Source organism: Acomys russatus, chromosome 31 (assembly GCF_903995435.1).
Source record: "Acomys russatus chromosome 31, mAcoRus1.1, whole genome shotgun sequence".
NCBI classification, from domain to species: Eukaryota; Metazoa; Chordata; class Mammalia; order Rodentia; family Muridae; genus Acomys; species Acomys russatus.
This window is the reverse complement of record NC_067167.1, coordinates 3175117-3247205: the sequence shown is the minus strand read 5'-3', so window position 1 is coordinate 3247205 and position 72089 is coordinate 3175117. Positions and strand designations below refer to the sequence as shown.

The 72089-nt window shown below is 42.2% G+C and overlaps 2 non-coding genes and 2 pseudogenes across 2 annotated transcripts; all 4 read left to right on the top strand.

Moving 5' to 3' along the window:
- Window positions 1-2517: 2517 nt before the first annotated feature.
- LOC127212645 (zinc finger protein 501-like) lies at window positions 2518-6677 on the top strand (annotated as a pseudogene).
- Window positions 6678-37124: 30447 nt separating this feature from the next.
- Window positions 37125-37264, top strand: LOC127183829 (small nucleolar RNA SNORA43). Its single transcript, XR_007830078.1, has one exon. It is a non-coding gene; the product is annotated as a small nucleolar RNA SNORA43 (small nucleolar RNA).
- A 19919-nt stretch (window positions 37265-57183) lies between these two features.
- LOC127183828 (small nucleolar RNA SNORA43) lies at window positions 57184-57323 on the top strand. The gene has a single exon (XR_007830077.1). It is a non-coding gene; the product is annotated as a small nucleolar RNA SNORA43 (small nucleolar RNA).
- Window positions 57324-65824: 8501 nt separating this feature from the next.
- LOC127212583 (60S ribosomal protein L13a-like) lies at window positions 65825-66420 on the top strand (annotated as a pseudogene).
- Window positions 66421-72089: the final 5669 nt, after the last annotated feature.

Genomic DNA, 72089 nt, shown 5'->3' with positions numbered 1-72089 from the left:
CTCAGTCCTCACTAGCCTAATAGGGCCTTCAGGTGACTTTCAGGATGGCTGAAGGCATTCCCGTCTGCCGTGCTGCAGGCTCATCTCTGGGCCTGTGACCCACTGGTGCGAGCTGTGAGAATAGCAGGAGGTGCACCATGGTGAGTGAGTGGCCACAGTCACCACTTGAGAAGGCAGCCGCAGGATCTAGTAGGGCTTTTGTCAAGGGCTGTTGGGAACAATCATCCAGACTGCTTGTTTCTCATGCAGTCCTGTGAGGTCCCCTGACCTCACACGAGGTCTCAGGCAGTGCCTGGAGTTCTACCAAGATTCTGTCAGAGGTTGCTGCAGCTTCTGACTGACTTTGCTCAGCTGTCCCTGTCTGTGGAGCACATGTGGAGCAGGAGCCCCTGTGTGGGGTCATCTTTTTGCTGACATTACCACATAACAGGCGTGCTGCAGCTGCTTTAACTTTTCCTATAAAAGTTTACCAACTTGGAGAGCTGTAGTTTCTCCAGTATCTTATCAGAGTTTTGTCCCTTGCACTAAACATTCAGGTGTAGAATCTCTCTGGAGTTAATTTCATCCAGGGTGTAAAGTCTCTGTTATTAATACATTTGCATATAATTGTCATGGTGGTATATTCACATGTGTTAGTAAGGCCAGACTTCCTGGGTTTCCTGGCCTGCTTTGTCAACATCTACCCTATAAGAATTCTATTTTCATTTCTGTTTTTTCCTATCTTCTGGTGATCTCTTAATTCTTTCCCAAACAGTACAATTTTTACTCTGGTGATATTCAAAGTTTGGAAGTCAGAGAATTTCAGCATTTGTGCAATTTTTTTTCAGTCTTACATTGAGCGTCTTTTTCATCCCTTTTTAGCTTTTGTAGTCAGTTTCTCCTTGTTTGAGGCATAAATTGTTAGGCATTTTATTCCATTTTTTAACAATTACCAGCTCAGTTTCTTTTCTTCCTCCTCCTCCTCCTCATCATCATCATTGGTTTTTACCCAGACAGGGTTTCTCTGTTTAACCTTGGCAATCCTGGTCAGTGTCTTGACCAGGCTGGCATTGAATTCACAGAGATCTACTTTCCTCTGCCTCCCCAAGTGATAGGATTACAGGTAAGCACCTCCACTCCCAAACTGCTCAATTTCTATATTGTTGTATATATTAGCATAAAACCCCATATAGAATCAAATTGCATGGTTGCTTTGTGCTGAAGGTTGCCTCCGCTCGCTGCTAAGATGATCTAGCCCTCCATCAGGCACATGTCCCAGTGGGAGTCACACTCCTGAAAGGTTAATGTGCACTGTTGCATCCTCTTCTTTAAAAATACACTTTAGTTAGGTTAGCATGAGCATAGGCAGGGATTGGCCTATGGCCTAGGTAAGTCAGGTACAGAGGAGAGAATCCTGTGGTCTCAAGGAGAGACAGTGAGTCCATCCCTACATCTTACCACAGAGATTGTAACTGAGGAAACCTAACACTGCAGTCCGGCTCTTCTGCCTTCTCCTCAGTCTCCTTCCTCAGGAGTTTGTTTGGCCCTATCGAATCACAGTTGGGTGTGTTGTTGGCTGAGATCAGACAGATCTGTGACTCTCTGTGTTAGATGGATTTAAGACCTTCAGAGTCCAACTTGAATATAAAATTTTCCTAGTTTGTGAGGCATTTTACCCAGTCAGAAGGCAGCTGCCGTTTTATATGATCTTCAGAAGTCACACATAATTAGACTAAGAGACTGTCTTCATTGCTTACAGCAGACCAGATCCAAGGCTTCTTAGGTTCTGTGTGGGAACTGGGTAGGGACAGACACAAGGGTTAGTGCCATGCACTCAGAGAAGAGATACAGACTTAAACCTGAGTTTATTTAATCTCTTCTTAAATAGAGTATGGAATTTTGTATTAAGCCTGTAACCAAGCCAGAGGACCTGGCTCTCCCCTTTTGGAGGAAATATTTTAGCTTCCTCCTCCTCTTCTCCTCTTCTCCTCTTCCTCCTTCTTCCTCTCTTTCTTTCAAAAATTGCACTCTTTATTTGGAGGTCTTTCTACTTAAGTTATATACCTGCCACGGGTTATATTTTGTCAAAACCATTAGGATTTTAACTTTGAATGCTTATTCCCCAGTGAGTGGAGCTAATTGTGCGAATTAGGAGGTTTGCCCTAGTGGGAGTACATGTCTTGTTTGTTAAAGTATGTCACTGTACAAAGCTAATATTTCTGCATGCTTGCCTGTATATATATATGGATATAACCCTCAGCTCCATGTCTGGCTAAGGTGATGCTACCTTTCAAGTTGATAATGAATTAACCCTCTGTCATTACAAACAATCCCAAAGTTAAGATTGTTCCTTTATAGGCACCACCTTGGTGATAGTGCTTCTTAACAGGAAGAAAACAGTCACTAAGTTAGGACGCTTGTGTAATATTTGGGCCATTTATTTCTCTGTATTCGGCCCACTTCCTGTGAAATTGAACGAGGCTAGATAAAAGTGTAGTGGACTGATAGAGCACTCAGTCTATGGGATGGTTGTTACTGATGACCATACTTGTGCAGGCCCATAGAGAAAAAGCAATGATAGGGGCAGAAATCAGTAGCAACTGTGTGGCTTTGAAACAGAAACAGCACCAGGTAAATCTGGATAGCAATCCTGTGGTGAAACACAGTCAGTAAAACAGAAACAATCCCTTTCCTTGCTAAGCCATTTTCCTGGCCTGATATTTTTATGTTTATATTTTTTGCTGACCAAATTACATTTTTGTACACATCAAGCATTTCCTCTGTGATGAGCTTTTCCCACATTATGACTTTTGAACTTTGGCAGAAGGTATCACTTTTCCGACCAAGATAGCATACATTCATGACATTATTACTGATCTCCTGAACCTATTAGTGTTCAGGTGTATAACATTCTCCCTACATTTGTGGATTTTTTTACTTTAAAAAATGTGTGCATGAATATTTTGCATATTTGTGTATATGTGTGTGCCTCATGTTTACTGAAGCCAGAAGAAAGCATTGGGTTGTCTTCCTCTGGACTTAGGAGTGGCTGGACACCTTTAGGTGAGTGCTGGGGATTGACCCAGATCCTCTTCAACAGTAACATGTATTCTGATTTGTTGGCTCATCTTTATATGCCCACCTTTGTTGTTGTTGTTTTATTGGTTTAGGGTCCACATGTGGTTTATGAATGTTTTGGAGAGCTCTTTGATCTGTTAGTGAGTAACTTATTAATAATATCACATTAACTATAGAGTTTAGAAGGGGTCACTCCAGTTTTCTCATAGACAAGTGTGGAATTGGAGTGAATGTTTAACTCTATGGAGAAAATTTCAGTGAGCCCCTGGGTGCTCTGTATTTGCTTTGCTTTGTTTGTTTGAGACATGATCTAACTGTATTACATTGGCAGCTCTGTAAATCTACATCGAACAGGCTGGCCTGTAAATCATAGAGTTTCACATGTTTCTTCCTCCTGAAGTTTGGGATTAAAGGTGTGTGTCACCATGCACATATTGTCCCTTCATTTTTGAAGGTAGTAATTTTGAAACAGTTTTCCTGATATTAAATAGTGTTTCTCTGTTTGTATGTCTATGTATGTTACTATGCATTTTCCCTACAATGCTATACTCTTTTCAGTTGGCACAGAAATAGATGGTATCATTCATTTTCTGTTTCATTCTTAAATGAGCTAGTGAATGCATTTGAAATTCTATAACAGAACTAATGTCTTGAGCACACAGAATTATTTAAATATATTCTCAATGAGGTGTACTTTTACAATGCAATCAGACACACCATTTGTATTATGTGCATGTATGGAACATTTTAGGCTGCAGTGACCTATGAGGATGTCCATGTAAGCTTCACTCATGAAGAGTGGGCTTTGCTGGATCCTTCCCAGAAGAGTCTCTACAAAGATGTGATGCTGGAGACCTACTGGAACCTCACAGCTGTAGGTAAGAGTGCAAATTGTTGCTTCACTTTTTTACTTAAGAGGACAAACTTTTTTTTAAGTGGTTCTCTTCTGTGCTTTGAATGTCAAGGAGGAAGTGTGTGGGAATAAATCAAACATTCTTAAGGTTGACTAAAGACTGTAATTTCAATTTGCATAATTTGCAGTAATATATCACACATTTTTTTGGTGCTGTATTTTAGGCTACAAATGGGAAGACCACAATATTGAACATTGTCAAAGTTTTAGAAGACAAAGAAGGTAATTTTCATGTCCAAGTTTCTCTGAAAATTTTTTTTTCTGAGATAGGGTTTCTCGATAGGGACTCACTTGGTGGACCAAGCTGGCCTTGAACTCATAGTGATCCGCCTGCCTCTGCCTCCTTAGTGCTGGGATTAAAGGCGTGCGCCACCACTGCCCAGCTTTCCCTGAAGTTTTAATGAAAAGCAGCAGCGTAAATAAGAACAGCTTAGTGATGATTATTGAATTCTTACAATAGCATGTGTCTCAATGCCAGGTACCTAATCACTTTTTTCAGAGCATTCCTTTATATACAAGACAAAAGACCAGGCATTGGAGCGACATAACCTTTATTCCAGCATGCAGGAGGCAGAGGCAGGCACATCTCTAAGAGTTTGAGGCTAGCCTAGTCTACAGAATGCATCCCAGGAAAGCCATGGCTAAGTAGAGAAACCGTGTCTTAAAAAACAAAACCAAAACCAACCCCCTCCTCCTAAAATGATCGAATAAAATAAGACAAGGAAATACTGCCTTAACAGATGTTGCAGTTTTAATCATAGCCACCTGAAAGCCATGTTATAGGACTGGCCATCCATTTAGTTTCTTGTTACCTAATTATCCTAAAAAGCATACAAATTGATAAGGTGATTAGTATATTTACAAAACCTTTTATAAGCAATCCATACGTATAAAGCTAGTGTCCCTTACATACTTACGGTGACTTACCTTGCTTTGGTGAGAAGAGTAGCTTATGAAAGAAAAGAAGGCTGTTGTGGTGGAGAGACCTGACCCCTATATCACATATTTGTGAGACATACATGGCTAGACTTTGTAAATACTATGTGAAAACATTTTATTTGTAATTCTTTGTTTATTAGGAGTATGATTTGTCACTCAGCATACAAGCCAGGTGAGCAGAAGAGATATGGAAAGAAGCAATGTATTTCTGTCTCTCCCAGAACAGTTAGAAGACATGTGATTGTTCTCTCTTTGATTGGACATGATGACGGTGATACAAGTTTTCAATTAATTTGTTTTCCAACATTAGTGGGAATACATCAACAAACTCACATTGGAGAAAAAACTCATGAATATAAGGAATACAGAGAATCATCTGCCTGCCCTAGTTCACTTTGCACATGTACTGTGACTCACACTATAGGAAAAGGTTGTGCGAATAATCAGTGTGGCAAAGCTCTGAGTTCTTTCACTTCTCTTCAAGGATGTGAGGAAACTCGTATGGAGAAAGAAAGTGATGCATATGAGCCGTGTACAAAAGGCTTTAACTATCAGCGGCATCTTCAGACACACAACACAGCCACTAATGAAGAGGATCTCTGTGAGTGTAATCAACATGATGAAGCCTCTAGATATGATTCCTCTTTACAGTCACACCAAAGAACGCCTTTGGAAATAAAAACCTTTGAATATAATGAAAGTGGTAAAGCCTTTGCATGTCAGAGTCTTCATCAAGTGTCTAGATGTCATAGTAGAGAGAAAAGTTATGGATATCAGTATGATAGAGTCTTTATGTGTCCCAGTTATCTTCAAATAAATGAAAGAGTTAATAGTGGAGATGAACCCTATAAGTGTTATCAATTTGGCAACGCTTTTGCATGTAACAGTGACCTTCAGAGGCATAAAAGAACTCACACTGGAGAGAAAATCAATGCATGTAATAAATATGATCAAACTTTTACATGGGACAGTCATCTTCAAATTCATGAAAGGCCTCACACTCGAGAGAAGCCATATGAATGTAATCAATGTGGTAAAGCTTTTGCTCAGAAGAATCTTCTTCAAAGCCATGAAAGAACTCACACTGGAGAGAAATCCTATGCATGTAATCGATGTGGTAAAGCCTTTACACGGAACAGTCATCTTCAAAGCCATGAAAGAACTCACACTGGAGAGAAACCCTACACATGTAATCAATGTGGTAAAGCCTTTAAACGAAACAGTTATATTAAAATTCATGAAAGGACTCATACTGGAGAGAAACCCTATGAATGTAATCAATGTGGTAAAGCCTTTACGCGGAACAGCCATCTTCAAGTTCATGAAAGCATTCATACTGGGGAGAAACCCTATGCATGTAATCAATGTGGTAAAGCCTTTAGACAGAACAGTAATCTTCGGAGTCATGAAAGGACTCACACTGGAGAAAAACCCTATGTATGTAATCAATGTGGTAAAACTTTTACACGGAACAGCCATCTTCAAGTTCATGAAAGGATTCACACCGGGGAGAAACCCTATGGATGTAATCAATGTAGTAAAGCCTTTGCACAGAAAAGGCTTCTTCAAAGCCATGAAGGAACTCACACTGGAGAGAAACCCTATGAATGTAATCAATGTGGTAAAGCCTTTGCATATAAACATAATCTTCACAGCCATGAAAGAAGTCATAGTAGACAGAAACCCTATGAATATAATTAATGTGGTTATAAAGTCTTTGCAGAGAACTGACTTCTTCAGAGGCTTGAAAGAGCTCACACAGGAATGAATCCCCCAGAATATCATTATTGTGCTAAAGCCGTTGCATACAAATGTAGTCGTCACAACCACGAACTGAATCATAGTCGAGAGAAACCCAATGAATGCCATCACACTGAACCAAAACCATACGCGTATACTCAATGTTGTAAATGCATGTTGTAGCAATCTTTAAAAGCACCAGAGAATTCACACTGATGAAAAGAAACCCATGAACCTAATACACGAGGTACAGCCTTGCACTTCGTGTACGTTTTTCCAACTGAGCTATATCTTACTCGGACTTCAGTAAAATTAAAAGAAATGTTCCAACTTTAAAATGCCTGCCCGTGTTTCAAATTGCAAACATGTTGTATCCAAGAATACAGAAACATAGGAAGTGATTTACCAGTATAAATTAATACATTGAAAAAGTAGAAGCAGTAGTACTACTGTCCATCAAAACAAGGATGGTTCCTGTTTAAACCTTACATTACCCTTTCATTGTCTGATTCAAAGATAGGTCGTTGAGAAAACGTATCTAACCTGGTCATAGCATTGCATGCTTCTAATCCTAGAATTTGTGAGACTGAGTTGGGCCAACCTGGCACACAGTGAGTTTTAGGATGGATGTAATTACATAACAGAGATCCTGTTCCAAAACATCTAAACAAGGGGTTTGGAAAGTTGGTTTCTTTTTCAGAGTAGTATGTTTCAATTCCCAGAACCTACATGGAAGCTCACAACTTCTCTAAGTTCTGTTTCAGGGTATTCAACACCCTCCCACAGATATACATGCAGACAAACTGCTATACATATAAAGTAAAACTATTTTTTAAAAGCATATGTCACATTATGGGACTTATCCTAACATAATCTGGACTCTAAAGAACTAAATCTTTCTTTGTCTTTGTTCACATCTAGAGAACTGTGTTAACAATTAGCATAATAGCCAATGTACAGTGTCTGTTCATGAATGGATTAAAATGTGTTCAGTCTTTCAATGCCCAATAGCAAGGACTATAATCGCCTACAAATGACAGAAGGCAGAATGAGTAGAGGCGTCTTCATTTTCTACATTATAATTACATCTTTGGAATAATCATGTGAGGAGAGTTCTGAGTGCTTGTGTGAACACTCAAAGAAAACAAGACAAGACCATAGTGACTTGGATTTCCCCAACATGTAGTATTTTTTAAAAAGAGTTATTTATTATTTATTATGTATACGTGGACCTCTGCAGGCCAGAAGAGGGCATCAGATCCTATTATAGATGGTTGTGAGCCACCATGTGGTTGTTGGGACTTGAACTCAGGACCTGTGGGAGAGCAGACAGTGCTCTTAACCTCTGAGCCATCTTTCCAGGCCCTATTATTGTTCTTGAAATGTGTTTTTGTGTTTCTCCCAATTTACCAATTAGGACTTAGTTTGCTTCCAATTATTCATTATATTTGATGTTATCCAGTTACAATTTTATGCTGTCCTTCATATACTTTTGTGGAGAAACATGCCTTTGTCCCATGTTACTTGTTTTTGTAATTTTATCCAGCTTGAACACATAAACCCTTCCTTCCTTCCTTCCTTCCTTTCTTTCTTTCTTTCTTTCTTTCTTTCTTTCTTTCTTTCTTTCTTTCTTTCTTTCTTGTCTTTCAAGACAGGGTTTCCCTACATAGTCTTGGCTGTCCTGGACTCACTTTGTAGACCAGGCTGGCCTTGAACTCACAGCAATCCACCTGCCTCTGCCTCCTGAGTGCTGGGGGTGACTTTTGTTAAACATGGAAGTATAAGTTGTCTGGGCTGCTGAACAAACTTGACTACTGCGTGAGACTTAGTCTTCCTGATTTGTCAGGCACATTCTCCCAGGTCCCATCATCTCTGTAATAATGATAAGCGGCTCTTGAGCAGGGAGCAGAACTCAGCTAGAACATAAGAGAGGGAGGTGAGTGAGGATAGTGGGACATAACCCATGGAAGGCTCTGCCCTATGTAGAACTATCGGATGAAAGCCATGGTAGGCATGGCGGTGCACACCTTTAATCCCATCACTGGGGAGGCAGAGACAGGCAGATTGCTGTGAGTTTGAGGCCAGCCTGTTTTTTTGTTGTTGTTGTTTTTGGTTTTTTTTTTTTTTTTTTTTTTTTTTTTTTGGTTTTTCGAGACAAGGTTTCTCTGTGTAGCCTTGGCCATCCTGGACTCACTTTGTAGACCAGGCTGGCCTCGAACTCACAGCAATCCGCCTGCCTCTGCCTCCCAAGTGCTGGGATTAAAGGCGTGCACCACCACGCCCGGCTGAGGCCAGCCTGTTTTACAAAGAGACTTCCAGAACAGCTAGGGCTATTACACAGAGACACCCTGTCTCAGAAAAAAACAAAAAAACAAAACAACCCAAAACAAACAAATTAAAACCACAATTAGTAGTTTGCTTGCAAATTATAACTCCTGTTTTCCTGAAGGTGAAACTTTAGATCAAGAGTGTGAGATATGAGATTGAGTCCGAACACATATTGAAAAAGCATATAGGTTAGAGGGAAAGATCCCTGCTCAGTGTTGGGTCATCAATTTGTACTGTTATCAAAATAATTAAGAAAGATAAGGAGGATAGTAATCGTGAATATGTAATAGTGACTTCCTTGAATGAATATAGATTTTATGATCAAACCTTAAAATTGGTAAAAAGAATAAATGTGGATTTTTCATTAAAGCAAAATCAGAAGTAAAAATGTCACCAGTGCCTTGTATTCATGTGTTGGCTCTCTCAGTTCTGCTCCCTTGGCTCTTCTTGGAGCTTCTGTAGGTACACGCCTTCTATTTTCTGAAGAAGACCCTGAAGAGTGGATATGTCAAGACTTTACTAATCAATCAAATCTTAAATTCTTTCAGTTTTAAGACAGCTCTGGAGAGCCTGTGGAAAAGCTAACTTCATTTACCAAGTCCTTCATGGCCTCAAGAACTGACTTTGGTATTTCCAGTGCCATTTCAGTAAAACTAAAATATTTAACATCATATTCTGTACTAACCAGTCTATAGAAGATGGCATTGGACAGTCCTCACATATTACTTCTAGAGTAAAAAAAAAACTATACATATTTTCATTCAGACCAAAAGAGGCCTTTATGGATTCATCACTGCCATTAAACTTACTTTCTCAATCAATTATCTCCTACAGATTTTACAGCCCAAGAGGATAAACTTTTGGAATGTTTTTATTTACACAAAATATCCTAATGGGACAATGGAAGCTTTACATCCTGGTTTACCTAAGCCTGCAGTCACTCCTAAAATTTATACTTTAATAGGTTTTTAATGAGAAAGATTGATTTTATACTATACAAATGACTATCCTAAGGATAAGGTTTGTTTGACTTTTCTGATCCTTCATTCAATTATAAATTATCTCAGCTGCAATACCAGAGGACTTTATTTTTCAAGGCTTGAAAAATTTACCTAAATGCATTTAAGCGCTACACTAGAGAGGTTTTTGGAGGCTTTGAGGCAGGCTTTTCCTCAGGGTTCATCATTCATTATATGTGTCATATCCTGTTGGCCACGCCCAAAGAGCTACAACCCATACATGCCATGGCTCAGGATGTGTACAGAAAATGAGCTGCTCATTGCACTGAAAGCTAAATATAAGGACATCTCGTTATTAGAACAGCTGCTAAGCCACACCAAATATCCATTAGACAAGAGTTTAAACACAGTTACGGCATCCAGAAGATAATAGAGTATATTAATTGGAGATGTCATTCTTTAAAAATGTCTACTTATTCGCTAGCCGTTTTGGTTAGGACTGTAGAAGGACAGACAGCATTGAATTTTCCTTCAATATTCCCTCCAGAGGCAAAGGAAGAACTACAGTTATTTGAATCCAGACTGGAAGGGGCATTTGTGTAGAATGTGGGTTCTTTGCTGCCTTTACTTATTTTCCTTACTAAGCCATCTCCGGCAGGCACCATAGCACAAGAGGATGCACCTCTGGAGTGGATTTATTTACACCATAACATGAGAAACCACTAACTGCTTTCCTTACTCTTTGTGCTCAGTGAATCAGGGTAGGACCCATGTCAACAATTACAGGGACTTTTTTTTTCTGCCTGTATTCTATTCCCTCAGCTAACAAACTGGGTTTAAGAGCATTAAAGAACTTGATAGACTTCAAATCATTTGCAGATTACTAATGACAGATAGGAAATCATTATCCAGTTTTCAGGCTATGGTATTTTGTCATATGACCTCAATCTGAGATTACAGAAATTACGTCACCTTCTCCCATTCCACAGGCAGATACTGACTTTATTGATGGCTCATCTAATGAATAAGGAGGGATTCATTGTCCAGATAGTCATCAATTTATTAATGCTTTTTATTCCTCAGCTCAAAAAGTTTCACGGACTGTTTTGCCTTATGTATTATGGTTAATACATGAACCGTTATATTTTCTGTCAGGTTCAGCTTCTGTTGTAGGAATGTTCCCAGCAATAGGAATTGCTTTAATGTCATCTTCACATATTATAATGCTCTAAACACTATAATGCTCTGACACATCTGGATGAAAGCCACAAGTGTCCTTTGTTTATTACTCATCATTGTGTACATGGTAACCTCCATGTAATGGAATTTGACTCACAGTAGGTCCAGTGGGTCCAAGAACTCATCCTCTTCTTACTTACCGAGTCCTAAAATGTACAAAAGGAATGCATACATGTCTGAATATTCACATTGGTTCCCTAACCAGTGGAGTAAGGGCTATTCGGATCAGAATGGCTATATGGAATAAGCTTTTTGAGTTGCCCCTGCCAGGATAAATCAAACCCAATATCACATCCTTGGAGGAATTGCAAAAATTAGCCACTATCAAGGACTGGAAAGATGGATAACTGGTTCTTCCCAACACAAATCCCTTTAACTATTTTGTCTGTCCAGTGTAGAGAACACATGGATTGTGGAGAAGGACAGTAAAATAGTGACTGATTGGAGCTACTGTACCAGATATGGTGTTTTTCTTTAGCAGATTAACTCACATTCTGCTTCATGCTATGCAGCCATTGATGTAGCAAACGCCTTTTGCTTAGTATCTTTCCAAGAGGTCCACTAGAAAAGAATTTATTTTCAGTTGGAAGTGCCAGAAGTATATCCTTCCAGACGTCCATCAGTGACACATTTCAGCCCTTTGTCATACCTTAGTTAGAAGCAATCTCATTCATCTCTCTCATTCACAAAATATCGCATGGGTGAACAATTTTGTTGACATTATGTTTATTGGAACATGTGAGCAGGAGGTACCAACTGCTTTGAACTCATTGGTAGCACATAATGCCCACCAGTGAAATAAAACCATAACTCAATGGCCATTTACGTCCTTGAAATTTGTAGGAATCCAATAGTGTGGGGCATTCAGATACATTCCTTCTAAGGTGAAGAGTGCGGTACTCTACCTGGCCACTCCCACCGCCAAGAAAGGAGCATCAATTTCAGTAGGATTATTTGGATTCTGGAGCAGGCCCATTCTTCTCTTGGCTGTGTTAAACTGGTGCATATACCCAGTGAGTGGAAAAGGTGTTAGCTTTGCACTGGCACTGGAACAGGAGAAGTCTCTTCCGCAGGTCCAGGTTGCTGTGCAGGCTGCTCTACAACTTGGAACCTATGATCAAGAAAATCTGGTCTTATTCAAAGTGGCAGTGGCAGATAGTGGCCCTCTATATAGTTGCCCCCTGTAGTTCAATGGAAGAAGAAACCTTTGAGATCTTTGAGCAAGGCTCTACCACCATGTGTAGAAAATTATTTTCCTTTTTGGAGACAGGTCTTGGCCTCCTGTTGGGCCTTAGTGGAAAACTGAACATTGGATAATGGGCCACCAAGGGACTGTGCAACCTGAGCTACCTGCCCGTAATGTGCTGGGTGTTGTCAAGTCATAAATTAGGATACAGAAGGCAGCAATATATTGTCAAATGCAAATGATCATACCTTCACAAAAAGGTTGTATAGCATTGGGGCTGGTTACCGTGCAAGGTCACATGACCTGGATGCAGAGGTAGCTGATGGAGCTGGGGACCAGGCATAAGAAAGCAGAATAAGGTCTACCACTAAGTTCTCCATAAAGTTTATCTCCACACGAACATAAGAATCTGCCTGTGTACAAGGTCAATGTTCCTTAGGCAAGAAGACATGGTTGGATCGCATGGAACTTTGGAGTTTACAGTTGTGAGCTGCCACGTGGGTGCTGGAAAGGGAACCGGGTTTTACGTGAGACATACTATGCCATCGAGCCATTTCTCCGTCACTTTTTATTTCTTTTAATATTTAATTATTTTATGTGCACGCACATGCATAGTATGATTCAAAAGGCACATGGTAGCTTGCGGGAGCCTGTACTCTCTTGTACCACGTGTGTCCTAAGGACGTAGCAGAACAGAGGCCCACCCAGTCAAGACTGAGCAGCAGATTAAGTAGCTTCATGTTAAAGTTGCAGTCTGGTCCTTGATTCATTTGATTATAGATTTATAGTTTTGGCAGCAGATATTTGTCAAATTTCTCATTCTGATTGTTTTCCATGATGGCATATAAGAGATATGGGGGGAGTGTGCTTTTAATTTACTGTATTTATTAATGTCACTTCAGTTTTTAAAAAGCTTTCTTTCTTTCTTTCTTTATTATGTATACAGTGCTCTGCCTGCATGTACACCTGCAGGCCAGAAGAAGGCATCAGATCACATTACAGATGGTTGTGAGCCACCGTGTGGTTGCTGGGAATTGAACTCACAACCTCTGGAGGAGCAGTCAGTGCTCTTAACCCCTTAGCCATCTCTTCAGCCCATCACTTCAGTTTTGTGAGTGTTTTGTTTCTATGTGTATATGTTGACCACCTGGGTGTTTGGTACCCACACATGACAGAAGAAGATATCAGATCTCCCACAACAGGATGTAAGGATGATTGTGTGCCACCATATTGGAGCTTGGAACAAAGCCCATGTCTTCTGCAAGAGCAGTAAGTGTCCTTAACACTTGAGCCATCTCTTTAGTCCTCAACTTGACAGACAATCAAAATTCTGTGTGGGCGTGTAACACATGGAGATGCTGAAAAAATGAGTATTAAGCAAGTTGGGGGTGCTTAGAAATCCCTGTTTGACTAAAGATGACTCAGTATCTATGCTTGTTAGATTTGTTCGCCTTGATACACCTAGAGATAGATTGACGTGTAGGCAAATCTATAGGGTATTTTCTTGGTTGATGACTAATGTAATAAATTCTATTACATCGTGGGTAGTGCCAGGGTGGGCAGGTGTCCCAGAATTGTATAAGAAAACAAACTGAGCAACCCACGATAGCTGGCGGTCAGTAAGTGGCATTTCTCCAGGTAGAAAGCATGTAGAATATGGCTCACTTGTGTCTGGTGAGAGGATCGACACAGGGCATTCGGCTGTGGCTTGTGTGTCAGTGTAAAGCACGGCGCAGCTAAGTTTATACAGGGAAGTGCCACACTAACTCTTATTATGGTATTCTCACTACTATGAAAGAGCCTCTTCTATTTCAAAGTGAATATTGTTAAGTTTCTTTCAGTTATTTTTATCTCTTTTAAAAGCCAAGTGTTGGCATGTGCCTTAGTGTTCAATTGCTGTGAATAGTGACAGTGACTACAGCAACGCTTATAATGGAAAATAATGTTTTCCTTTTTCTCTTTCTTTCTTTCTGTTTTGTTTTTGTTTTTGTTTTTTTTGGTTTTTTCCAGGTAGGGTTACAGGGTTTCCCTGTGTAGCCTTGGCTGTCCTGGATTTGCTTTGTAGACCAGGCTGGGCTCTTGGACTCAGAGGTCCACCTGCTCTGCCTCCACGGATGCTGAGGGTAAAGGTGTGTACCACCATGCCCAGCTACAATGAAAAACATTTAACTGGGGATGGCTTACAGCTTTGGAGGCCTAGTCCACTGTCATTGTGGCAAGGAACGTGGAGGCTCATGGGCAGACATGGTAGCTGAGTTCTATATTCCTGCCCAGAGAAAGGTGCTGAGTCTGACTTCAGCCTTGAAAACGAAGAGCCCACCCACAGTGCTATACTATCTGCAAAAACAACACAAAACAAAACAAAAGCTTCAAACAAACCTTTACCTACACGACACACCTACTATCCCTCCAGAGGAGTGCTATTCCAGGATGATTAAGCATTCAGGTATATTGGCCTCTGGGACATACTGTGCAACAGATCACATACTTCCAACGTGTTTGCTTATTACTTGTTTGCTTATTTATTATTTTTAATGCAAGATGTCCTGTAGGTGTGTTAGTTTGGTTTCTATTGATGTGATGAAACACCATGATCAAATATAGGATGGAGAGTAAACACACACACACACAAGTGTAAGACAATATATATGTGTGTATACACACACACACACACACACACACACACACACACACACACACATATATTACCCTTCCATAGCACTGTATACTGTTGAAGGAAGTCAGAGCAACAATGAAACAGGGAAGGAACCTGGATGAAGGACCTGGTGTAGAGGCAGTGGAGGGGTGCAAGACTGCTCCCCATGGCATGCCCAGTCTGCTTTCATGTAGAACCCAGGACCACTGGCTCTGGGATGGCTCCAGGGTCCGGGTCCTTCTCTATCAGTCAACAATTAAGAAAGTGCCTTCTAGTCCATTTTGCCCTCTGATCATTTAGAGACATTTCCTTAATTGAAGTTCCTCTTTTTAGACGACTCGGCCTGTATCAGGTTAACACCGCACAATCCAGCACGTTAGCTGGACTTGGCTTGTACAATGTCATGGAGAAATGCTTTGAACACCTAACATTGCCTGGTGCTGGGTATACAATTATGCATTTCACCAAGAAGGAAAAAAAAGACAAGGCAACATGTCCCGATGGATCCCTTGGTTTTTTTTGGAGGGAGTTGCAAATCTGTAAGGGCCTGGGTAAGAATCGGAATCCATGGTTCACTTGCAAACTTGTTATGGTCACAGTGGAGAGAGGGCGGTGGCAAGAAGGGTGCTGATGAACCTATCATGTCTGTACTTGGGATTTTCAGTGATTGTTCAGGTATTCAATTCTAGGAGATGAAACTGTCCTGAACGTATTTTGGGGTAGTATGCAGACCAGGTAAATCAAGAATTTGGATAAGCAAGTGAATTTCCTTCCAGAAACCAAACAACTGTAGTTACACTGCTTCAAACAGAACAGAAGAGGTGGGGTAATTTGCGTGCCTCTGACTAACCGTTATTTCATTTTTCTGGCTGTAAATATCTGGCCACAGAGGGACCGTATAATTCTTGATATGCTCCAATAAAGATTCTTAGTCCCTGGAGCACATGGGGCCATGATATTCTGTTCCATGCTTTAAAATAATTTTTAGACTATAATTCTTAGTTTCCATACTTGTGATTAATTGGTAACTGATGTACCTATTGCCATATCAAAGGAGATGCTGGTTGCCAGTCTTTCTCGGCATCACCAGTACCTGGCATACTCTGCCCCCTTATCTTGACATCTTCAGCCCATGGACATGGCTGGGCCTTCCTTCCCCTAATCTCTGGTCTCTTTGTACATACATGGCAGTAGTCTTTGGAATCATGAAAGAAATCATACTAGAGAAGACCCAAGTTAATGTATTTGATGCAGTCAAGTTGCGTGTCAGTGTAATCTTGAAATAAAGGGAAGAACCACATGGAGATATATGTATGTAATTATATGTAATCCGCGTAGTAAAGCCTTTGAACGTCATTGTCTCCTCAAAGGCATGAAAGAACTTATACTGGAAAGATGCTCCATAAAAATAACAAATTCAGTAAATTCTTTCACAGAACGCTCATTTTTTTATTTTTACCTTGAACTATCTCTTTGGTACTTAAGATTAGACCCATTCTACCAGTCAAATATTGTCTTATTTGGAAATTGTAAACATACTGTCATCACAGGATAAAGGCACACAAGACAATTTACAAATGAAAATTTTTATCTCTACTGCCATTGATTTTGTGGAGGATTATGTTATTTTTTTCCCCCGAGGACTTAAAACTTGTTCTTACCACTCTCTGAGGGACACAAATGAATACCAGCGGATTGTCTCAGTGGGTGAAGGCGGTTGCTGTTAAGCCCGACGGACATGATTTAGTTTCCTAGGAGACCCACAGTACTCGTAAAAGTTTTCCTCTAGTTACTTCCCTTGCGATGTTTCATATCCCACACACGAACACATACATAAATATTTTAAAAACCAAAATGGCGGCGACTGATGCTGTTCACCAGTTGGGCGCTTGTTGCCAAACTTGGCCACTTCCGTTTTATCTGTGGTACTCACATATAGGGTGCCAAGAAAGGGAAAGACACCCGTGTGCCATCTTCTGACAGCCACATGCACACCACAGCGCAGGTGTAAGCACACTCTTAAAACTGTTGAGAAAGATGAAATTAGCAAAGCAAACAGTATGACCAAGATATTGATAGGAAATGTCTTACCCATTAAAATCAATACATTGTTCATTGAGAAACAAACGATGTTTGTTCGTGATTAAGTTTTACATAATTCTTTAATTCTCAATTTTACTGGCTAAATACAACAAGAATTTATTTTGGTCCAACCACAATACATCCAGGTAATTAGACCAACACGGGGACTTTCCAGTTCCCCACTGTCCAGGAGAAAGGAGCATAATTGTGTACTGTGGTATTGTGTAAGTAGAACATATGTCATTAATTCAAGTAGAACACTTGACAGGTATTGAATTGTAAGTAAAAGGCCACTCAAGCTCCCAGGCAGGTAGAGCCTGAGGACCTGAATGGAGACTTAAAAACAAAATGGCATCTGCTATTAACAGAAGAGGAATGGTGTTAACAGAGGAGCCCCCATCTATTTTTTGGGAAACCTTAGGGTCACTGCTAGGAGATGGGGTCTCTGTCATAGTAAGATCTTTTTTTTTAAATCAACCATTTAAATGTTATATTCAGCAGATCTCTGAAGGGTCTGGGGACCATCTATATATTAAGTACAGCTGAGCCAAACAAACTGCTTTTAGTTACTCATCTTATGCTTAGCCATGAAAACAAAACAGGAGATTACATAAAGCTTAATCTTATACATAACTATCGATTTTTAGCATAACTTTATTATAGACATATTTTTGATAATACTAATGGATTTGACCATCCATAAGGTGGCTGGGCGTCAACTTGCGTTTCCCAATTATCCCCAACAATCTGTAATAATTTAACTATTTATTGTTGCTTAATTTTGAAAAGAAATACAGAAGGCCAAATAAAGCCCATCGACCATGACCATAAGCAGAGTCTCAGATTTTCCAAAGAATGCAATCAATTGTGATGCGAATGAAAATCAACCTGCGTGTCTCAGTCATCTTTAACAGTCTGTATGTTATACAATGACAACCATTGAATTGAGGCTCGTGCAGCGTCCAGATCCCTAGATATACAGGCTTGGAGCATCCTTAGACCATAACATTCCATAGGCCATAACAGTTCCTTTCACAACTCAATTAATTTTTAAAAAATCTCTTTTAATAATGTTAGTAAAATCAAGGAGGCCAAACATACACATTCTTAAATTTGTCTCTTTTGCCCTGAATAGACCCCATGAGCCAGTGATTTTTTTTTTAATTTTTCTTATAATGTAAATTTTTAATATACATCTTTCTGCTGTTGTGGTAGTTGCCAGGATTTAGGGAGGTTTCCAAGCTATATAGGGTACACAAGATGAACGTCTAAGACCAATTGTCCTATCAAGCTTTTGTCTATTTCATTGACTTTTAGGGAACATGGAGAGACACAAGGGAACCAGACTGTGTCAATGTCTGAGCAGTGCTGCAGGATCCATGGACTCAAACTCCAAACAACTACAACACAAGTTCCTCAAGGCAGCTAGACCAGGCCAATTCCATGATTCCCTTATAGTTTCCCTATTTATTTAACTTTTTTATTCTCATGGCATACAGGTTAATCTTCAAAGCATATATGGAGTAGCAAGTTATTTTTAAGGATGGTATGCTTTTCAGTATAGCCAATAACAAAATTCTCACAGACCTTTCTCTGGACCATAGTTTAGAAGTCCAATCAGAAACAGAAAAAATATTGACCAAGACGATCTTTGTCAGGATTTATGCCGGGACGAAGAAGAGTTAATTCATCTGACTTTGAATGCTAAGTGATTAATATTTTATCGTGCAAGGCCTGAACATCAGGAGTCAAATTGTCGTGGGGCCGTTTTTGTCTAATATTATCATAAATGGGGACATCCAAGTCCTAAAATTCATTGACATAAATAGGAATATATTGCCAGGCGTGGTGGCGCACGCCTTTAATCCCAGCACTCGGGAGGCAGAGGCAGGCGGATCGCTGTGAGTTTGAGGCCAGCCTGGTCTACCAAGTGAGTCCAGGACAGCCAAGGCTACACACAGAAATTCTGTCTCGAAAAAAAAAAAAAGGAATATTATTCTCTTCCCAGTTAACAAAGTGAGGCACAGGAAGATCAGGCACATAAGCCAAATACGCTTCAGCAATAGATTTATTTATCTATTAAGATCCTATATTAATAAAGACATCATCATTAAATACCTAATAAATGTTAAAATGTTTCATAGTTATAAATTTGGATATTTTTAAAACTTGGTTTTGCAACATCAAAATTAATAACCTTTTAAAGACTGACGTTACAGAGCATAACCGTTTTAAGACAAAACCAAATTTTAACAGTGTAAACAATCTCTAAAATCAATTTCCAAGTGTATTATTTCGATGTTACAAGGTTTGACTACCAACAAGAAAAGTTATCTCACACAAATGCATGAAGGAGCCTCATTAATCAACCACAGTTCCAGACTCCACCTTAAATAAAAAGGATTTAAAATTATGTCTGATCAAAGAGACATTATAAAAAATTATATAAAATCATATACCAATTTAAAAGTACCTTTTGGAGAGCTGTTTCTTTAGTTGGGTCATGCCATTTGTTTTTCAGAATGGTTCCAACCCTAAGTTATGGGTGTAAGTAAATTTTTTGTTACAGATGTTAGAGGTTTCAAACTATATTTAATAATTTACAAGCCAATAATCTATAATTAAGATATCCAGAACATAATAAATTTATATATTTAAGAGTGGCCAGAAAACAAACATGCAGTGGCTATATTTGAAACATATAAATTTTTTTCTTACTTCCTCTAGCTGTAATTTCAAGGGAAGAACATCTTGTTACCCACTGAATCCAAGTCTCACGGGCATAGAGGTTTTGTAGCAAGACTATCCGCCATGTTCTTTACTGGAGATGACGAGAGGCTGCTGGCGTCCTTCTAAGAGCATCCTGTACACATCACGCAGCTCCAGGCTTGCTGCCAGCTTGGTCCAGGCAGAAGGTGGGAGCTCTTCCAGAACTGCTAGGCTTCTAGCCGCAGGGGCAGGGCCTGAAACAAATTAAAGTCAAGGGTTAATCACACCTCTTCGTTTGGGACTGAGTAAGTTCAAGCAAAATTTAAAGTAAAAGCAAGCACCTGTGACACCTATGCCCGTGAGGATTCCCTCATCTCCCTAAGAGAAACCTCCTTCCAATACCTGGAGGCGAATGAGAAACATTTGGTGAAGAGTTTGATAATTAATCTAACCTTGAATTCTCTTCTCATTTTGATGTGGATAGAGGAAAAGTCCGTGATAATGCTATCTCTATGACCTAGGCAAGCTGTGGCACAGATGAGAAATGGAATTCCTTTACCAATTAGTCATGGATTCCTATGCTGGGCGTGGTATTCCCAGTGAAATATCAGTAATATCAAAATATTTATCAAGGATTAAACATGGCTATAGTAAAAAGGATTTTTTTTTAAAGCTTCTACTTCTATCTACCTACGGTTGCAGATGTTAGGGATGCCTTTTAGCTGGAGCAGTGATGATAAATATTTGCCGTATGCTTGCCGCATAAGCGGCCTTGTGGGTGAAACCCATGAAGAAGGTCATTTAGGACTAATGGGGCAATCCTGGAAAGGTCATATGTGAAATGCTGACAGGGACTGGTACATGGGCACCAACAGATAATTAGATAAGCCCTCCCACAAATCAAGGACACAAACCATGGCCCCTAGATGAATACTGAAACAGAATCTGACTTCAGGTCTGCTTATACGGAAGGCCCCTCTGAGCTTTACGCTGGCTTCATTGGAAGACTCAAGGATGGCATTGAGCAACAAGTAAAGCGAGAACAAATTCGGAAGGTGTTAAAACGGCTGGCTTTTGATAACAGCACTTAATATTAGCAAGTATTAATCGGAACTAAGGAAGAGACAGGAAATGCTATGAACTTTCTAAAATATGTAGAAATATTGGAAACCTTGATTTAAAAAAAAATGAACTGCTTTAGAAGTCTGTGCTTGGGGCTTCTGAGATGGCTTAGTGGCCAAGAATGCTGGCTGCTCCTTGAGAGGTCCTAAGTTCAATTCCCAGCCACCATATAGTGGGCCATGACCATCTGTAAAAGGATGTGATGCTCTCTTGGCAGCAGGTATATACGGATATATATGTAGACAGGGCACTCATACATTAAAGGAAAAATACTTAAATATTTTTCTAGAAGTCTGTGCTGCTCAAAGACAGATGTCAGCACAGTGCTTCAATTGCTGACAACCTGTGTAGTGAGAATTTTGGGATTCTTGTTTTCTTTAAAAAAAAAAAAACACAGAAATATTGTAAGAACATATTTTAATTTTAATCCCAGGTGTGGAGATACAGGGATGCTTCAGACTCCTCAGCAATTGTGATTCGCCTCCTGCTCTAGCAAGGGCATGGGTTCGCCAGCTGTAGATAGTTTCTGTGATTATGTGGCATTTGGAACTGTTGGAACTTTTCGAAGGGCTTAGAAAGGCTCAGGCCCTGAGAGGAAGGGTTGCTCGTTTGGGAGGATTGGGTGCTAATTGATAGTAGTTGTGGTCAAAAAGAAATGAAGGGGGAGAAATGAAATTCAGGGATTTCTTTCTCATTCTCTTCCCGCTATCCTTCTTTCCCTCCTACCTAGTGTTACGCAGCTGAAAAAGGTATAATAAGGGCAGAGAAAGGTGAATGAGAGAAGAGCCCACAAAGAACCCAAAGACAGCTATAAGCCTGGCCACGTGAAGAAACAATGCGGATTTTCCTTACAACAAATCAGTGCTCGGAACCAACAAGCTCCTGGCTTATGCCCTAAATGCAAGAAATAAGACGTAGATGCCTATGCAGTGCCTAGCAACTATTGGAATGCCAACCAAGGAGAGGGACATGAATTGAAGAATCTTCCTCATGACCCCCCCCCAAAATTAAAGGGGTCAAATGTAAAAACAATCATGTTTGTACCAGCTTCAGGTTGTCATTGACCTTTTCATTGCAAGTTGCTGTTCATGGAAGCACTGTGATTGATATTCCTTCCCCCGAAAGCTATTGCCATTTGCCACTTCAATATTCTTTTAAGTTACACACAGCATACTGGGGACAGATTCTGCCTGGAATCGTTGGACTTTGATTGTGTGGCAATACTATATCCACGAAAGGAATCATAGGTCAAACAGGAGGAATTGATTAAGATTATCCAAGCGAAAAAATTGCAGTCAGGGTCACAGTGCCCACAAATTGAAAATTTAACTCAGGAGAAAAATGTAGTTATTATTATTATTATTGCCTTATGTTGTGCCTTCTAAGGAAAAAAACAAGAACGTGGTTCCCTGCATGAGGGAGGATGTGGAAATATACTTAAACCATAGCTTCAAGCTATTTGTAGAAGGAGAATTGATAAAGCACTATTGTGCTTCAACATGAGAGAAAAACATTTTACAAGCTTAAATGAACTGGAACTGGTGCGGATCAGGAACTGGGGGGCGGAGGCGGGGGAGGGGTGAAGGAGCCCTCCCAGAATCCCAGGAATCAGACTCCGGAGATGAGGCTCAAGGTGCAGATCTGACTTTATTGTGCAGTGTATAAACCTTTACACATGATTTGTACATGATTGAAGGGCCAATCGGACCACCTCATGTTAGCCTCAAGCATCAATAAAAATCATTCATGTCCAGTTGAGAAGAACTGCTACTTAGTATTGGCCTGAAAGGGTTAACTAAGGATTCCAGGGAAGAAGCTCAGGGGCTGCCCCTCCTGAAAGGGTTGGGTAGCTCTGGCTCTGCTCCCAGAAGTCTTGGCAGTAACTCCTTGTGAACTCCTTGATAAAGTTAAACAGTTATTGGTTCAAGGTGAGGGAAGGCTTATAGTTATCTTCTTTCTTGTCCGTGAAATTTTCTCCCCTGACTGATTCCCAGAACGTGTTTAGTCTAATAGGTATGGGAACCAAGTTTGTTATTGGTAATATTAATGAGAACTAATGTTATGCGCCAAGCCAGAAATATGCTACTTTAGAAATGTATAAAAGTTGTGCTTAAGAAATAAACCGTTGCTATTTGCCACCAGAGCAATAGTCCGCCCGTTTCTTAAGGCTACTCGCCACCAGAGCAGTAGTCCACCTGCTTAAGGCTACTTGCCACCTGAGCAGTAGTCCGCCTGTTTCAAGACGTTCGCGGAGCTGGTCTCCGTCATCCAGGTAACTAACTGTAAGGAAATGCAGGAGGCTAGATCACCGCAGGAGACTTCAGTGAAGAAGGGTAAAGCAGTCACCGCCGTAGCCTGGGATCCATTTTGAGACTTCACTAGTCCGTTAGGAGTCCCTAGGAGAGCAACACTGTGTGCAGTGGATCAAGATATTTGAGGGGCCGTAGGAGCTGCTGATTACCTCACTCACCATTCTCTGTGGGTCTCTAAAGGCTCATCATGTTGCTCCCCACAGGAACTGACGTCTCTCGTATATCCACATAAGCACATAACTATTGCAACCATTGAAGACTAGACAATTATACAGACAAATACAATCCTGATAGGGCTGGCAACTATTCACTCTAAGGAGATTAATCAAAGTTCTGACAAAATTATAATGCATAGATGCGTAGGTCATAGTGGCAGTCCTACTGCCTTATGTCAGTCATGGTGCCATCAATCTTTGGGGATGAGGCTTTCTAGAACAAAACTAATCCAAAGAACTGTACTTCCTCCTGTAGTTCTACCTACTCCTCAAAAGCACAATGGCTCAGGCTAACGAAGGCCTGTTGAATGGATATGGTATATCAGAAAGGAAAGGAGCTAGATAAAGCATAGCAGAGGGTTTTTGATGCTGTATTTCCATGACAAGATCGTGAACATTGGTTGTGTTTTCCCCCATGGACCACTGAAGCCAGACCACCGATCAGAATGATTTGGAACTATCTAATCAGCCTGAGTGAATACCTCAATGGTCCCTTCCTGAAGACAAGTTACGTGTGTTCACCAGATTTTCCCAGGAGAGTTGCAGAGTGAGCACATAGAACCCCCTTTTTCTCTGCGGAATACTTCCGCTCTCGTAGTTAAAATTAGATCTGGCAAATGAGATTGGTGATTGGTTTTCAGCACGCTAATGCCAACACATGCCATGTGAGGCCTTACAGCCTGATTTACCTACATCCACACTCACTCAAAAAAAATTAGCCTTTTGTAGTTTTGGATTTAAAAGATAGCTTTTACACTATGTATGTTCATCCTAATGATAAGGTGCCTTTTGGATTTCCTGTTTCCTAACTCAGTTATAAAAACCCTTGGCTCTGATAGCAATAGACGGTCCTGTCACAAGGCACAACAAACTTGCCTACTATGTGTTAACACTATGTTGGAAAGATTTTAGCTCCTGTGAGCCAGGATTTCCCTAAGGCTTATTATATGGATGATATTCCATTAGCCACCCCCAACGAAAAGGAACTGCAGTCCATGGTACGAGCTGAGTCTATGGTGTGACTCTGTTTATGCTGTGTGCAATGGGCTTATTACTGGACTTTTGTACCTTGGGGTATTCAAAGTGCAGACATTCTGTAATACTTGGGGCAACTAGTTGCAAGAATAACTGTGAGAACACAAAATAAAATGTGTATTAGACTTCAAACAGCTTTTAGAAATAATTAGGAAGTATTAATTTGCTGTTTTCTGCTTTAAAAATATATACTTATTCATTAACCATTGTATTGAAAACTCTAGAAGGAGTGACAGAAGTGTATCTTTTTTTTGCTGTTTTGTTTTTGTTTTTTGGAGATACGGTCTCTCTGTGTAGCCTTGACTGTCCTGGACTCACTTTGTAGACCAGGCTGGCCTTGAACTCACAGCGATCCGCCTGCCTCTGCCTCCCGAGTGCTGGGATTACAGGCGTGCGCCACCACGTCTGGCTAAGCGTATCATTTTTACATATTGTCTCAACAGGCAAGAAAGGAATAGGTATTTGAATTCAGACTGAAAGAGGTATTTGTGTATCATGTTTCCCCTTTACCGTTATTAAACTTATTTCCCCATTAATTGTCTCATAAATATATGACAGCACAGAGGATAAATAAGGATTTATTTATACCATAAGGTCATAAAATACTTAATGTGTATCACACACTTCTTGGTCAACTAGTAAATCAGGGAAGGACCTCAAGTCAAGAGTTATTTGGACTTGACTGGTGCTACATTATATGATCCCCTGAATAGCAATAAGACTTTAGCCGGGCATGGTGGCGCACGCCTTTAATCCCAGCACTCGGGAGGCAGAGGCAGGCGGATCGCTGTGAGTTCGAGGCCAGCCTGGTCTTCAAAGTGAGTCCAGGGTGGCCAAGGCTACACAGAGAAACTCTGTCTCGAAAAAAAAAAAACAAAAACAAAAACAAAACAAAACAAAACAAAACCTTTAAGAACATCTTAGGCAATAAGTGAAATTAAAAGGCAGAATAGGCGTATCCTGACACCTAATCCTAACTGATTGACAGGCATCTCGACCCCCAGACTCTTTACTGTGTCCTTCTCCTGAGTTGACCACTGTTTTAAATATCATCTAGCCTTCCCAACAATTCAACACTTCCTCAGTTTTCATATTTATAATTATATGATATTTATTTCTTAAGGAAAGCCAGATAACTTATAGGACTTCTTGACTTTAGAAAACCAAAACATGCCAATAATTGTCACTTGCCATCACCCATTTTACTTTTGAATTCTCTTTCCATAGACAAATGCACAAATATTTCTGTTCTAAAAAGATTTTTCTACTTTTTTGTTTCTTATAGCTGCCAAATTTTATTATTAAAACATAGACTAATGTTATCACATGAAAAAATCCTTTAGGGACATCATTTGAACGTTATGGACTTTTTGGATTTCCTTTGTAGATTACTATGGAAGGATACTCAGTTGGCAAGCTATTGTGTTTTCTCACACAAACTGAATTTGTGATTACAAAAGTTGTCCAAATGTCTCCCATTCTACAGGCAGATACATACTTTTGCTGGTGGTTCATCTAAGGTTATAGCGGAGACTCATGGTCCAGATATTCATTATTTATCAATTTATTAATACTTCTTTTCTGTCCACTCTACAGGCAGACCTAGCTGCTTTCATCCATCTGCTATGGTTATCTCATACACCCTTGTACACCATTTCAGATTCTGCTTATGTTACAGGACTATTTTCAGCAACACGGGTTGCTTCAATTTTGCCTTCACTTTCTGTTATGTCCCCATCACCGTAATGACTATAACAAGTGGTTAAATCCTGTGCATATCTTTTGCTTATTAGTCATACTTGCGTACTCTCTAACGTTTCTGGTTTAGTTTCAGAAGAAAGTAAGCAATCTGAAGCGTCGGCTTGCCTCGTTTTCACTTCTCTGGAACACCAATGTCAACCCCTATACACTAATGCTATTTACTTCATGTATAATGCCACACCCCACTCAGACACGTGAGACAAACCATGTATGAATGTGCTATTGATAGTCCCTGGACCATCAAAGTCATATAGCCAGAGTTGACTTTAAAGGCATGAATACTACTGAATTGTGCCAAATGGTTATCACTAGCTTTGCTCTTTTGCTTGAAATGCTATACCCATGTATCTGTACTGTGATACGCATTCTTAATTTCTTTGGGCTGTACTTTAATCCTCAGAGAACGCTTCTGCAACATGATCCTCTAGAATACAAACTTTTATTGCAATGGGGGGGGAGGTGCCTACTTCTATAAAAACTGGTGATGAACAGCTTTAAAAAATGAGAACTTAATTATAGACTGGAGTGTCAATCATATTATATGCCAGGGCACAACTTAAAGAGCGCAGAGGACATTAAAATAACAATTATTTTTTAAAAAATGAGAGAATATCGAGGGTAACTCTTCCACTCACCTTATTTTCTCTCAACTTTTGAAAATTTGCCTGAGGATCATATGTTCAAGACATCAGCAACATTTCTCTACAGAGCAGTCTGAACTGCTTTCACATAGGCGTGGTTGGCAGAAACAGCTTGAGACTCGGAAACCCAGTTAGATGAAGAATATTGGGGAGGAATATCCATCTGACATTGCAGACTGATTGATCCGCTGAGACTCTATGAATTCCTTTTCAGCTCCTCCGGCTCCAGGCACCAAGGACAATGGAAGGATGTGAGGAGACAGTAGAAATCACCAGAACAATGCCAAACCTCTAGCTATAGAGCAAAAGGAAATACCAACCATATCATCAGGTTCATGTGTGCCCGTGTGGGCTGTTTATGGCCCATATACCAAGCAAGGCCTTCTATAAAACACACCGAGCCCTATGTCACTGCGGAAGGCGTTTCAGCTGAAGCTATCTGCTTTGACCTATGCATCTAGAGTGAGTGCTTCTGAGTACATCTGTCCAGCTCCTGCAATGCTATCCAATGACTCTGCTTATGGCTGACCTTGAGACTATAAAAACCCACTCATTCATTTAAAGGTGTTATTGCATTTAATTTTTCCTTGCCATTTGAATCTTTTCCCACTTGCCTAGGAGGACATCATAGCGTTCATATTCATATTAAAAGCAAATATGGACTCATGGTCTGTGAGGAACCAGAACTTCTTATCCTACGGGCCGTTTTTCAAACTATTTTCTATGTTTCACTGACAAATTTGATAATGGAACCAATCATCCTGGTCATCACTTGGGTTCCCTCCTCCTGATGGCATATTATTTCACACAGTGCTTTCACTGTTTGAATATTCATTACACTTATAATTTCTTTGCTTATGGGTTATTCATGAGTCAAGCGGCAATTTTCCCTCCTAGAACATCTCACAACAAACCACTCTCGATAGCCTGCATTTATAGAGCAGGAAGGTGAGTGGAGATGGTGAGGCACAGCCCAGGATTGCACTTGTGTGAGAATCCTGAGTGCTGGTGAGAACACCCCAAGAAAACAAGATTCGTGTGACCTCAGTTTCTTCACAACATGGAATGGTTCTTGGACTGTGTTTCCGTGTTTCCCACACGCGTGGAGTGTGTTTACTTCAGGTTTCCTAAGGCTTGATGATGGTGTTTTAAACACAGTGTTTATGCCTCTAGGTAAATCTTTGATTTCGCCATGTGCCACTCCTTCTCATTGTGTGTAATTTTAACTCATGAGAGTATTGCTCGCGTGACATTTATATCATCCTCACAGTGTATATTGTCTGAGACTCTGAACAACACGGTCTCTGTTGAGCAGACTTCAGTCTACCTCATTTATCAGCTCCATTCTTCCTGGTCCCGCTGCCTCTACATGAGTGACGGGGCTCCTCCCTGGAGCCACATACCCATCCTCACTGAGAGATACCTACCAGGTAGGGTCTCCACACCTTACCATACTCCCAACCCATCACTGTGGTAGGACCTGAAGGTTGACTTTTACCCCCATGCCTAGAAATGAAAGAACACCAGCTGTGCCAATATGTGCTTGTAAACACTTTTGTATGGCATTCTTTTTGTTATCTGCAGGCACAGTTCGTTCGTGACAGTCAGAGGACAGCTGAAGAATTAATTTTATTCATGTGGGGAGCAAACTCTTGTCCTTATGGTTGTCAGCAAGTGATCTTGTCAGCTGATCCATCTCACTGACTCTAATTATGCATTTTCAGACATATGTGCATGTGTGTTTGTGGTGCAGAGCCTTTGTGTGACTGGTAGATTTGTATGTGTGGGGCGGGTGTCAATGTGGCTGCTTTCTTTGTGTGTGTGTGTGTGTAGAAGTCTTTAACAGTGCATGGTTTTGTGGGAGTTGAGTGTGGCACAGGCACTGTAATGCACCAGGGTACCTGCCTAAAACTCTGTCAAGTGGAGATGCTGACCTACTTAACAAACCCAGCCAACCTATCTTTAGCCTACTTACCTGTGCCCTGGTCCATCGCATTGCTTCCTCTGGCCCAGCCCCTACACTGCCTGCTGCTGCCTCTTTTATGCTGTGTCCCTGCCCACCCTTACCTCTCCCCACCCCTTCTAGCCCTGGCTACATCCACCTTCACGATGGCACCTTCCCCTCAATGTGCCTTTCCACCATGATCTTTCTCCCATACGTCTTTCTTATTCAAAGGATTCAACCACACTCAGCCTTTGGTCCTGCCTCTAGCCTCTGGCCCCACGTCCTGGGCACTGCCCACCTCCATGAGGCTATCAATGCACACATGGCAGCAGATGACATTTGTTATGTTTGTCATAGCACACATTAATCTGGTACAATGGTCAATGATAATAATTTTATAGATTCTTTAATCAGTGTATATTAATTATGTTCTTGTACCTTTTAACATAAAGTGGTTATTAAGGTTTTTTTTTTTACAGATATACATGCTAACTGGAGAACCTTAAAAAGAAAAATTTCTTTAACTCAAAAAGTAGCAAAATCAATAACCTCACATTATGGAAATTGTCAACTTTTTCTGAGGTCTCGATTTTCTTCTAGTACCTATTCTAGAGGTACCATATTGAATACGATATGGCAAATTGATGTAATGCACATTAAAAATGTTGGTATCTGTGACATGATGGCACTGAGTATCTTGAAAAAAAAGTTGCAAAGGGAACTCCTTTGGATAAGTATTGTCTGTCTATAGATCTCAACTATCACTCTAAAGCAACTTATGAATGATTATCTTGTGAAACAATCAACCTTGATTTTGTTTCCTGGCACAGTAATTCCTGTAAACTCCTTACCAGTAAGTTGCTTAAGATATGTTCTGCCAATCCCAAGGCTTACATTGGGAGAAGAAATGTCTGTTAAAGCAAAGCAATGCAACACAGCCATCTAATGGAGCCTGGGTGCCATAAGCCTGCCTTCTGCCTCCCTGGGACCATTGGAAGAAGATCAAAGCACAAGCTCGCTGAGGCAGCAGTGTGTATGCTCTATCTCTGGATGTGGCTTATGGTTTGCAGTTTTGCCTTTCAACATCTCTAGGAGTCCTGAGTGGTAAATTGCCCTTACTCAAGTCAATCACTTCTCACTCATGCTCCTGAAGGCAACGGTAACTAACTGCAGTGGCCACAGACAAACAGAAACATGAAATTAGGAGAGGGATTTGTTCTGTGTGCCTGGAGGGGGTTGGTGGAAAAGACAACATAACCAGGGAAGATATGATCAAAGTACATTTTGTGTGTGTGTGTGTGTGTGTGTGTGTGTGTGTGTGTGTGTGTGTAAAGAAACCATGAAAGAATAAAGTTTTAAAAGAGTGAAATTAAAAGGGCAAAGATGAAGATAAGGGGCTGTTTTTTGGTTTGTTGGTTGGTTTGTTGGTTGGTTCGTTGGTTGGGGTTTTTTGGGTTTTGTTTTTTGGGGGGTGTCATTTTTTGGTTTTGGATTTTTTTTGTTTGTTTTGTTTTGTTTTGTTTTAGAAACAATATAAAGTTTACATGTCTGGTTTTAAAGACACTTCATAAATATAGGTTCAGTCTTTGTGAGGCCCTATGAGCCCTGGTTAGTTGAAAAGCTAGACGCTCTGCATATCTGCTATGGTTGGGTAGCTTGGTGTTCTTGTGAGACTCCTAACTGTGGGGTCTGAAGCTGACTCTCACTCTTTTGCCTGTTTTTGGGACCCATTTCTTCCTACTGAGTTGCCTTGTTCAGCCTTAATATGAAGGGATGTGCCTAGTCTTACTGCAACTTGATATGCCATATTTGGTTAATATCCCTGGAAGGCCTTCCCTTTTCTAAAAGGAAACTGAGGAGGAGTAGATGTGGGGAAGAGGAAACATGAGAGTATGTGGGGATCTAGGAGGAAAGAAGGGATGGAAACTGTGATTGGAATATAATATATGAGAAAATAATAAAAATTTATTTAAAAAAGAAAGATATGTTCTGCCCATCATTATTAAGTCTATAATCTCATATAAATAAGGAGTTACAAATTACTGTGGAGAATTATGCCATGCAGAAATTTCCACAGTAAGGTTACTTACCTCATTCATACATAACACCAGTAGGTGTTTCCATTTAAAAAACAGCTTTATTTAATGAGCTGATGACATTTAGGGGGGTGTATCCAGAAAGCAATTAAAAGTGTGGAGCCAAGCCCTTAGTATTAATAGTCAGACAAGAGAGTGCTCAATGTCTATGGCCTAAAACCCTTTGTAACTAATTAAGAGATCATTGTTTAGAAAGTTTTAAATTGAGAGGAGAAAGGCAAATTTGATGCTGAGTAATAACATATCCTAAATAATTATAAGGCGACTGTTTTGTGATTTATCTGGAGCTGTGTTTACATTTTGTTCTCTTAGTTTATATATCATGAAAACCAAGCATTCATTTAACTGTTGATGAGACGAGCAGAAAAGAATGCCATCCATAGAATGAAAGATCAATATTTTGGAAATTTAATCAACATTGGTTTAGTGATTTATGTACAAAAGATTGACATATAGTGAGGCTATTTTTCATCCCCTTTGGTAAAACCTTACATTGATACTGGATCATAGGCTGTTGATTATTTAAAGTAGGAACAGAGAACACAAAATGGACCTAATCATCAGGACGTAAAGGAAAAAGAGTACAAACAATCCTTTAAGTCAAGTATAATAATTCCTGCAGCCAAGGCTGTAGGGCCCTCATTGTTCTCATAGAGCATTTATGCACCTGAGATCATATAATAGTCAAAATGAATTTTTGACAACTTAAGAATTAGAAAACTAGGTGAATTCCAAGAACTAAATATGGGCTCTATTGTCTTAGCTGCAATCATTCCAGTACGATGAGTTGGGCCTGTTTTGATTTTTCCCAGTGAAGGGGCCATTGAGCAACCCATATGAAACCACCAGAGACCGTTTATAGCTTGTACGGATGGGAGCAAATCAGAGGTCCAGTGACACCTCTGGGTGTTTATGTATCCTGGCGTTATCACGACTCACTAGCTTCAGTGGTAAGCACTGCATATATCTGTTGTAATCTATCTCTACCCCCAGAGATTGTCTGAAAATCCTGAGGCAATAAGAGTGCACAGTGCCTGAAGAGCAATCCTCTTTGGTCCAATCTGAGACATCAGTAGTTTAAAGGAATCCTTTTGGCCTCAATATCTTGGAGGTGTAGGCCTCAGCAAGTCCCTCTTCTGCACTGATTATTGGCTGATCTGCCCTAGTACCTAGAATGCCTCTTAAAGGATGATTTTCAATGTGCAAGTTCCACATAGGCCATCTGTTTCTGATAATATTCTTGACCATAAAACTAAGGAATTTAATCCCTGGGCACTACATCCTATTCTTCTTTCTAAATAACTGAATATTTTTGCCGAGTCAGGGTTTTTTTTGCTGCCTGGGTCAATTTCCTTGTTTTATACTTGGTCTGGAGCTTACTCATTGGGAGTTTAAAGGCTTACCAACACTGTGAAATTTGTGTCTACGTTTTTAAAAACATATACATTTCTTTTATTACACATTTATAAAACAAACTATATACAGCAGGGAGAACCATGAGACAATCATGAGTTATATAAATGTTACATTCATAGGGATTTGGCTGTTTGTATTTGTCAAACTTAAGCTAAACATCTTTCCTGTCTCATTGGTCCTAAATTTCTGAATGAAATTCAGTATTTGTCTTATCTCATCTCTGTGTGTCTACATTCTTAGTCCAGTGTTTTTCTTTTTGACATCATGGGAAAAGATGAGGGGCCAGATAATTAGACATTGTGCATTTTTTTTGTCCAATTCCCTCCATTTCTATGTTCACAGTAATGTCCCTTTTTGGAAGTTTCAAAGGAGCAACATTTATTTCAAAAATGTTCTGCAGACTTCCTTGATGAAGAAATGTGTTGAGCCGGGCATGGTGGCGCATGCCTTTAATCCCAGCACTCAGGAGACAGAGGCAGGCGGATTGCTGTGAGTTTGAGGCCAGCCTGGTCTACAAAGTGAGTCCAGGACAGCCAAGGCTACACAGAGAAACCCTGTCTCGAAAAAAACCAAAAAAAGAAAAAAGAAATGTGTTGAAGTGGGACATTAGCAGATGAAAACAATTTCTGGAATTCATTAGTTAGATTACATGTGTTCAGGTCATATTAAGAAAATTTTCCATATTGTGATATATGCTCTTTAAAGATGATTATTTTCTGTGCATATGTGTTTTGCTTGCATGGGTGCCTGTGTGCGGATGCTGCGGCCCACAGAACTAGAGTTACAGAGAGTTCAAACCTTCTATGTGAGAGCAGGGAATTGAACCTAGATCCTCTGGAAGAACAGACAGAGCTCTGAATATCTGAGCCATCTTTTCAGACACTTTGTTTGTATTTCAAGACAGAATTTCTTCACATAGCTATGGCCATCCAGAATCTCACTAAGTAGACTAGGAGGACCTCAGACACAGAGAGATCCACCTGCCTCCGTCTCCAAAGAGTTGGGATTACATGAGTGCACCACTCCACCCAGCTATGTTTTAAAACGACCCATGCCTGAATCAGAGAGTAGAAGGACAACAAAATATTTAAACAGGACACATCATTGGTTTGAACAATAAAACTTGTTGGCATTTTACAATGTGCACTTACAACTGGTTATGTTGTGATTAAATAACTGGTAAATTGTGTCCTATGGTCTCAACATTTTGGTTAATTTCTGTGCTTTGTTAATTTCATCACTTTAAAAGTTTTAAAGTGTGTTTACACCTGTACTATGGTGTTCAAGTGCCAAAACTCTCTTATTTTGGTTTCACAATGTTTACATTATGTGCTGGTGTGTGGGCGTGCATACAACCCAGTGTAGGACTCAGAGAAAAAGTTGCAGGAGTAATGTGGGTATCCAGGAGAATGAACTCAGACCATCAAGCTTAGCAACAGCAACTTTTATTCCCAGAGACAATTCTCTCACTTACATTTGTGTTTCTGAGAAAATGTGAGAACAAAATTTAGTCATTAGAATAAGCTAATATAAACCAAAAACAGATAAATGAGAACATTCAAATAGATTTTATCACACTCAAATGATCTGTATTCCTCAATGCTTGGATGACCATATGAAAAGAAGACACTATTTTAATGTGGGAATGGTTCTACTAATCTTACTCTGCACCAGTGAGAGCCAAGTGGGGGAAAGGAATGTGTTACACATGGCTATACACCACTTACTAGTTCCTGGGGGAGTTTTTCTCAGTATGAACTTTTTCATGACTATGAAGAATACTGAGACGTGCAAAGGCTCTCCCACACTGATTGCATTCATAGGGTTTCTCTCCAGTGTGAGTTCTCTCATGGAGTTGGAGACTAATGCGTTGCGTAAAGGCTTTACCACATTGAATACACTCATAGGGTTTCTCTCCAGTGTGAGCTCTTTCATGCCGTTGGAGAGTGCTGCGATATGCAAAGACTTTACCACATTTACTACATTCATAGGGTTTCTCTCCAGTGTGCGTTATTTTATGCCTTTGAAGATGAGTGAGACATGCATAGGCTTTTGCGCATTGATTACATATATAGGGTCTCTCTCCAGTATGACTTTTTTCATGTATTTGAAGATAACCCTTTCGTGCAAAGACTTTACCACACTGATTACATTCATAGGGTTTCTCTCCAGTATGAGTTTTTTCATGTCTTTTAAGATGACCTTTAGTTGAAAAAGCTTTACCACATTGATTACATGTATAAGGTTTCTCTCCCATATGAATTTTTTCATGCCTTTTAAGATTACCTTTAGTTGAAAAAGCTTTAAGACATTGACTACATTCATAGCGTTTCTCACAAGCATTGGTTCTTTCATGTCTTTGAAGAGAACTGGAAGAACTCAGCGCTTTCCCACACTGATGACACTCACAACCTTTTCCTGCAGACTGAGTCACACTACATGTGTGAAGTGAACCCGGAGACACAGATGAGTTCCCAAGTTCCTTGTGTTCGTAGAGCTTTTCCCCATTGTTGGCCTTCTGGTGTGTTCCCACGGGAGCTGGGAAACCAACGCCTTGTAAGCGTGTATCCCATCCACCTCGTCGTCTCACAGTGGGGATGACTACATGTCTCCTAATGGCTCTGGGAAAGAGAGAGGTGCACTGCTTCCTCCCATAGCCCTCAGGATCGCGTGGGATGTTTCCAGAGGGACAGTTGAAATACCTATTAAAGGAAAAGTAACAAATAAAAGATGTTGACACTGCATTCACACAGCTTAACTTGCTATTTTTCATAGAAATGTGGTACAGGGATTCAAATTTCTCCACAACATCCTTGTTGAGTCCAGAAAACTGCTCCTCTCAGTAAGTCACTACAAGTATATGAGCAACACTAACTTTCCTATGGATGACTTACTCACATCCTGGGCATCTACTACTATGCTAATCAACATGTATGCTTTTCATGACACCAGAGCAGCATAACACCAAGTGCATGGAGAGCTCTACAGCATGGTTCTCATGTGGCCATGGTTAAAACTGTGCTGGCTGTTAAGGTCCTGTCTGCTGTTCTTGTTTCTTTCTTTTTGCTTATTTTTTTTTTTTGAGACAGGCTTTCCCTGTGTAGCCTTGGCTGTCTTGGACTGAATTTGTAGACCAGGGTGACCTAGAACTCACAGAGATCTGCCTGCCTCTGCCTCCCTGAGTACAGGAATTACAGGTGCACCCTATAGCACCTGCCTTTTCTTATTTCTTAAAGGAATACTTTGTAAACACTAACCAGAAGCTTGACATTGAGGTATATGGGGTTGTGAGCATTTAATAATCCTCACAAAGCTGTGCTTGTTTATACTATTTTTTCATTAAAACATTGTTGTACGTTAAAACATCTTCAGAGGCGTTGCACATGAAAATTACCTTCCATGTCTTCTAGAACTTTGACAATATTCTTCAATATTCTGGTCTTCCCACCTGTAGCCTAAAATATAGCAAGGTAAAATATATGCTACTGAAATTTATGCAAAGTTTAAATTATTATCTTCCATAAACAATGCTTAATTTATTCACTACATTCTACCTCTTTCAGAATCAAAATTACAGAAGAGTAACAATCTCTAAGGCTTTTCCCCTTAAGCTATAAAGTGAAGGAAAATTCATGTCATTACCTACACATGTGAGGTTCCAGTAGGTTTCCAGCATCAGATCTTTGTAGAGATTCTTCTGAGAAGGATCCAGCAAAGCCCACTCTTCCCGAGAGAAGTTCACATGCACGTCCTCATAGGTCACTGTCTTCTAAAGTTAACCATATACATGTATAGATATATAGGGTATATGTAGGTAAACACATGAAGTATACATATGTAGGTAATAGAAGCAGTGAGGTTCACTGCATTGTAAATGTTCTTTATTGAATATATATTTACCTTATTACCTGTGTCAACATATTAATTCCATGTCACAGAATTTCAAATGCAATCACCAAGTTGTTTTAGAAGGGAAGAGAAAAGGAGAACCACGCCTCTCATTCCTGTGCACACTGGATAGGACACGGCACGGCAGGAGACACATACACATACACACTGGGTAGGACACGGCACGGCAGGTGACACATACACATACACACTGGATAGGACACTGCACGGCAGGAGACACATACACATACACAGAGACACACAAATACAGCAGCACTGCTGAGCAGATATCAGTAAAACTGTAGCAAAATTACTAACTTTCATCTGTTCCAGGGCATTGCATGCACAATATGTATATACATACATGTAAAAAACCCTATAAACATGAACAAAATTTTAGTTCTTAAGAAACACAAGGTCACTCCTGGATGCTTGGTGAAGAAACACAGATTCCCAACTCATTACAAGGCCTGCATAAGCTACAGAAGGAATTCTGGACATCTTCCCCCACTATTCCAAATTTTTGTTGTCATGTTTGTTGGGTAGGGGGGCATGTCCATAGCATGGTGCTTGTCAAAAGACAACTCTGTAGAGTCTCTCCTCACAACTTTTAAGCATTGAATTCTGGTGGTCTCATGCATAGTATACTGGAAAATACCTTTGCTCACAGAGCCATCTCCTTTGCCCAGCCTATCCAATTTATGCACCCATTTTTGTTGTTTGGTTTTGGTATTGAGACAATATCACACTATGTACTGTCACTGGCCTGAAACTTAGCATTAGAGCAGGGTAGCCCAGAACCCAGAGGAATCTGCCTGTCTCTGCCTCCAGAGTGCAGGAAAGAAGGGATGCTGTTGGAAATGCTGGTCTGGCTGCCTTAATGATGCTTTCCTAGATCTATCAGCACAGAGTCAGGCACAGTTACTCAGCTGTCCTGCAGCACGGGAGCAGAGAGCAAGGGGTTATTTCCACACTCAGCGTTCAGAAGTGAGTGAGCACTAAGAATGGTTTAGAGCCTGACATTTAAAGCCCATGGTGAGGTGGCACTATCGTTTGGTTTTGATGCTGTTGGACAGACCCCAAGGTCAGAACTCAAGGGCTCACCAAATGCCTGCTTGGTCAGCATTTTATCAAGATAGAGGTTGGAAGCCAGAGAGGGAGGAAACTGGGATTCCTAGGGGACATTCATAAAGGTCAGGAAATACAAGGAATCTATCCAAACTTTTTCATCTTCCAGATCCAGAAGCCAGAAAGAATAAGGCCTAGTTCTTGCCCACCTTGCTGAGGAGTAGAAGTGCAGATATAATTTAGGTCATGGCTTCAGGTATGGCCTCTGTAACCTTCCTGTGACCTGGATTACCACCCAAAGAAGCTTTGGGCCCCTCTGTACTTCTCAGGGTAGTCCACGGACTAAATTAGGAAGCACATGCATGTTGGCTGGTGTTTGATCATACTTCTAAGAATGTTGAGTTGAGGTCTCTAGTGCTGGCATTATGGCTGCAGGACCCTCTTAGACTGAACGTTTCCACTTTCCTAACTGTACATGGACTTAGACTTAACACCTACTTTTTAAATGACTTTATTAAGTCTAAATCAAAGGAAAAAATGATGTTTCTTTTTGTTGGCTCAGCCCTAGCACACACCTTTAACCCAAGAGCTTTCTGTATATATGAGCTACATGAAGTCAACTCCAGGTCAAGAGGCAGAGCAAGCAACCAGCAGAAAGGAGGGATATTGAGTTGAGGGTATTTAGCGCATTGTGGAGAAGGAGAAAGAGCTCGTTCCTTCTGGGATGATATTGGTGTAGGAAGGTCAGCTAGGTGCTTTCTCTGCCACTCTGACCTGGCAAGTTTTCACCCCAGCATCTGGTACCTGAGTCTTCTTTGGTCAATTCTAATTATTGGAATTTTCTTTATAAAACAACATTTTTTGTGCTCCACCTTGGGCCATGACCCTTCAGACAGAGATCACTCCATCTGAGAAGAAACTGAGAAACCAACAGATTTGATAAGTCTTCTTGGAATTCCTCAAGGACAGTGTTAAGGCCTTAGGACCCTGTATAGTGCTACTCTAGATGTAGAGGAAAAGGAGGAGGAGGAGGAGGAGGAGGAAGAGGAGGAGGAGGAAGAGAAGGCAGAAAATGAAAAGCTGAATGGCTTAGCTGCAATTATCCCACTAACAATTATAAATATTATCATTTGGGTATTTTATACTGTATTCTCCCATTTCTTTTTCTTTCTTTCTTTTTTTTCTTGGTTATTCATTACAGGAGTTCTCTGTGTAACAGCTCTAGCTGTTAGCTGTCCTGGAACTCACTCCATAAATCAGGCTGGCCTTCAACTCACAGAGATCCTCCTGCCTTTGCCTCCCAAGCGCTAGGAGTAAAGGCATGCGCCACCACTGCCCGGCTTTATGCTTTAATCTTAATAGCCTTCAGAGCTTTTTCTTGTCACTCAAAAAGTGGATAGGCGTCTTAGAAGCAAATTAGAGAGACTTATAAATATACTCAGACACAGACCAAGGGATTTAGACAAGCCTCAGAAAAACTTTAATTGAGAATAAGAAAAATGCTAAGACAAACACAGAGGAATTTAGACAAACTTTAGACCTATAAATGAGAATGAAACATTTTCTCAGACACAGACAGAGGATTTTAGACAAGAGCCTACCATGCCATTGAATAATGAAACTGAAAGGAAGTGGTGTAAGTTTGTTAGAAAACCAACCTTAATTTATCAAGTTATTATACAAAACCCACCAGAAGTGATTGGTGCCCCCAAGGTTATAATGAACAAATGGCTTCCTATAGACATGTTGGATTTGAGATTTCTTTATAAAGACTTACTTATTTATTGTATATGAGTACACTGTCTTCATGCACACCAGAAGAGGGCACAAGATCATATTACAGATAGTAATGAGCCACCCTGTGGTTGCCGGGAATTGAACTCAGGACCTCTGGAAGAGCAGTCAGTGCTCTTACCCTCTGAGCCATCTCTCCAGCCCCCAATTTGAGGATGTTTAAGGAGGTGGTTGTCTCCTAGTGTATGTGTTCACCCTATGTGAAACTGATTCTAAATTCAAGGGCAACTCTGAACAGGATTATCTCCCAAGACTGGAAATATTTGGCAACAGCAATATTGCAACCTGGTCCTCAGTTACAATTCCAATATCGGAGGAGAGAAGAAGTGAAGGCCAAAGATGAGCAAAATCAGGCCAGAACTATTGATTTTTCCCAGGATCAGTTGCTAGCTGACAGTCAATATACTGATTTACAAAGGCAGGTGGAATTTGATGATTACACCTTGGCACTATGTCTTCTACCAGCTTAAAATGCTTGAGTTATGTTTCAAGAATCAGAAAACAAGTCTGGGGGTGGGGGGCTTGGGGGGGGGGGGGGGGGGGGGGGGTTTCATATACTAAAATTATACAAGGCCCCAAAGAAGCCTTCACTGATTTTTTGCAAAGACTGACTTCAGCTGTAAATAAAATCATATCAGTTTCAGAATTCAGAAAAATACTAGTTGGATCTTTGGCTGTTGAAACTGTGAATTCAGAATGCAAAAGTGTAAGTAGACCTTTAAAGGCAAGATCAACACCAATAGAGAAATGGTTTAGAGGTATGCCTGGTATTGGACCTCAAGCTTATAAGGGTAATCTGATAAGATCATTTCTAAAAGTATTAAGATAAATAAAAGGGGAGCTGTATTAATTGGGTTAAGCAAGGTTGTTTGCAAAGGTATTCTAGGCAAGGCCTTCCTAGACACGATGGTTTTTTTCTCAAAATAATCCAAGAAGAAAGCTTCAGCCTTCTGGAGTAAACTAAAGGTGTGGTAAACTCTGACATTGGACAAATGATTGAAGATCAACCAGGGATAGCCAACATAACCTTATGCCAGTGGAAAATGCCCTGTAGCCCCTCTCACAGGCCCTGACATCAAATTCCATTCAACCATTCCCTGTCAGTATAGGAGAAACTATATCCCAAATTACTCAATGCCTGGAGATAGAGGAGAGGGAGGAGTAAACTCAACATTCCTCCCGGGTCATAACCTCTTTAACGTCTCCTCAATATACACATCTGTCACTTCATCTCCTACTTCAGACTCTGACTGCAGCCTACTGGCTCTTTAATATCACCTAACCCGGCTGCTCTGGGGATTGCTGGATGCTGTTCCTAATGGTACTAGCTCACAGATGCTGCTTACAGCTCTGGGCACAACCTTGGCAATATCCTTACTTCATAATTCACCAACTGTGCCAAGTTTCATGTTACCAAAATTCCTTTTGACATGGCAAACTGCTTCAAGGCACCCAAGACACATTTTGTAGGGGTGTTAAATTTCTTAGACTGCAACACAACCTTAATCCTAGACAACCCACCACATCACCATCCATAAGATGGTACTCAAGTCTATCATGAACTAGCTGCTAGTTGGTCAGCTGTTTGCCCACTTCCTCACCGTGGGAGTGATACATGGAGAGCCACATCTCCTAATTCCTGTTGTTGACTCAATAGCTACCTAACATAATAAAAGACAGTTCAAATCTGGCTCCTTCTGCCTGTGACAGCAATAACTGTGGTGTCACCACTGGTACAGCGGGCCTAACAACACCGCTAATATTGTATTATCATTTTTCTTTCCAGTTCATTGAGGACTTCCAACAGTTGTCCCAAACCATGCTCAGCCTACAAGGACAAAATGACATCTTGGCCACAGCAGCAGGACACGACTGACCTGGAATTAAATCTTCTCACAGGCTCATACTAACTGCACCCTGCTTTATCACTTAGTTTGCCACCATACGCCAATGGTAATTTCAAAACTTATCTAATCAAACAATTAATTAGCCATTGTTATAGGACAGTCAATTGCTAGCCAAACCTGGACACTCATGTCTGCCGAGTATGTCTTGATGATGAGGGCCAACAGTGCCCCTAAGACACTGCTGCCCCAGACAGCAGGAAGCCATCTAAAGGACACAGTTCCCCAACTTGTCTCTCACAAACCACTCCTAAATTTTACCACACTTTATAATAAATAAGAATGAGGAATTTTGCACATAGCTTCTTTCAATTTCACCTTCAGCAGCCCACCAACAGGAGAAATATCATCACCAGACACTGAAGTGCAACACTTGCCACCTTCACCACAAATAGCTTTTTCTCCCTATAAACATGCACTATCTTCCTTTGTAAAAGGCCAGTGCCTTCTTGGCAGCTATGCCTGTGCAACAGCCCATATCCATGGAGTCATTTATCAGGAAAGAGAGTTACTCACTGATGAAAGAAAAGCTATTAAAAATAATCAGGAATACTGATACTCTTCAAGCTACTCCACAAAAATAGAAATGGATAGAACATTACCAAACTCCTTATATGAAGCTACAGTCATCTTGATACCTAAATCTCAGAGACCCAAAAAAGAAAGAGAATTTCAGACCAATTTCTCTTATGAACATTGATGTAAAAATGCTCAATAAAATACTCGCAAACCGAATCCAAGAACACATCAAAGATATCATTCACCATGACCAGGTAGGCTTCATTCCAGGCATGCAGGGATGGTTCAATAAACAGAAATCCATCAGTGTGATCCACCATATAAACAAACTGAAAGAAAAAAAAAAACACATGCTCATCTCCTTAGATGCTGAAAAAGCATTTGACAAAACCCAACACCCATTCATGTTTAAAGTTTTGGAGAGACTATAGATACAAGGAACATACCTAAACACAATAAAGGCTATATACAGCAAGCCAATAGCCAACATCAAATTAAATGGAGGGAAACTCAAGGAAATTCCTCTAAAATCAGGGACCAGACAAGGTTGCCCACTTTCTCCATATCTCTTCAATATAGTTCTTGAAGTTCTAGCCAGAGCAATAAGACAACAAAAGGAGATGAAGGGGATCCAAATGGGAAAGGAAGAAGTCAAATGATCCCTATTCACAGATGATATAATAGTGTACATAAGTGACCCCCAAAAATCCACCCCAAAATTCCACCAGAGAATTCCTACAGCTGATAAACACTTTCAGCCAAGTGGCTGGATACAAAATTAACTAAAAAAAAAATCAGTAGCCTTCCTGTATACAAATGACAAATGTGCTCAGAAATGAAATTAGGAAAACTATACCCTTCACGATAGCCACAAGCAATAGAAAGTATGTAGGAATAATTCTAACCAAGCAAGTGAAAGACTTGTTTGAAAAAAACTTCAAATCTCTGAAGAAGGAGATTGAAGATGACATCAGAAGATGGAAAGATCTCCCTTGTTCATGGATTGGGAGAATTAACATAGTAAAAATGGCTATCTTACCAAAAGCAATTTACAGATTCAATGCAATCCTTATCAAAATACCTACACAACTTTTAAAGACATTGAAAGATCAAGTCTCAATTTCATATGGAAAAACAAAACAAAACAAAAACCCAGAATAGCTAAAACAATCCTGTACAATAAAAGATCCTCCAGAGGAATCTCCATACCTGACCTCAAGCTATACTATAGAGCAACAGTAATTAAAACAGCATGGTACTGGCATAGAAACAGGCTGGTTGACCAATGGAATTGAACAAAGACCCAGAAATAAATCCACACACATATGGTCACTTGATTTTTGACAAAGAAGCCAAATCTATTCAATGGAAAAAGGATAGCATCTTCAACAAATGGTGCTGGTCTAACTGGATGTCTACCTGTAGAAAGATGCAAGTAGATCCAATCTTATCACCCTGCACAAACTCAAGTCCAAGTGGATTAAAGACCTCAACATAAAACCAGAGACACTAAATTTGTTAGAAGAAAAAGTGGGGAAGAGCCTGGAACTCATCCGCACAGGAGAAAACTTCCTGAACAGCCCAGGCTCTAAGGTCAACAATTCATAAATGGGACCTCATGAGGCTGAGAAGCTTTTGTAAGGTGGAAGACACTGTCAACAGAACAAAGCGACAACCTACAGACTGGGAAAAGATCTTCACCAACTCTATATATGACAAAGGACTAATATCCAAAATATATAGAGAGCTCAAGAAATTAAACACCACCAAACCCAATAACACAATTAAGAAATGGGGCTCAGAACTAAACAGAATTCTCAACAGAGGAATATTGAATGGCCGAGAAACACTTAAAGAAATGCTCAGTGTCCTTAGTCATCAGAGAAATGCAAATCAAAACAACTCTGAGATTCCATCTTACATCCAGCAGAAGGGCTAAGATAAAAAACTCAAGTGACAGCATATGCTGGTGAGGATATGGAGAAAGGGGAACACTCCTACATTGCTGATGGGAGTGCAAACTTGTACAACCACTTTGGAAATCAATCTGGCTTTCTCAGAAAACTGGGAATAGGGCTACCTCAGGACCCAACCATTCCACTCCTTCGAATATACCCAAAAGATGCTCCACCACGCAACAAGGACATATGCTCAACCATGCGCATAACAGCCTTATTCGTAATAGCCAGAACCCAGAAACAACTTAGATGTCCCTCAGTCAAAGAGTGGATACAGAAACTGTGGTACATTTACACTATGGAATACTACTCAGTGATTAAAAACAAGGAAATCCCTAAATTTGCAGGCAAATGAATGGGCCTAGAAATGATCATCCTGAGTGAGTTAACCCAGAACCAGAAAGATACACATGGTATATACTCACTCATAATTGGACACTAGACCAACAGAGACGTCCCCTGAAAGTCTTCCCTTAGCTGGAAATCAGGATAGATACTGGGACTTACTATTGGGACTCTAGGTGAAAGAGGTAAGGAAAAATGGGGAAATAGAAGGATCCAGAGGGTCCTAGAAACTTACAAGTATATGGACCCAGGCATGTCAGCTCAAACTACTGTACCAACCAAGGACAATGCATGCAGTAAACCTAGAACCCCTATCCAGATCTATCCAATGGACACCACATTCTCCACAAGTGTGTAGAGAGCAGGGACTGACTCTGACATGAACTCTGGTGCCTCCTATGTAACCACTTCCCCTTTGTGGGAGACCTGGTGCCACTCAGAGGAAGAGTAAGCAGGCTACCAGGAAGAGACCTGATAGGCTGTGATCTAATAGTGAGGTACAAGGTCCCCTTTTGTCACAGACCTAGGGGAGGGGAATAGGAAGAAAGAGGGAGGGAGGGGAACAAGAAGATACAAGTTAGGGGATAACAAATGAGATGGAATCTGAACAAATTACTTAAATAAAAATAAATAAACAATTAAATAAACAGGTTATATTGGACTTACTGGAAGACTTAAGGCTACTACCTAAATTGGCCATTATTCATTGTTTCAGTCACCAAAAAGCAGACAGCCTGGTGGCTCAAGGAAATCAGAGGGCAGATAGGATAGAAAAGGAAGTGGCTAGTCCCACCTGAGCAACCAGAGTACTCTCCTGAGGATTTAAGACTCATTCACTACCTCCCAATGACCCAGATTCCAGGACACTGGTGGCTTGCAAGAGATGATGAGGTAATTCTCCCAGGAAAATTGGCAAACTAACTGGGATGCAGGGAAACCTGGGGCCTCCATGTCTATGAAAACTCTAGACTCGGCTTTAAACATAAAGGGCTCCTGTTTAATATTTGGTTGACCAGAAAGATCTTAAAAGTTCAAGGAGAAGAAAGGCCTCTAGGTTCTAAGTAAGTGCTCAATTGCTGCCCCCTCCCCTACCCATCCTAGTTCATCCCAGACCCTTAGGGCCATTATCAGCCCAGCTGAAGCCACCACAGCAGGAACCACATGCAGCCCACATTTCACCCCAATTCAGGTCCACTGGAGCTTCGAGAGGCAACTTACCATGTCCTGAATCCCTCCAGACCAGACCTCAGGAATACTCACTGGCTGTGTCTGGATACCAAGCCCCTTATTATGAAGGTATTGCCCTGTCAGGACACCTTTCACTAACAGCTCAGGTGTTAGTCTGCAGATGGCAGCAGTCAGGGAAAGGCAAAAGGGCCTTACAGGAGACACCAGGAAGACTCCCCAGAGCTACTCTCCTTTCTGCTACAGCCTTCAGGTCCCGGCCACCACCGGGTAGGTTGTTGCACCTGAGAACACCTGGTGAGCTTGTGTGTGGGGTGACTACTGTGTTCAGCGCTGCTCTCAATGACCGTGATGAATCCTGCATTTCAGCACCACTGGTCCCTAAAATAATTCACTGCCTCGAGGAAGAAATCTATTCTGAACTCAAGCCATCTACAGAAAGGGCAAAAAGAGAGGTTGTTACAGCCACACTTTTGTCATTCCTCCTAGGATTAAAAGTAGCAGGAGCCATGGGAACTGGACGTAGCAACATGGGAACTGGGGCTGCAGCAACTGGTAATTAAAGACTCTGTAATTCTGATCAGAAAGAAGCTCTAAGACAGGAAACTGGAACGCCAACGATCTCAGAGCTAGTGTGAGGCCATTTACAACTGGTCCCCAGTTGACAATGTGAGTCTGTGCTCTTGCAGGGCCACTTCTGATTTTGTTACTGCTGCTCACATCTGGTCCTGCATTATCAACAGGTTAACACTGTTGTCAGGAAAAGAATCAACACAGTACAACTGATGGTCCTTAGGTCCCAGTATCAACACTAGACCCATCTAGAGAGACGCTCCTTAGTGTCCAGCCCCGTGATTTGGCCTGAAGTAGTAATGAGAAAAGGGGATGTGGAACCGTCTCCATGGTGACTCCATCTTGTCCACAGACTCCATCTTAGGCCTGTCCTCATGTCCACCCCAGTTACTGGAAAAAACACAAACTGTTCCAGAAAAAGGACCACTCAAGGCCTGATTAGGGAACATTGGGAAAGTACCTAACTTCCCTAGAGGTTATCAATAGGGTACATAAGCCTTTATGACCAGCCTGTGCAATGCCATTGGACCCTGTTCTGGCTAACACTCCCTTTCCTTGCTGTAACCACAATAAGGACCCTGCGTCATGACGGTTTGGTGCTCTCACTACCAGTGTCCTGCTCTGGTGAGGTTCCAGGCCTGTTGGGCTGCAGCAATAGAGGCTCTTTGCTTTTGCATACACCCTGGACTCCTGGCGCTTTGGGGATTTCACGATCTGGGCATAACAATACTCACAGCTCCTCAAGGCATGGTTGACGCCAACCTTTGGGAAGCAGCAGCACACTGCCTGTCTAATGCCTGTGTGACTTGGTGCCAGGCCCTGCTCCTGGCCCATCTTCCAGTCTGGTGAGAGAAACTCACCTCCAACAACATGGCTTCCCTCTTGTCTGAGGACACATGTGCTAGCCCATGACTGTCAGGAGATGAAACATGACATGAGGTACACGGGAAGCTGCAGCAGTTGCTTTAACTGAAACAATTTGTCCCAAGCCAGGTACCTCAGCCCAGAGAGCAGGACTCAGTAATCTGACCCAAACTGTAGGGTGAGAAAAGTAAAGTTCACCACCAAATAAATGGATAGCCACTGTGAGTTTATGACCAGGCATGTCCACAGAGTGATCCACAGAAAAAGGGCTTCTCAGCCCTAGGTCAAAGGACTGAGCCAGGTGACATCTACTCCTGTCCAGTGATGGTCAAGTGAGTGGGCAAAGGGACAGTGTCACTCACCTGGCCAGAACCCTAGAAGGCAGTTCTCTCCACTGCTATGGCAGTGAAAGGAGCTGGCATCACACCATGGATCCACCACACACATCTAAAGGGGAGGCCACAAAAGCTGGCAAAGGACTCTCTCTGCATTATGAACCCATTAAAATCAAGGTTTCCTTGGGTCTCCAGCCCTTCCACTTCCTGCCCCTCCACCTCCAACTGAGTCTAAGGATTGGCATGAATACAGGATCAGAGTCCAACCCGCACTGCTGTCAGAACTAGACCTGGGAACTAAGGAAGACAGATACAGGAAGACATTACCTAATACAGACCAGCAACCCTGATGCCTTTTACCTTTCAACACAGATGCCCACTTTAGATGTCTGGTTCAATACAGAAAGGTATGATATCGTGGTTTATCTACTGAGATAGAAATAGAGACTTTACAATTCTATGCATGCCCAGAACCCTAGCCCCCTGGTTTCCAGAAACAAGGGGGTTTTCACTAAAATAATAGGGTTTGTCACACTAGGTTTCCTGGCCTTACGGAAACAGGGAAAACCTGGAGAAGCAGACACTATGCCACAGAAAAAACTATGGCTGTGGGTTTAAACATTCTGAGCCAGAATTACGCCAAGATTGCTGGTTATCCTCCCACACCTGCCACCTCAGAATAGCCCACTGACTAAGAAAACTCACTGTGTCTAGGGTCAGTCCAAATGAACGGCTTGCTCCGTGGGTCAATTCATCTGGAGAACAGCAATATTACCGAGTGGCCAAGACTACGATGTGGGCAAATAGTACTGATTTTACTAAATGTGCCTCATATAACTTGTATACTTTCCAAACTAAGCATACAAGTTAGTTAACATCTACTGGTATTACAAGTTTCTGATTCTGAATTAAAAGTCTTAGATTCCCTTACAAAAATTATTCTACAGAATTGAAAGGTTTCGACTTACTTCACTTGAAATTTAAAAAACTATGTCTGGCTTGGGGGAAAACACCTTGTTTCTATGCTAATTGATCAGGAATAATTAAAAATATCTTACATTGGTTGGAGAAATACTTGCTACTTGTCTCCTTACTCTTGGTCCCCTGGCTAACCACTCTGCTGTCAGCACTGTCTCTGGGTCTTTAATTTTCATCTGACTGGATTAACAGTGGGGCCTTGCATCTTAAACTAAAACAGGATGGGTCCAGGATTTGACTCATTCACAAAGATCAGTGGGGAATGTAACATGGCCCCAGACCTTCTCAGACCTGACTCCATGATGGCAGAACCGTTCAGGCTGTCAATCTCAGCACACACAGCACCAACTGCCAAAAATAAAAACAAAGGCTTAGTCGTCAAAGTCCATAGTGATGGGAGAGTCGCTGCATGTACTACCCTTGCTCTCTGGTTTCCATAGTTCCACTTGTGGCTTACTGTTCTTGTTAACTAAAGTTCATCAATCCACAACATGGCTTTTGTGCCTAAAGCTCCCACTGAAACAGGCCCAGAGCTACACTGGGCAGGGCTCCCCTTAGCAGTGGCTGAGCTAACCTGGAGTAGAAGGCAACCATGTGGTTCACTGCCATCTTGCCTATTGTGTCTATGTCATATTGAGACAATACAGAACTTGAACTATAGATTCAGCAAAAGTCTAATCACATATGCCACAACAACGGAAAACTGATGAGAAAGGTAATGTTGAATAAGAAATGATCAACGCAAGATTGTTTTGTTTTGTTCTGTTGGTTTCTCCAGACAGGGTTTCTCTGTGTAGGCAAGACTGAACAAATACTAAACACAGTGACATCCTCTGACTTCAGACTTCAACTATAACTGCAAATAAAGAGTGTACTGTAGCTGGGCAGTGGTGGCCCAGGCCTCGAATCCCGGCCCTGGGAAGGTAGAGGCAGGGGGATTACTGTGAGTTCCAGGCCACCCTAGTTACACAGAAAAACTTAGTTACACAGGTGACTGGACCCCCGCGGCATCCACGTGCAAATGTGTTAGTGACACAGACTTTCCACCTGCACAGAATTAACTGCAGATGGATCCTGCACCTGAGTGTCCAGTGCCCAGCGCAGAACTCCTAGAAGACTCTAGAGAAGCCAGGGCTCTGTCAGTCAGCAAGTCTGCCTTCCCCTGCGACAGTAAAAAGCAGCAGGGAGACCACTGCACGGTCATGTCACAACAGGGATGTTCCACACAGGGCTCTGCTCCCCATGCTCTGAGCGACCACAGCCAGAGCACCTAAGTCATCCCGAGGTCAGGCTTCCGCCTGGAGCTGCAGCGCCCTCTGGGGAACAGGAGGAATCACGCGGGAGACTCGCCGCTGGTTCCCGTGGCCCGGGCACTAAGTTCACACTGGCTCCCGCGGATCCTCCCTGCGTGGGGACAGCGATCCCCGCTCACCATGGCGGGGGTTCGGAGCTCTCCTCAAATCTCCCTGCAGAGGACCACAGCGCGGGAAGAACAACCACGTGCCTGTTTCTCCAACGGTCTTCGCAGGGGACAGCCTGGAGGACCGGAAGTGCCCTCCCCATTCTGACTGGTGGGTCCGTCTGGACGCCCTGATTGGCTAATGAGGCTTAACTGACAGGAGCTTCTTCCCTTAGGGACCAAGTACTCTGAAGGGACAAAACACAGTGATTCCAAGTCCTGGCTTCCACTCGAGGAAAAAAACAAAACAAAACAAAACACACCTGTCTCAGACTCGCGGAGTTTCGCATTGGAGTCGAACTTGCTCCTGGGCTGCAAGGTCATCCATGCACTGTTCTTGCACTCAGCAGACACGTCTCCTCGTAGGCGTAAGGTGTCCAGCGTACAGGGATCAATGCGCAGTGGAGTGATGCCCCTGCCTCAAAGCCAAACAACCAAAACAACTTGGTCTATGACACCAAGCACCAACAATTGTAGCTCCCTATAGGGTAGTGACCAGGGTAAGCACCTGGAATGAGAAGACAGAAATAGAAAGTCTGGCCAGACGTGGTGGCAGACCCCTTTAATCCCAGCATCTAGGGAGGCAGAGGCAGGCAGATGCCTGTGAGTTCGAGGCCAGCCTGGTGTACAAAGCAAGTCCAAGACAGCCAAGGCTACACAGAGAAACCCTGTCTCGAAAGGTCAAAAGGTCATGTTAAGGAAGGTTATTAAGATGCACAGCTCTGATGCACTTTTTGATGGAGAATGAGACAGTTATCAGAAAGATAATTTAGCAATGTTAGCAGAAGAACACAGGATACCTCAGAGTGAGCACACAGCAGCCATGAGACTGCAAACCACAGACTCTCAGGCTGAAGAGCCTGGTTCCTTGACTCCCTCAAGAAGCTTCGTCAAGTATCAGACCAGACCTCCTCAAGTCTCCCCATAGACAGAACCCAAAAGTAATGATCCCTTGATGGTTTTATCAGGGCATTGAGAACGTCTTGGATAAATTTGGTTCCCAAAAGGCTCACCTCCAACCTTAATGTGTTTTTACATATGTCCCTTAACATGTGACAATGGAAACAATAGTATCAATGCATGGAAAGAGAGTTGACAAAGAAAGACCAGAAGAGATTAGAGCTGAAATCTACCTAATAGAGAACAAGAATATATTAATGACACCAAATGGGCATAGTGGAAACACTGTGACCTAAATAACTTCTTCAAAGAAGACAGACACTTGTTGCTAATTTCCCTAATGCTAAGAGTGGTGGTTCAGTCCTGGAATCACCACAAGGAAGGCAGAGGCAGGAGCATGACAAGTTTAAGGCCTGTGATGACTACAGACTGTGTGGGCAAAATATTTGGGGAACTTAACCAGACCCTGGCTCCAAATATGTTTTTGTTTCAAGCTCAGTAGGCAGATGCTGGCCAAGAATTACTGCCAGCTATTCTTTACCTCCAAAAGGATTAAAGACACTACAATCAATAGAGTGAAAATGGGTGGATTAGAAGGGAGAGCTATGGGAGGAGCCAGCTAGTTGGCTGAGTGAGTAAAGACACTTGCAACCAAGTCTGAGGGCCTGAGATCTATAACCAGGAGAGATGCCACACCTCCAACTAGTCCTCTGACACCCACCCATGTGCTGTGGCATATGTCATTACAAATATCTCAATGGCACAAATCACAATGTTTAAAAATGTTTAAAGTAAAAACAATAGAAAAAAACAAAACTAGAACAACAAGCACAATAACAAAAACCCAGCACAAACAGCCTGCTGTGTTAGTACAACCACTGGCTAAAGGAAAACTCCTTTCATCACACTGTCAGGATGATTATAGGAAGCAAAGCACTGCTAACTTCTGAAGGAGAGAGAAACATGGTTTTTTTTTAGATCACAGGTGAGGGATGAGAAAAAGACTTGTGACAGAGCAGGTGATGTTTATTCCCATAGAAGTCAAACTACCATGTGGGAGAGATTGGTTATTAAGCAGCTGAAAAGCATCCTTGAACAAATTCTGAGATGAGCCAAAAACAGGAGGCGGGGCTTTTGGAGACTTGGGATAGTTTTGGCTGTTCATCGCTCCACTTCAAGATGCTCCTAGAGAGAACCACTTGAGGGAAGGCTTCGGGGCTCTGGGCTCTGGTTGAGGTTTCGAGTTCTGGTTGCTCAAAGTTCCAGCAGAAGAAATTCTGCTGATTATGCCAGGAGAATCGTTCCTTGCAACTAATATCCTTTCCATTTCATTATTGTATTCTTTAATCTTATTTTCCTATTGTTGAGGTTAGTCTGCTCTTAAATGAGGTACTCATGCTTAATAAGTTTGTAATAAAAATATATTTGCTAAGAAAATTGAGCCTACAAACTTCCCACTAAGTTATCAAGTTATTTCGTGGAAATACTTGTCTCCAGTGCATTTCTTTGGTTTGAACAACCAACTCTCCTCTGAATAGGCAAAGAAATGAAAACCAAAGAAAGAAAGAAATACAGAAAGCAAAAAATTGTAATAAAATGAGTAATACTCATAAATAGAGGATCTGTCTAATCACACCCATAGCAGCATGCACCAAGGTCTGTCTCTGTGGTGTGGACTTTGCCTCAGGCATGCTCAGGCAGTGACTACACAGCATCCGTAGTGAAGACTGAGTCTGGTCTATGACCATTAGCATTTAAGTGAGTTTGTTTTTTTTTTTTTTTTTTTTTTTTTTTTTTTCTTTTTAATTTATTTATTTATTTATTTATTTATTTTTTTTATTAATTTATTCTTGTTACATCTCAATGTTTATCCCATCCCTTGTATCCTCCCATTCCTCCCCCCCCCATTTTCCCATTATTCCCCTCCCCTATGACTGTTCCTGAGGGGGATTACGTCCCCCTATATATTCTCATAGGGTATCAAGTCTCTTCTTGGCTACTTGCTGTCCTTCCTCTGAGTGCCACCAGGTCTCCCCCTCCAGGGGACATGGTCAAATGTGAGGCACCAGAGTATGTGAGAAAGTCGTATCACACTCTCCACTCAACTGTGGAGAATATTCTGACCATTGGCTAGATCTGGGAAGGGGTTTAAAGTTTACCTCCTGTATTGTCCTTGGCTGGTGCCTTAGTTTGAGCGGGACCCCTGGGCCCAAATCTGCCTATCATATTGTTCTACTTGTAGATTTCTAGGACCCTCTGAATCCTTTTATTTTGCTGTTCTCCCATGCGTCTCTCATTTAGAGTCCCAATAGGATGCCTTCCCCTCTGTCCCAGTTTCCTGGTAAGTGAAGGCTTTCGTGGGACATGCCCCTTGGGCTAGTATGCAGATATAAGTGAGTATATACCATTTGATTCTTTCTGCTTCTGGGTTAACTCACTCATTATGATCATTTCTAGCTCAATCCATTTATCCACAAATTTCGGGAATTCCTTGTTTTTAATAGCTGAGTAGTATTCCATAGTGTATATGTACCACAGTTTCTTTATCCACTCTTCTACTGAGGGACACTTAGGCTGTTTCCATGTTCTGGCTATTATGCATAAGGCTGCTATGAACATGGTTGAGCAAATTTTCTTGTTGTGTGCTGGAGCATCTTCTGGGTATATTCCAAGGAGTGGAATAGCTGGGTCTTGAGGAAGCCCTATTCCCATTTTTCTGAGATAGCACCAGATAGATTTCCAAAGTGGCTGTACTAGTTTGCATTCCCACCAGCAATGAAGGAGTGTTCCTCTCTCCCCACATCCTCGCCAGCATGTGGTGTCGCTTGAATTTTTGATCTTAGCCATTCTGATGGGTGTAAGATGGAATCTCAGAGTTGTTTTGATTTGCATTTCCCTGATGACTAAGGAGGTTGAGCATTTCTTTAAGTGTTTCTCAGCCATTTGATACTCCTCTGTTGAGAATTCTCTGTTTAGTTCCAAGCCCCATTTCTCAATTGGGTTATTCGGTTTGGTGGTGTTTAATTTCTTGAGTTCTTTATATATTTTGGATATTAGACCTTTGTCAGATGTAGGGTTGGTGAAGATTTTTTCCCAGTCTGTAGGCTGTCGCTTTGTTCTCTTGACAGTGTCTCCTGCCTTACAGAAGCTTCTCAGCCTCATGAGGTCCCATTTATTAATGGTTGACATTAAGGCCTGGGCCGTTGGTGTTCTGTTCAGGAAGTTGTCTCCTGTGCCAATATGTTCCAGGCTCTTTCCCACTTTTTCTTCTAAGTGATTAAGTGAGTTTGTTAATCAGAACAGTTTATTGTGGGTCCTTCTCACATCGCTGGATCTGGGAACCCAAGAGAGGGTTGTTTGCCACACATCTGGGCACTGACTCCCCAAGGAGCCAAGGTGCTGGGTGTCACGTATGATGAGTCCTGCACACTGCTGTCCTGTGCCTGTGACACTTTTGCATGATACCAGGATCTCCACCCTGGCAACCACGCATTACAACCCTCATACTGCGGATATGGCACAGGCCCCAGGGTGCTTGCCTGCTCACCTTCCATCTGACAGACCCACTCTTGGTGATCACCCTCAACACCCAGCAGCAGCATCATGCTGCACTGTCTCACAGCCGCCATATTCTGGAATTGCAAAGCCCAGGACAGGCCACCCTTTCCTGAGGGCTGTGCACGCAAGTCACTCGAGGACTTTCTTGTCTATCAGGTGAAGTGGGATGTTTTTCCTTTATCCATGACTTCTGTGCTCCTAGGCGTCAGGGAGTGGTATGAGGATGTCCTTTGGTAACCTTTATTACACAAACATGGATATTTTGCCTACATTTGTGTCTGTCGTCATAGACTGTGAAGTGCATTTGCTGGTTAGAATAGGCTTACTGAATCTCCTGGGACTGGAATTATAGGAAGTTGGTGGCCATCACGTGGGTGCTGGGAACTGAACCCCAATCCTCTGGAGGATCAACTAGTGTTTTCAGCTGTTGTGACATCTCTTCCGCCCTGGTAGAAGATCTCAAATCAGCCTGCAGTGAAATGTTGTATCCTAACATTCCCTCTCATGTAGCTCCTGGGAATCAAAACACAACAGTAAGTGTCTGAATCAAGACGGAAGAGATGGTTCGTCAGGTTTAGAGCACTGGCTGTTCTTGCAGGAGACCAAGTATCAATTATTTGCAACCACACGGCAGCTCTAAACCCTCTGTAATTGCATCTCAGAGGACCTGAGACCCTCTTCAAGCATTTCAGGCCACTACATGCATGTGGCCCACTATGTACGCGCAGTAAAATACCTATAAAAATTAAAAATTAAGATCTTAAGTAAGACAGAATCACTTCCATATCTCTGGGGAGAGAAACATCCCAATTCATTACAAGGCCTCCTGAGTGGGAGAAGGAGTTCTAGGCCAGGCTTGCCACTTTTAAAAAAACCATTGTGGCAGAGCTGGGCGTGTGAGTAGGATGGTGCCTGTGAGGGTCAAAGGCATCTTTGAGGAGTCTCTCCTTACAGATTTAAGGTGGGTTTTGAGGTTTGACTTCAGGATGCCATGTGCACCATGTGCCTGAAAGAACCTTTGCCCACTTGGCCTGTTGTTGCTCAAGCACATCCAATACAACACACGTTTTTATTGTTTGTCGTTTGGTTGTGTTGTTGAGATAGTCCTACACTGTGTATTCTTGACGGCCTCAAAGTCAGCATTAGACCTGCCCAGCCCAGAACTCACATGAATCTGCGTGACTCTGCCTCCAGTGTGCTGGGATTAAAGGGGCTGTTGTTTAAAACACTGGGTTGTAAATAAATTAATTTACATGATACACTGGACATTCTGGAGTTCTTAACCAAAAGTGCCCCTTGTGAGGTTAGATGCTGGTCCCCACTGCCTTGTTTACTTGGGAGGCAGCAGAAGCTATTTTAAGATTGACATTTGGATGATGGGAGGATTAGATTTGTGTTTGGAGAGTTCCAGCCCCATAGAATTGATAAGGAGTTGGTAAGGCCAAACTCTGGATAAAATGATTAACACATATTTAGTTTACTCTTGAGATGGGAAAAAGAATCCACTGAGACTGAATTAGCCTGAATTTGTCGTGGTGACTGACCAGAAGAATCACTGGCATTGTGGGCAAGTGTGAGCCCAGTAAAGTCAGGAAACAGAAATGTGTGAAAAGATGCTTGAAGGACAATGGGCTTGGTGTCCTCAGATGGATGGCCCACTGGCATCCTGATGGCCATGAACTCATTTTCATTTGATGGCTTTCTCTGTGTGTCCTTGGCTGTTTTAGACTCAGTTTGTAGACCAGGGTGACCTAGAACTCACAGAGATCTGCCTGCCTGTTTCTCCCTGAGCACAGGAATTACAGGTGCGCCCTATAGCACCTGCCTTTTCTTGTTTCTTCTTCTTCTTTTTTTTTTCTTTTTTCGAGACTTTGAAGCTTGACATTGAGGTATATGCGGCTGTGAGCATTTAACAATCCTCACAAAGCTGTGCTTGTTAATACTATTTTTTCATTAAAACATTGCGGTTACATTAAAACATCTTCAGAGGCATGCATGTACTGGCTTACACATGAAAATTACCTTCCATGTCTTCTAGAACTTTGACAATATTCTTCAATATTCTGGTCTTCCCTTCTGTAGCCTAAAATATAGTAAGATAAATGTATGCTACTGAAATTTATCCAAAGTTTAAATTAAATTAAATTAAATTATTATTATTATTTATTATTATTATTAAACAATACTTGATTTATTCACTACATTCTACCTCTTTCAGAATCAAAATTACAGAAGAGTAACAATCTCTAAGGCTTTTTTCCCTTAAGCTATAAAGTGAAGGAAAATTTATGTCATTACCTATACAAGTGAGGTTCCAGTAGGTTTCCAGCATCACATCTTTGTAGAGATTTTTCTGAGAAGGATCCAGCAAAGCCCACTCTTCCTGAGAGAAGTTCACATGCACGTCCTCATAGGTCACTGTCTTCTAAAGTTAACCATATACATGTATAGATACATAGGGTATATGTAGGTAAACACATGAAGTATACATATGTAGGTAATAGAAGCAGTGAGATTCACTGCATTGTAAGTTTTCTCTATTGAATATATATTTACCTTATTACCTGTGTCAACATTAGTTCCATGTCACAGAATTTCAAATGCAATCACCAAGTTGTTTTAGAAGGGAAGAGAAAAGGAGAACCACGCCTCTCATTCCTGTGCACACTGGATAGGACACTGCACGGCAGGAGACACATACACATACACAGAGACACACAAATACAGCAGCACTGCTGAGCAGATATCAGTAAAACTGTAGCAAAATTACTAACTTTCTTCTTCTCGAGGGCATTGCATGCACAATGTGCATATACACATACGTTAAGAAACCCTATAAACATGAATAAAATTTAAATTCTTAAGAAACACAAGGTCACTCCTGGATGCTTGGTGAAGGGACACAGATTCCCAACTCTTTACAAGGCCTGCATAAGCTACAGAAGGATTTCTGGACATCTTCTCCCACTATTCCAAATTTTTGTTATCATGTTTGTTGGGTAGGGGGGCATGTCCATAGCATGGTGCTTGTCAAAAGACAACTTTGTGTAGTCTCTCCTCACAACTTTTGTTTTTGTTTTGAGAATGTATCTCTGGCTGTTCTGGAATCAATCTGTAGACCAGGCTGTCCTCAAACTCACAGAGATCCACCTGGCTCTGCCTCCTGAGTGCTGGGATAAAAGGTGTGCGCCACTACTGCCTCGGTCTTTTCACAACTTTTAAGTGGGCTATGGGGATTGAATTCTGGTGGTCTCATGCATAGTATACTGGAAAATACCTTTGCTCACAGAGCCATCTCCTTTGCCCAGCCTATCCAATTTATGCACCCATTTTTGTTGTTTGGTTTTGGTATTGAGACAATATCACACTATGTACTGTCACTGGCCTGAAACTTAGCATTAGAGCAGGGTAGCCCAGAACCCAGAGGAATCTGCCTGTCTCTGCCTCCAGAGTGCAGGAAAGAAGGGGTGCTGTTGGAAGTGCTGATCTGGCTGCCTTAATGATGCTTTCCTAGATCTATCAGCACAGAGTCAGGCACAGTTACTCAGCTGTCCTGCAGCACGGGAGCAGAGAGCAAGGGGCTATTTCCACACTCAGCGTTCAGAAGTGAGTGAGCACTAAGAATGGTTTAGAGCCTGACATTTAAAGCCCATGGTGAGGTGGCACTATCGTTTGGTTTTGATGCTGTTGGACAGACCCCAAGGTCAGAACTCAAGGGCTCACCAAATGCCTGCTTGGTCAGCATTTTATCAAGATAGAGGTTGGAAGCCAGAGAGGGAGGAAACTGGCATTCCTAGGGGACATTCATAAGGGCCAGGAAATACAAGGAATCTATCCAAACTTTTTCATCTTCCAGATCCAGAAGCCAGAAAGAATAAGGCCTAGTTCTTGCCCACCTTGCTGAGGAGTAGAAGTGCAGATATAATTTAGGCGATGGCTTCAGGTATGGCCTCTGTAACCTTCCCATGACCTGGATTACCACCCAAAGAAGCTTTGGGCCCCTCTGTACTTCTCATGGTAGCCCATGGACTAAATTAGGAAGCACATGCGTGTTGGCTGGTGTTTGATCATACTTCTAAGAATGTTGAGTTGAGGTTTCTGGTGCTGGCATTATGGCTGCAGGGCCCTCTTAGACTGAGCGTTTCCACCTTCCCAACTGCACATGGACTTAGAAGTGATAATTATGAAGGGAAGGAAAACTGGCTGCAGGTGCTGTATCACTTACTTGTTAAATGAACTTACTAAGTCTAAATCCAAAGAAAAATGATGTTTCTTTTTGTTGGCTCAGCTCTAGCACACACCTTTAACCCAAGAGCTCTTTTGTATATATGAGCTACATGAAGTCAACTCTAGGTCAAGAGGCAGAGAAAGCAGCCAGCAGAAAGGATGGATATTGAGTTGAGGGTATTTAGCGCATTGTGGAGAAGGAGAAAGAGCTCGTTCCTTCTGGGATGATATTGGTGTAGGAAGGTCAGCTAGGTGCTTTCTCTGCCACTCTGGCCTGTCAAGTTCTCACCCCAGCATCTGGCACCTGAGTCTTTTTTTTTTTTTCAATTCTAATGATTGGGATTTTCTTTATAAAACAACAATTTTATGCTCCACCTTGGGCCATGACCCTTCAGACAGAGAGATCACTCCCTCTGAGGAGAAACTGAGAAACCAACAAGCTTAGTAAGTCTTCTTGGAATTCCTCAAGGACAGTGTTAAGATCTTAGGACCCTGTATAGTGCTACTCTATATGGGGATGAGGGAAGGAGAAGGAGAGGAGGAGGAGGAGATGGAGGAGGAGCAGGAGGACGAGATGGAGGAGGAGGAGATGGATGAAGAGGAGTGGGGGAGTGACGGAGGAGGAAGCAGAAAATTAAAAGCTTAAGGGCTTTGCTGCAAGTGTCCCACTAACAATTATGACTATTACCATTTGTGTATTTTATACTGTATTCTCCCTTTTCTTTTTCTTTTTTCTTTTTTCTTTTTTTCCCCCCGTGTTTTGAGACAGGTGTTCTCCGTTTATCAGCTCTATCTGTCCTGGAAGTCACTCTGTAGTCCCTCAGGCTGGCCTTGAACTCACAGAGATCCTCCTGCCTTTGTCTCCCAAGCGCTAGGATTAAAGGCGCGCACCAACACTGCCCAGTGTCATGCTTTATTCTTAATAGCCTTCATGGCTTTCTCGAATCACTAAAAAAAAAAAAAAAAAGTGGATAGAAGCCTTAGAAGCAAATTAGAGAGACTTATAAATGGAATAAAAATACTCAGACACAGACCAAGGGATTTAGACAAGCCTCAGAAAAACTTGTAAGAATAAGAAAAATGCTAAGACACACACACACAGGACTTCAGACAAACCTTAGACCTATAAATGAGAATGAAAAAATTTCTCAGATGCAGAGGATTTTAGATAAGAGCCTATCATGCCATTGAAACTAAAAGGGGATGGTGGAAGTTTGTTAAAAAAAAAACCAACCTAATTAAATCTTGGGCTGTTGAAACTGTGAATTCAGACTGCAAAAGGGTGAGTAGACCTTTAAAGGCAAGATCAACACCAATAGGGAAATGGTTTAGAGGTATGCCTGGTATTGGACCTCAAGCTTGTAAGGGTAATCTGATAAGATCATTTCTAAAAGTATTAAGAAAAATCAAAATGGGAGCTCTTTTAATTGGGTTAAGCAAGGTTGCTTGCACAGGTATTGTAGGCAAGGCCTTCCTAGACACGATGGTTTTTCTCAAAGTAATCCAAGAAGAAAGCTGCAGGCTTCTGGAGTAAACTAAAGGTGTGGTAAACTCTGACACTGGACAAATGATTGAAGATGAACCAGGGATAGCCAACATAACCCTATGCCGGTGGAAAATGCCCTGTAGCCCCTCTCACAGGCCCTGACAGCAAATCCCATTCAGTCTTTCCCTGTCAGCATAGGAGAAACTCATCCACAGAGCAATTAGAAGATTTAATGCCTGCTGCTAAAAACAACACTGCTCTGCATGGAACAAGGACAGAACAGTCTCAGTACATAAAGCAGCTCAGGAGAGACCAGAAATTAACAATTTTGGCAAGCTGCTATCAATGATCAGAGACCTAAACTGAAAGTACAAATAAACGGCACTGAAATTCAAGATTTAGTAGATACAAGAGCAAGTCTAATAATAATTTCACCAAGAACTTGGAATCCAAAGTGCCATCTTTGGGCGGTAAGTATTCAGCTTCTAGGGATTGGAACTTCATTCAGATAAAACAAAATATAAGAAGGGTTATGTGTACAGGGCCAGAAGGAAAAATAGGAAAATTAAAGCCCTATCTGGGAATGTGACATGTTTCAGCAATTGAAAACGCTGATTAACATTCCTCCAATCTCAGAAACAAACCATTAAGTACAGAATTCTTCTGAGAAAAATATTAAAAGGTATTATGAAGACAGTCAGAGAGTGTCTAAGTTGTCCATAAGTAGGACATGACAGGTGCTGGTCTTTCAAAGGTACCAACTGCCCTACCTTTGAAAATGATTAACTAGGCATGAAAATTAAAAAAAAAACATAGTATTTTTGAATGACAATTTGTGAAAGACACAGTTGCCTCATAGGCATAAGATGGAAACTGGGATTTCTTATACAACGTGTCTTAACTCTACTTTAGAACATAAAATAGACTGTGCGCTGCCTAATGGCCCATACGTCATGGATCTCAGGATCTCAGCTTTTGAGTTTCCTTATTGAATAAACAGGATATTTTGTTGTTTGGTATTTTTAAAAAAAACACAGATAGGAGATTTTAAAATATAAATTCAAAGAGGTACAGTGGTTCAAACTTGTTTTCTAAAGAGCTAATAAAATAATTTGAGGCTTACATAAAATAATTCAGCAGGGTGGTGGTGGCCCATGCTGGAAAGCAGAGACAAGCAACTCACTATGAAGTTAGCTGTTTCCTCAATTCTAGAGTCACGACGAATAGGGCATTGTGCTACGTGACACGCAGCAGCTTCCTCTGAGATAATTTTTTGTCTTCTTTGGGTTTTATTTTTTTGTTTTTGTTTTTGTTTATGGAGTGTGTGCACAAGGGCAGAAAGCAGATATGGAAAGACAGGGAGATGGGTGGGGTTATGGTGCACATTAGGAAATTCATAATGACCCAATAACACTTTCTGGAAAGCACAGCGGGACTTTCCACTTGGTGCATGTCTCCAGCTAGTTAGTTCTTCAGTGGTGCCGCTCTCCCCTGTTGCAGCTAACCTTACACACTCCTTCCCACTCTCCACCTAAGGACCTCCCGTTTCTCAGTCCTGAACCTCACGGTTGCCTTCTTCTCTGTCCTCGGTGACATTGAGTCACAAAAAGTCTTTGCTTTCATCTGGACTGTATTACCACAGGGGTTCCAGGACAACCCACACCTATTGGGCAGGCTCTGGCTTCATATCTAGTCTCTTTGTCATTCCCGATAGAAACTTATACACAATGTGGATGAACTTCTCTGCAATCAGTGTCACACGTTAGCAAACTAACATCTCTACTCTTCTAAATTTATTGTCCGGCTGGGGCTAGAGTCTCACTGTCTAAGGTTCAACTATCCACCCCTCAGACCATCTACTTGGGATTACCTACTACTCCAACCCACAAGTCCAACACCTTGGATAGAAAACACCTAATCCAGTCCCATCTCCCAAACAGGAGATTTTAAAAATCAGTCCTAGGAATGCCTGAGTTCTTACCCTGCAAGATCCCCTCCTGTTCCCTCCTTGTCGCCCTCTATATGAACCAGCCCTTGGCCCCTCACATCACCCCTTCTCAAGCCTGTGACCAACCTCCCTCAGAAGCCCCCAAAGGCCCTTCTTCAGCCTCAGGTCTACACCTACCAGACCTAAGCCATTCCTTCACCCCCCTGTGCAACCAAGAAAGAGGGATGTGCCCTTGGGATCCTAGGACCCTGACCTTTCTTTGGACCCAAGGTATACCCGCCAAAGAAATAAGACCTGGTGGTGAGCACCCTGAATACATGATTTAGCAACTGCCAAGCTTCTTATTCACAATCTCCTCCCTCCCCCCAAAATTTTATGTCACTATCTTCTCTTTTCAATACTTGTCCCACCTCTTGATATATAAAGGCTTATAAACTCTGTCTCCCCTGCTTGACGCTCTCTCTCTCCCTCTCTCTCTCTCTCTCTCTTTCCCTCTCTCTCCCTCTCTCTCTCCCTCTCTCTCTCTCTCTCTCTCTCTCTCTCTCTCTCTCTCTCTCTCTCTCTCCAGATAGCAGTAGGTAACACAAATCACCACACTAGCTTTCCAATCATGCCAACCCCTCAACATCTCAATAGTTCTTCCTCGACGATACACAAACCACTCTCCATCTTGTTCTTGCATTGAAACCTTAGAATAATTGACACATACAGGAAGGCTTGCTGCTTCAGAACATCTATACCTTGTACATAGACAGGCCATCTATACATCGCACACAGACAGTAACTCCTTTTTAAACCTCCAGCCCACTCCCAAGGATTTGTATTTCCTAAGGACTGTGACTGAGTCTTGCTAAATCTGTCAAATAATAGATGCCCAAGTTAAAATCATAGTCCCCATTTGTCCAAAGTCAAATGTGTTAGGTTCCTCTTGGTCTTGGTGGACACCTTCTCCGGGTGTGTGGAAGCACTGCAACCAGCAACAATAGGGCTCTAGACAGTCTCCGACCTTTTCCTCCGCGAGATCAATCCCCACCTCCCTCCAGTTGGAGGCCCTAAATTCTCCTCCCAGACTTCTCACACCCTATCCAGAGGCTTCAACGTCCCTTGACATTTCGAGATTCCATACCATGCACGGTCCTTGGTGAACTTAGAAAGAACTAACAGCTCCTAATCAAAACTGTTTGTAGAATTCTCGTAAGAACTTCATGTCAATCGTGTTAAACTCCTACGACTGGCGCTCCTCAGGCTAAGGGCTCTCCCCGAGTGACCTCTTTCCATCCCTCCATTTGAGCTCAGGTATGGACAATGGGTTCTGACCCTGTGTTTCACCCAAACCTTCGACTTTCCCTGATCTCTTACTCTTACTCCCTCCTGCACTCAGCCATATCTCCTCCCTCCTATGGAACTCACTGACCACTAGCTACCCGCTCTCAATCAAACTCCTGTCCATGCCCAATCATGCCTAAGAATCAGGTCCTTCTCTCCCCTCCAGAACAACATCTCTCACCCCTTGATTCTAAATGGAAGGGCTGGCCCAAGGCCATTTCTGTAATCCACACAGCTGCTAAGTTTGAGGGTCTCCCTCACCGGATTCATCTATCCCACATCAACCCCTTCACTCTTCTCCCTCAAGGTAACTCCCTTCCTACATATCAAACCCCAACAGGGCCCTGCTCTCTTAACTTTTAGAGAACACAACGATCAACCACCTTCTCAGTTCCAGAAGAATGAAGCTTCACCCCAGCAGCCACGCTGGACTCTACTGGGTTGCACATAGACTTTTCCTCCTCACCCTCTTGTCTGCTTCTGACCAGAGAAACTCTTACATGTGGAGATTTGAACTCAAGACATGCATCACTTGTAACAAACAGTCCCTCCAAATAGGAACTTGAGCACAGCAGGCTGACAGGAGCTAATTACAATCTCATGTCCCCAATGTCCACATCACCTTCAGTTACTGACTAGATTGTCTACTTCCTCTGTGAGCAGGCCTAAGACTTCTGTAAAGAGAGGACAGAGACACATGGAGGATGCCCACACTGCTCTTAGCAATGCCATCTGTCACATGTCCTTCCTCATTCTGACCCCCTCCACTAGGGACAAAATGAGCCCTTTACCTCGACGTGATGGCGCCATGGGGTCCCAGCTGGGAAGTGGGTGCTGTTGATTAGCTCCACCATTTCCTCAACACCTGGTACCTGTAAATCATGAGTAAAACCAAGAAAAAAATACCTCTTCAATTAGTCAACGCCTGGAGACAGAGGAGCTGGAGGAGGAAATTCAACATTCCTCCCAAGTCATAACTTCTTTAATGTCTCCTCTCCTAAATACACACACCTGCCACCTCATCTCCTCCCTCAGATTCTGACTACAGCCTACCTGGCTCTTTTATATCAGCTAGCCTGGCTGCTCTGGGGATTGCTGGGTGTTGTTCCTAATGGTACTGGCTCACAGATGCTGCTTACAGCTTTGAGTGTAACCTTGGCAATATCCTCATATAGGCTGTATTTTCTTAACAATAATATTTTATTACGAACTTATTAAATGAGAGTACCTCACTTACAACCCGACTAACTTAAACCATAGGAAAAGAAGATTAAAGAATACAATAATGAAACCGTAAGGATATCAGTTCCAAGGAACGATATTCAGCAGGATTTCTTCTGCTGGAACCTGGAGCAACTGGAATCTAGAGACTTAGCTGGAGCCCTGAAGCCTTCCCTCGAGCGGTTCTCTCTAGGAGTGTCTCGAAGTGGAGTGATGAAAAGCCAAAACTCTTCCAAGTCTCCAAAGGTCCAGCCTCCTGATTTTGGCTCACATTTATATCTCCTCTCAGAATCTGTTCAAAGATGTTTTTCAGCTGGTTAACAACCAATCTCCTCCACATGGTGGTCTTGCAAGTCTTTTTCTCACTCCACTAGTGATCTAAACAAAAAAACATGTTTATCTCTCCTTCATACTTACCTCATAATTCACCAATTGCACCAAGTGTCATGTTACCAAAATTCCTGTTGACATGGCAAACTGCTCTAAGACATCCAGGACAATTTTGCTAAATTTCTTAGACTGCAATGCAACCTTAATCCTTGGCAATCTGCCCTATCACCAAACCTAAGATGGTACTCAAGTCTACCATCTCCTACCTAACAGTTGGTCAGCTGCTTTCCCTCTTTCTCAACATGGGAGTGATACATGTTGAATCACAGCTACTGATTCCAGGTGTGGACTCAATAGCCACCCAACATAAGAAAAGGCAGTTCAAATCTTGTTCCTTCTGCCTGTGACAGCAATAACTGTGGAGTCGCCACTGGTACAGCGGGACTAACAACATGGCTAATTTTGTATTATCATTTTTTCTTCCCAGTTCGCCCAGGGCTTCCAACAGGTGTCCCAAACCATCCTCAGCCTTCATGGGGAAATTCACATCTTGGCCCCAGTGGTACTCAGCAAACAATCTGGAACTACATCTTTTTACAGCTGAAACTGGTGGCCCTTGCCTTTCCCCACAAGAAGAATACTGTTTCAATATCCACCAATTGGGTAAAGTAAATAACAAACTTCAGCAACTTCAGACCTCCATAAAACATAAGGAATGCCTCGAAGCCTCCAGCCCTGTGCCTCTGTGATCCCCACATGGAAGTGGATACTTCCCTTCCTCCCTTCTGCTCCTTTTTCTGCTCGTACTAACTGCACCCTGCTTTATCACTTAGTTCTCTCCCACACCCCAATGGTAGTTTCAAAACATATCCAATCAAACAATTAATTAGCCATAGTTACAGGATGGCCAATTGCTCGCCAGAGCTGGAGACCCATGTCTGCCAAATATGTCCTGATGATGAGGGCCAACAATGCCCCTAAGACACTGCTGCCCCAGACAGCCGGGAGCCGTCTAAAGGACGCAGTACCCCAAGTTCTCTCTCACAAACCACTCCCAAATATTTTAGCACACTTTATAATAAATAAGAAGGAGGAATTTTGGAAATAGCCTTTTCCAAGTTCACCTTCAGTAGCTCACCAACAGGAGAAATATCATCACCAGACACCCAAGTGCAACACTGGCCACCTTTACCACAAATAGCTTTTTCTACCCATGAGCTTGCACTATCCCCCACTGTAAAAGGCCAGTGCCTTCTTGGCCCACCCTCGCTTTTTCCCTTGCTCCTTAACTCAGAGACGGGCTCTGTATCCAACCACCAATAAACGTGTCCCATGAGGGTTGCGTCGTCAGGCTTCGTGGGGTCCTTGGCTCTAATCTGCCAAGACACTCTTCCTTCCACAGCAAAACTCCAACACCCGTGATATGCCCACTGACAGGGGGAAACAGGAGAACGGGGCGTCCTAGGTCAGCCTTACCCACTTCAGATCATATCTCAAAAAACAAAGCAGAGTCTCCCTGAGGTGGCGCGTAAAGGTGCAAAAAGATAAAACAAGCTCTCGGAGAAATGGAGAAATACTGCCGCATAAAAACAGTTTATGGGTTCTTTCCTAGGCGGCTGCCGAAGATGGCGGAGGGGCAGGTTTTGGTGCTGGATGGCCGAGGCTATCTTCTGGGCCACCTGGTGGCCATCGTGGCCAAGCAGGTGCTGCTGGGCCGCAAAGTGGTGGTTGTACGCTGTGAGGGCATCAACATTTCTGGTAATTTCTACCAAAACAAGTTAAAGTATTTGGCCTTTCTCCGAAAGCGGATGAACACCAACCCCTCTCGAGGGCCCTACCACTTCTGAGCCCCGAGCCGCAATTTTTGGCGCACTGTGCGAGGCATGCTGCCCCACAAGACCAAGAGATGCCAGGCTGCCCTGGAGCACCTCAAGGTGTTGGATGGGATCCCTTCACCCTATGACAAGAAAAAGCAGATGGTGGTCCCTGCTGCCCTCAAGGTTGTGCAGCTGACGCCTACCAGAAAGTTTGCTTACCTGGGTCGACTGGCTCATGAGGTCGGGGTGGAAGTACCAGGCAGTGACAGCCACTCTGGAAGATCCACTATCGGAAGAAGCAGCTCTTGAGGCTACGGGAACAGGCAGAGAAGAATGTGGAGAGCAAGTTCACAGAGGTCCTCAAGGCCAACGGACTCCTGCTGTGAGCCCAATAAAGACTGTTTGCCTCAAAAAAACAAAACAAAACAAAAAACAAAACAAAAACAAAAAAACAAAACAAAACAACACCTTATGGTCGTAGCCAGGATTCTCTATTTAATAATGCCTATAACTAAGTTGACATGACATTTAAATCCCATCACAATGGTTTAATATAATCCAAGACCAAAAAGTATTCCTTTGTCTCTATTCAGACAACTAAAAATTTCAGCACTACGTGGATGTGTGTGAGGTATGCGGGTGATCTGTGAGTCAGGACAGGCACAAGAGTGCCATGGGAGAGACTGAAGATCAGAGGCAGCCTTCAGCAGTTGGGTTCCCCTCCAGGAAGAGTCCCTCCTGTCAAACTCAAGCCATCAAGCTTGCATGCCAAGCACTTTTCCGACTGAGGCATCTCACCCGCCCCATTTGGTACAATTCCGACCTGAATCCATCCTACTGGCTCTGGCAGGTCACCCAGAAAAGCAAACAAACTAACAAACCAAACCAACTAAGCAAACAAACAAAAAGCAAGCCTGCCCCTATAGCACTCTAGCAGGAGGAGCACTTGCTTGGTTTGTTGTTTGGTTCCTGTTCACAGTCCCTTTTGGAGGTAGGGCAGGGCCAGGCCTGTCTTCCAGGCCACACTGTAGAGGGATTTTAATTTCTCATATGGCTTTTCTAACAGGAGACCTCACACAATGACCTTCTAGGTCTGCGTGATCTGGCTGGAATACAAACACTTCTCAGTCCAGGAGACAGAGGCAAGCCGACCTGAGTTCAAGGCCAGCCTGGCATAGTGCAAGTTTCAAATAAAGAAAAGCTTAGGTCCAGGAGTGGTAGTACGTGCCTGTAATCCCAAACAATGGAGGGAAATTTAGTTTGTAGAAGGAAGCACCCATAATTGAAACGGATGTCTAATTGAGTGGCAGAAAAGCGTGGTGAATCAGGGAAGGGTTTGACAGAATAGGAAAAAAAAGGGAAGCTACTTAAATGTGTAACGCAGAAAGAGAGGAGGTGGTTTTGCTGGGAGAATTTCACAGAGAGAAGTTTAATGAAAAAACACAATAGAATGATCCAGAAAATGTGGAGTCAGAACGTTAGAGAAGATCTGGAGTTAGTTTCAGGCCAAGCAGAGCCTGAATAGCTGAGGTGAACCAGCCAGCCCAGAGCTCCCTAAGAACAAGAAAGGCTGAGCTTATTAAGCAGTCTCTGAGGCTGAACACAGTCTAGGCCTAGTTTAGATTGTACGGAGCTAGAAGCTTCCAAAACTATGCCCACGTCAGCAAACAGAGGCAATAAGTCTGAGACAATAACTGTATCAGGTGAATAAAAGTCTCTTCTCTACCCTACTCATGCCAGCAAAGCGAACTGCACACGGGCAGGGAAAACAGTTCCCCCGGGTGAATGTTCCCTCCACTCCGTGTCTATGTTAAGCAGTCCTGGAAAAGGGAAGTATAACCCTGGACTGAGCCCAAAGGAAAATTCAAAGTTCTACCTTCCCTTCTCTTTCATAACGTAGGTCTCTTTTCAACCAGTGACACATAAAACCACCATGCTCTGAGAAAAGTAAAAACTATGGCCCTGGCCTGGGCAAGAAATTGCCTCTAGACAACACATCCAGGACAGAAGAGATGTTCCTTCTGTCCACAGGGACCAAGGAGAAGTCAAGCATTTTAAAAATATATTTTATTAATTTATTCATATTACATCTCAGTTGTTATCCCATCCCTTGTATCCTCCCATCCCTCCCTCCCTCCCATTTTCCCCCTTATTCCCCTCCCTTATGAAGATAAGCAATTTTATTACATTCTTTTTAGAAAGAGGACTTTTTAAAGACAGTGGCCAAAAAGGTTTTCTTTGCCACCCGACTGTCACCAGATATTAGAAAAGAGATTAACGAATTAAAAAAAATATATTAAACACAAGACAAAATGGGTTCTAACTCAAACTTTGTGGCCCTAGAAATGCCCTGTAATGTAAATTACTAAATGACTGGACCCTGTAGCCACAGGATGGCCCACGTGTCTAATGTGACTACCACAAGTTTAACGAAAGAAAACAAACAAGGTAACTCGGGCACAAGATGCTATACTCACAGCTCCACATGCCATGGTTGAAGCCAACCTTTGAGAAGCAGCAGCACACTGCCTGTCTAATGCCTGTGTGACCTGCTGCCAGGCCGTGCTCCTGGCCCAGCCTCCAGTCTGGTGAGAGAAACTCACCCCCAACAACATGGCTTCCCTCTTGTCTGATGATACAAGTGCTAGCCCATGACAGTCAGGAGATGCAACGTGACATGAGGTACCTGGGAGCTGCAGCAGTTGCTTTAACTGAAACAATCTGTCCCAAGCCAGGTACCTCAGCCCAGAGAGCAGGACTCAGAAACCTGACCCAAACTCTAGGATGAGAAAAGTAAAGTTCACCAACAAATAAATGGATAGCCACGGTGCTTTTATGACCAGCCATGTCCACAGAGTGATCTATAGAAAAAGGGTTTCTCAACACTAGGTCAAAGGACATTAGCAAAATCTTGGCCCTCCTAAAGACTATTTGGCTTCCCCTACAAATTGCTGTCTTCCATTGCTGGAATTCTGACCTGGCTGCCATACAAAGGGCCCTGAAAGGACTAGACTATTGATATTCTGATGACATACAAGGACCCTTCCTGTCTGACCTTCCGTGGTAAAAAAAAGAAACACACACCTAAAACCCACAGGTTGATGGAGGACACCTAAGGAAAAGATCATTTTCTCAAAGACAACGGACAGGACTGTTGGTAACTAACCTTCACCAGGCTACTCCTCTGGGCTCCACAAAACTTCCTGATTTCACAGACCAAGGAATGTTATGCCTAGACGGGACAGCCTGGCATGGATGTCTCAGGAAGCTGGCAGATATGGCTCAAGTGAATCTAGACCAGAGAGCCCTTACCCAGGGAAGGTTCTAAATGAGAACGCAAGATTCCCTAAGAACTCTGGGAAAACTGACTTCACCAAGATCTGGCCTCATTAGGGAGGATAAAAGCACTTGCTAGTTTTCAGACATACCTTTTCCAGGTCAGTAACAGCATTCCCCAACTGGATTAAAACTACTGAAATAGTAGCTTAAAAACTCCAGAAACTGGTCCCCTGATCTGGCCTTCCCCTAGCAATGGGTCCAACAGTGACCTGCCTTTCATAGCCAAATTTCCTCAATTAATAGCAAAAGCTTGAGACACAGATTGAAAACACCACTGTTCGTATAGATCCCACAGTTTGAGCATGTAAAAAGAACAGGACACCGAGAAAACAAAACAAAACAAAAACAACAACAAAAAAACAAAAAAAACCAAAGGACTTTAACATCTCTCATTAGAGTCTACCAAGGACTGGATAAGCTTCCTTCCTTTGTTTTGCTTTGGCAGCTGTGCCCTATATAGGGAGGGATGCATGCCCCTAGGAGACCATGTTTATAAAACCTTCTCCACTGTCTCACCGGCTGAGAGAGGAGAGCTGGCAGAACTCTCCACTGATTCCTTTCTTTGTCACTACAAGCACTCCAGTCCTGCATGAAGACTACTCATTGGACTATCTGACTGATCCAGGTGACATCCACTCCTGTCCAGTGCTGGTCAAGTGAGTGGGCAAAGGGACAGTGTCACTCACCTGGCCAGAACCCTAGAAGGCGGTTCTCTCCACTGCTATGGCAGACCAGCAACCCTGATGCCTTTTACCTTTCAACACAGATGCCCACTATAAACGTCTGATTCAATAACAGAAAGGTATGACATGGCAGTTTATCTATTGAGGTAGAAATATAGACTTTACAATTGTTTGCATGCCCTGCAGCCTAGCCCCCTGGTTTCCAGAAACAAGGTAGTTTCCACTAAAATAATGAGGTTTGTCACACTGAGGCTTCCTGAAATTTTCCTTTAAAACGATGCTGGCCTTGGGGAAACAGGAAAACTTGGAGAACCAGACACTCTGCAAAAAGAAGGAGCCCTGGGGATAGGGTTCCAGAACATTCTGAGCCAGAACGGGCCAAGATTGCTGGCTATCCTCAGACACCTACCTGCCCCTGTCCAGGTCCCCGGCCCCCTGTCCCCTCCTGACTATAAGTGGATAGGAACTAACCAGACTTTCAGGCCATTGACTGAAAAAGCTCACTGTGTCTAGGGACAGTCCAAATGAATGGCTTCTTCTATGGGTCAGTCCAGCTGGAAAACAGCAATATTACTGTTTTCTTTTAAAAATTTCTATGTAGCCTCGGCTGTCCTAGATTCGCTCTGTAGACCAGGCTTGGCTCAAACTCACAGCGGACAGACTGCCTTTGTCTCCCTCCGGAGTGCTGGGATTAAAGGCCTGGGGCACCAAGCCTGCCTCACTGAGACATTTCTCAGGCAGGCTTTTTCTGAGAAAAACTGTAACCAGGTTGCAACCAGAGAACCAGGTAAAGGAAGCAAGGGGAGGGCCGTTGTGCGCCATGTTGACTAGCTAAACAAAAGCAGCTTAAGATGATTGGCTAAGACAGAGGGTAGTGGAGCTCAGAACATTCCAGTTTCTGACCATTCCAGGAGAAACGAACATGGCAGGATAGTGTGGTTTTGTTTAAGCAGAACCTAGAACATTCATTCAAGCAGAACGTTCAAGTATTGACTTGTAAGTAAAAGGCTATTCAAGTTCTCAGGCAGTCAAAGCCTAAGAACTTGAACTACATTTAAGCTGAGGATAAATATGGAGACTTCAAAACACAATGGCTGTGGTTATGCTAAGCAGGAAGGCCTAGACATGTCTGGACATGGCTCAAAGTTGGTGTGCCTCAACACTCTCCGTGAGGACGGCCCACATCTCTTGGCAGTGTGTTCCTGATGATTTCTTTGGCTTCTTCCATTCTCGTGGCTATGAGTTTAGCATGTTCTGCAGCCTCCTCGTTATTACTACTCCTGTGCTGTTTCTTCAGGCGCTGTGTTGGTATTTGTGTGGCAGGACATGTGGAGTCACCCAGATGCTGAATCTTGGGTACTTTGTTTCTGAGCTTCCTACCTTCTTCATGAAAGGGCTTTCTGACAGCCCATCAACCATCTTCCTTAGAGCTATGGAAGAGCTTTAGGGTTCTGCAGGCTCTTTAGACCCTAATTCCCAGAGCATAAGACGATCTTCTGATCAAAAACTAGCATTCTCTCCCTCTCTCTGCACCATCATCCTTATCATCATGACCACCACCATCACCATCATTATCATTATTAGTTCTTGTTATTATTTGCAATAACCAAATTGTGAGTACTCAGATTGGGATTCACTGCTTTGGGTTTGTTTCTTTCTTGTTTCTTTGTTTTAAACCAAATCTCAATCATTCTATTCAACAATGAAGACTCAGGAGCCAGATGCTGGGGTGAAAGCCTGCCAGCTCTGAGAGGCAGAGAAAGTACCCAGTTGACCTTCCTCCTCCTCCAGGGTCTCTCCCCAAAACTTCCCCTTCTCTACGCCATCTCAAAAACGCATAAAACTGAATGTCCCTCCCTTTTACTTCCTGTGCATCTCTCAATCCTGTCCTCCTGACTTCCTCTTACTCCCTATGGTTTCTCCCATGTTCACTCACTGTCCACTGGATGCTTGCTCCACCTCTTACTCTAAGGCTTATTTTAGTTAATCCTGTTTGAAATATTCAGCAGAAAACTTTAGGATTAAAGGTGTGT